This window comes from Felis catus (assembly GCF_018350175.1).
Source record: "Felis catus isolate Fca126 chromosome X unlocalized genomic scaffold, F.catus_Fca126_mat1.0 chrX_random_Un_scaffold_89, whole genome shotgun sequence".
Lineage (NCBI taxonomy): Eukaryota > Metazoa > Chordata > Mammalia > Carnivora > Felidae > Felis > Felis catus.
The window spans coordinates 1-60,149 of NW_025408532.1; the positions used below are offsets into that span (position 1 = coordinate 1).

Genomic DNA, 60,149 nt, shown 5'->3' on the forward strand with positions numbered 1-60,149 from the left:
TCTCAGTTTTTAAGAGGCTCTTAATGCTTTGGCTCCCTCCCTCTCTAACCTCATTTTTTTTTTTTTTTTTCCTCCCCTCCGCCATGGACTTCTGTTAAGTTTCTCAGGATCCACTTAAGTTTAAAAATATGGTATCTGTCCCTCTCTGATGACTTATTTCACTTAGCATCACCACTCTTCAATTCAAACCATGTTGACCACAAAAGGCCGTATTTCATTCTTTCTCATTGCCAACGTAGTATTCCATTCTGTGTATAAACCACAATTTCTTTATCCATTCATCAGTTGATGGACATTTAGGCTCTTTCCATAATTTGGCTATTGTTGAAAGTGCTGCTATAAACATTGGGGTACAAGTGCCCCTATGCATCAGCACTCCTGTATCCCTTGGGTAAATTCCTAGCAGTGCTATTGCTGGGTCATAGGGTAGATCTATTTTTAATTTTTTGAGGAACCTCTGCAATGTTTTCCAGAGTGGCTACAACAGTTTGCATTCCCACCAACAGTGCAAGAGGGTTCCTGTTTCCCACACAACCCTCGCCAGCATCTATAGTCTCCTGATTTGTTCATTTTAGCCACTCTGACTGGCGTGAGGTGGTATCTGAGTGTGGTTTTGATTTGTATTTCCCTGATGAGGAGTGACATTGAGCATCTTTTCATGTGCCTGTTGGCCATCTGGATGTCTTCTCTAGAGAAGTGTCTCTACTCCTGTTTTCTGCTCATTTCTTCACAGGATTATTTGTTTTTCGGGTGTGGAGTTTGGTGAGCTCTTTATAGATTTTGGATACTAGCCCTTTGTCCGATATGTCATTTGCAAATATCTTTGCCCATTCCATCTATTGCCTTTTAGTTTTGTTGATTGTTTCCTTTGCTGTGCAGAAGCTTTTATCTTCATGAGGTCACAATAGTTTATTTTTGCTTTTAATTCTCTTGCCTTTGGGGATGTGTCAAGTAATAAACTGCTGCAGCTGAGGTCAGAGAGGTTTTTTTTCCTGCTTTCTCCTCTAGGAATTTGATGGTATCCTGTCTCACATTCAGGGCCTTTATACATTTTGAGTTTGTTTTTGTGAATGGTGTAAGAAAGTGGTCTAGTTTCATCCTTCTGCATGTTGCTGTCCAGTTTCTCCCAGCACCATTTATTACAGAGACTGTCTTTTTCCATTGGATGTTCTTTCCTGCTTTGCCAAAGATTAGTTGGCCATACTTTGTGGGTTTAGTTCTGGGGTTTCTATTATATTACGTTGTTCTATGTGTCTGTTTTTGTGCCAATACCATGCTGTCTTGATGAGTACAGCTTTGTAGTAGACGCTAAAGTCTGGGATTGTGATGCCTCCTGCTTTGGTCTTCTTCTACAAAATTACTTTGGCTATTCGGCGCCTTTTGTGGTTCCATACAAATTTTAGGATTGCTTGTTCTAGCTTCGAGAAGAATGCTGGTGCAATTTTGATTGGGATTGCATTGAATGTGTAGATAGCTTTGGGTAGTATTGACATTTTGACAATATTCATTCTTCCAATACATGAGCATGGAATATTTTTTCCATTTCTTTATATCTTCTTCAATTTCCTTCATAGGTTTTCTATAGTTTTCAGCATATGGATCTTTTACATCTTTGGTTAGGTATATTCCTAGGTATTTTAGGCTTCTTGGTGCAAATAAAGTTTCTTTATTTGTCTTTCTGTTGCTTCATTATTAGTGTGTAAGAATGCAACTGATTTCTGTACATTGATTTTGTATCCTGTGACTTTGCTGAATTCGTGCATCATTTCTAGCAGACATTTGGTGGAGTCTGTCTGATTTTCCATGTATAATATCATGTCATCTGGAAAAAGGGAAAGCTTGAATTCATATTTGCCAATTTGGATGCCTTTGATTTCCTTTGGTTGCCTGATTGCTGATGCTAGAACTTCCAACACTATGTGAAACAACAGCGGTGAGAAGGGATATCCCTGTCGTGTTCCTGATCTCAGGGAGAAAGCTCTCCGTTTTTCCCCATTGAGGATGATATTAGCTGTGGGCTTTTCATAAATGGCTTTTATGATGTTTAAGTATGTTCCTTCTATCCTGACTTTCTCGAGGGTTTTTAGTAAGAAACGATGCTGAATTTTGTCAAATGCTTGTTCTGCATCGTTTGTCAGGATCATATGGTTCTTTTCTTTTCTTGTATTAATGCGATGTATCCCATTGATTGATTTGCGAATGTCAAACCAGCCCTGCATCACAGGTCTGAATCTCACTGGATCATGATGTATAATTCTTTTTATATGCTGTTGAATTCGATTTGCTAGTATCTTATTGAGAATTTTTGCATCCATATTCATCAGGGATATTGGCCTGTTCTTCTCTTTTTTTACTGGGTCTCTGGTTTAAGAATCAAAGTAATGCTGGCTTCAAAGAATATATCTGAACGTTTTCTTTTCCCTTCTATTTTTTGGAACAGCTTGATAAGGATAGGTATTATCTCTGCTTTAAATGTCTGGTAGAATTCCCCTTGGAAGCCGTCTGGTCCTGGGCTCCTATTTGTTGGGAGATTTTTGATAACTGATTCAATTTCTTTGCTGGTTATGGGTCTGTTCAAGTGTTCTATTTCTTCCTGTTTGAGGTTTGGAAGTGTGTGGGTGCTTAGGAATTTGTCCATTTCTTCCAAGTTGTTCAGTTTCTTGGCATATAATTTTTCATAGTATTCCCCGATAATTGTTTGTGTTTTTCAGGAATTGGTTGTAATAATTCCATTTTCATTCATGATTTTATCTATTTGGGTCCTCTCCCTTTTCTTTTTGAGAAGCCTGGCTAGAGGTTTATCAATTTTGTTTACTTTTTCAAAAAAAAACAACTCTTGGTTTCATTGATCTGCTTTACTTTTTTTTTTTTTTTTTTTTTTTAGATTCTATATTGTTTACTTCTGGTATGATATTTATTATGTCTCTTCTTCTCCTGGGTTTAGGGTGTCTTTGCTGTTCTGCTTCTATTTACTTTAGGTGTGCTGTTAGATTCCGTATATGGGATTTTTCTTGTCTCTTGAGATAGGCCTGGATTACAATGTTTTTTCCTCTCAGGACTGCCTTTGCTGAATCCCGAAGCGTTTGGATTGTTGTATTTTCATTTTCATTTGTTTCCATATATTTTTAAATTTCTTCTCTAATTGCCTGGTCGACCCATTCCTTCTTTAGTAAGGTGTTCTTTAACCTCCATCCTTTTGGAGGTTTTCCGGACTTTTTCCTGTGGTCGATTTCAAGCTTCATAGCATTGTGGTCTGAAAGTATGTATGGTATCATCTCAATTCTTGTATACTTATGAAGGCCTGTTTTGTGATCCAGTATGTGATCTATCTTGGGGAATGTTCCATGTGCACTCGAGAAGAAAGTATATTATGTTGCTTTGTGATGCAGAGTTCTAAATAGATCTGTCAAGTCCATCTGACCCAATGTGTCATTCAGGGCTCTTGTTTCTTTATTGATCCTGTGTCTAGATGATCATTGTTGTAAGTGGAGTATGAAAGTCCCCTGCAATTACCACATTCTCATCAGTAAGTTTGCTTATGTTTGTGAGTAATTGTTTTATATATTTGGGGGCTCCCGTATTTGGTGCATAGACATTTATAATTGTTAGCCTTTCCTGATGGATAGACCCTGTAATTATTATATAATGCCCTTCTTCATCTCTTGTTACAGCCTTTAATTTAAAGTCTAGTTTGTCTGATTTAAGTATGGCTACTCCAGCTTTCTATTGACTTCCAGTAGCATGATAAATAGTTCTCCATCCCCTCACTCTCAATCTGAAGGTGTCCTCAGGTCTAAAATGAGTCTCTTGTAGACAGCAAATAGATGGGTCTTGTTTTTTGTTTTGTTTTGTTTTTGTTTTTGTTTTTGTTTTTGTTTTTGTTTTTACCCATTCTGATACCCTATGTCCATTGGTTGGAGCATTTAGTCCATTTACGTTCAGTGTTATTATAGAAAGATATGGGTTTAGAGTCATTGCGATGTCTGTAAGTTTCATGCTTGTAGTGATGTCTCTGGTACTTTGTCTCACAGGATACCCCTTAGGATTCCTTGTAGGGCTGGTTTAGTGGTGATGAATTCCTTCAGTTTTTGTTTGGGAAGACCTTTATCTCTCCTTCTATTCTGAGTGACAGACTTATTGGATAGAGGATTCTCAGCTGCATATTTTTTCTGTTCATCACATTGAGATTTCCTGTCATTCCTTTCTGGTTTGCCAAGTTTCAGCAGATAAATCCATCACGCGTCTTATTGGCCTCCCTTTATATGTTAGAGTGTTTATCCCTACCTGCTTTCAGAAATTTCTCTTTATCCTTGTCTTTAGCCAATTTCACTATGATATGTCATGCAGATCAATTCAAGTTACATCTGAAGGGAGTTCTCTGTGCCTCTTGGATTTCAATGCCTGTTTCCTTCCACAGGTCAGGAAAGTTCTCAGCTATGATTTGTTTGAGTACACCTTCAGCCCCTTTCTCTCTCTCTTCCTCCTCTGGTATCCCTATTATACATACATTATTACGTTTCATTGCATCACTTAGTTCTCTAATGCTCACCTCATACTCCTTGATTTTTTTATCTCTCTTTTCCTCAGCTTCTTCTTTTTCCATAATTTTGTCTCCTAAATCACCTATTCTCTCCTCTGCCCCTTCAATCCAAGCTGTGGTCGCCTCCATTTTATTTTTCACCTCATTTAGAGCATTTTTTTAGCTCCTCCTGACTGTTTCTTAGTCCCTTGATCTCTGTAGCAATCCATTCTCTGCTGTTGTCTATACTTTTTTCAAGCCCAGCGATTAATTTTATGACTATTATTTTAAATTCATGGTCCGTTATATTGCTTAAATCGCTTTTGATCAATTCATTAGTTGTCTCTATTTCCTGGAGTTTCTTTTGAGGAGGATTCTTCCATTTCGTCATTTAGGATATTCCCTGGAGTGGCTTGGAACTGCAGGGCACTTCCCCTGTGCTGTCTGGAGGGACTTGTGTTGGTGGGCGGGGCCGCAGTCAGACCAGATGTCTGCCCCCAGTCCACTGCTGGGGCCACAGTCAGACTGGGGTGTACCTTATATTCCCCTCTACCAGGGGCAGGACTCACTGTGGAGTGGTGTGGCCCCTGTCTGGGCTAGTTGCACGCTGCCAGGCTTGTGGTTCTCCTTCGATGTAACTGGCATATTAGCCAGGGTGGATCCACACGGTGTACAGGGGCAAGAGGGGCAGGCTCAGCTCGCTTTTCCTTCAGTGGTCCTCTACAGGAGGGGACCTGCGGCACCACGAAGGAGGCAGACCTGTCAGAGGGATGGATCCACAGAAGCACAGCGTTGGGTGTTTGCGCGGTGCAAGCAAGTTTGGTGACAGGAACTGGTTCCCTTTGGGATTCTGGCTGGGGGATGGGCGAGGTAGATGGCACTGGCCAGTGCCTTTGTTCCCCACTGAGCTGAGCTCTGTCTTCTGGGGCTCAACAACTCTCCCTCCCGTTGCCTCTAGCCCTCTCGCTCTCCAAGCAGAGCTGTTGACTTATAACATTCCAGATGCTAAGTTCCGCTGGCTGTCAGAACTCACTCTGTCCAGCCCTTTCGCTTTTGTAAGCCAGACGTGGGGCTCTGCCTTGCCAAGCGGGCTGCCCCTCCACTGCCCAGGCTCCCTCCCGCCAGTTCGTGTAGCGTGCACCACCTCTCCGCCCTTCCTACTCTCTTTTGTGAGCCTCTTGTCTATGCTTGGCTCCAGATATTCTGTTCTGCTAGTCTTCTGGTGGTTTTCCGGGTTATTTGGGCAGACGTGGGTGGAATCTAAGAGATCAGAAGGACGCAGTGAGCCCAGCGTCCTCCTGTGCTGCCATCTTCTGCTATTTCTCCCATTTTAATATTTTTTTAATTTTTTTTATTTTGAATTTTCTACCTCATTAATTCCTTTTCTCCCTTCAAAATGATGAAATGAAAGAATTCACCCCAAAAGAAAGAGCACGAATAAACGACAACTAGGGACTTAACTAATACAGATACAAGCAAGATATCTGAACCAGAATTTAGAATCATGATATTAAGAAAACTAGCTGGAGTCGAAAAAAATTAGAATCCCTTTCTGCGGAGATAAAGAATAAAAACTAGTCAGGATGAAATTTAAAAAAAGCTATAACTGAGCTGCAATCATGGAAGGATGGTGCAGTGGCAAGGATGGACGAGGCAGAATGGACGAGGCAGAATCAGTGATATAGAGGAGAAAGTTGAGAATAATGAAGCAGAAAAAAATGATAGAGATAAGGCAAAAGAGCACAAATTAAGAATTAGAGAAATCAGTGACTAATTAAAAATGAACAACATCAGAATCATAGGTGTCCCAGAAGAGGAAGAAAGAGAGATAAGGGTAGAAGGGTTATGGGAGCAAATCATAGCGGAAAACTTTCCTAACCTGGGGACAGACACAGACATCAAAATCCTGTAAGCACAGAGGAACCCCATCAGATTCAACAAAATCCAACCATCAACAAGGTATATCATAGACATAACCACGAAAAACTCAGGCAAAGAGTGAATCATGAAAGCATCAAGGGAAAATAAAAGCCCCTAACCTACAAGGGAAGATATATTAGGTTTGCAACAGACCTATCAACAGGAACATGGCAAGCCAGACAAGAGTGGCACGATATATTCAATGTGCTGAATCAGAAAAATTTGCATGCAAGAATTCTTTATCCAGAAAGGCTGTCATTCAAAATAGAAGAAGAGATAAAAAGTTAACCAGAAAAACAAAAGTTAAAGGAGTTGGTGACTACTGAACCAGCCCTACAAGAAATTTTTAAGGGGGACTCTCTGAGGGGAGAAAAGATGAAAATATAAATACATACATACATACATACATAAATTCCAAAAACAACAAAGAGTAGAAAGGACCAGAGAACACCACCATAAACTCCATCTCTACAAGCATCAAAATGGCAATACATTCATATCTTTCAGTATTCACTCTAAACATCAATGTGGTTATTAAAGTAGGAAACTAATACAGGCTGGTAATGTTGCAGAAAATAACTGCAGGTTCAGCACAATCTCTATGAAAATCCTACACTCCATTTTTGCAAGATTAACAACATAATCTTAAAATTTATGTGGACTCAGAGTAGCCAAAACAATCCTTGAAAAGAAAAACAAAGTTGAGAAGTCCAGAATAAACCTATACATTTATGCTTATCAATTGATATTTGACAGTGTTGAAGACAATTCAATAGGAGCAAATAGCCCTTTCAACAAATACAGATGAAAAGTAGGATATCCACATGCAAAAGTATGAAGTTGAAGCTCTACCTCATACCATATACTAATATTAACTCAAAGTAGATGACATCAAGGGAAGAATAAGTTAAAATCTAATAAATCAAAATGGAAAACTTTTGTGCTACAAAAAGAAAAACAACATCTATAAAGAAAAAGGGCAAACCAGAAGACAAGAAAAAATGTTTCAAATGATATATCTGAAATGATGCTAATATCCATAATATATAAATAAGAAAAAAAATTATAAATGAAGAGTAAAAATACAAATAATTCAGTTACAACACAGGCCAATTATCTGTATAGAAACGTCTCAAAAATGTAATAAATGCATGAATGTGTGATCAACATGAGTCATTAGAAAATTGTAAATGTAGGGGCGCCTGGGTGGCGCAGTCGGTTAAGCGTCCGACTTCAGCCAGGTCACGATCTCGCGGTCCGTGAGTTCGAGCCCCGCGTCAGGCTCTGGGCTGATGGCTCGGAGCCTGGAGCCTGTTTCCGATTCTGTGTCTCCCTCTCTCTCTGCCCCTACCCCGTTCATGCTCTGTCTCTCTCTGTCCCAAAAATAAATAAAAACGTTAAAAAAAAATTAAAAAATTAAAAAAGAAAATTGTAAATGTAAATTACAATGAAACTTTGTATCTACTAGCATAAATTTAATCTAAGAAAAAGTAGCAAGTATTGGTGATAGTGAGGAATATACATATCATGCTGGTGAAAATATAAAATATTTCAAGTGTGTCGTAAAACATTGAATTTCTTCAAAATGGGTAAAACCTAAAAAAAATTATGCTAGGTGAAATGTGCCAGTCACAAAAGACCACATATTTTGGGATTTCTTTTGTATGGAATTTCAAGAGCAGGCAAATATATAGAGAAAGTAAGTCAATAATGGAAAACTAGGGCTGGGGGTATGGGGTATGAATTGGGAATGAGCGTGACTACTAACAGGTATGGAGTTACTTTTTGAGTTAAACAAAATAGTTTTGAATTGTAAGGATGGTTTCACAACAATGTGTATACACCAAAAATTATTGAAATGTTTACTTTATAACATTTGGTGAATTATAGGACATGGGAATATTTCATTAAGGCTGTTAATAAAGAAAAAAAATAAAGAAGGGGCTCATGAAGGGAAAATAACCCAGGGTCCATAAATGTCATATGGTAGTCTTTCAAATGGTAACTACACGTACACTACCAAAACTGAAACAGGAAGAAATAGAAAATTTGAACAGACCCATAACCAGTAAGGAAATCGAATTAGTAATTAAAAATCTCCAAAAAAACAAGAGTCCAGGGCCAGGTGGCTTTCCAGGGGAAATCTACCAAACATTTAAGCAAGAGTTAACACCTATTCTCTTTTAGCTGTTCCAAAAAAATAGAAACTGAAGGAGAACTTCCAAACTCTTTCTATGAAGCCAGCATTACCTTGATTTCAAAACCAGAGAGACCCCAATAAAAAGGAGAACTATAGACCAGTTTCCCTGATGAACATGGATGCAAAAATCCTCAACAAGATACTAGCCAACCGGCTCCAATAATACATTAAAAAATATATTCACCACGACCAAGTGGATTTATACCTGGGATGCAGAGCTGGTTCAATATCCACAAAACAATTAATGTGATTCATCACATCACTGAAAGAAAGGACAAGAACCATATGACCCTCTCAATAGATACAGAGAAAGCATTTGACAAAATACAGCATCCTTTCTTGATAAAATCCCTCAAGAAACTAGGGATAGAAGGAGCACACCTCGAGATCATAAAAGCCATATATGAACAACCCAACGCTAATACCATCTTCAGTGGGGAAAAACTGACAGCTTTCCCACTAAGGTCAGGAACAAGACAGGGATGTCCACTCTCACCACTGTTATTCAACATAGTATTGGAAGTCTTAGCCTCTGCAACCAGACAACACAAAGAAATAAAAGGCATCCAAATCGGCCAGGAGGATGTCAAACTTTCACCCTTCGCAGATGACATGATACTCTATATGGAAAACCCAAAAGATTCCACCAAAAAACTGCTAGAACTGATTCATGACTTCAGCAAAGTTGCAGGATACAATATCAATGCACAGAAATTGGTTGCATTCCTGCACACCAACAATGAAGCAACAGAAAGAGAAATCAAGGAATCGATCCCATTTACAATTGCAACAAAAACTATAAAATACCTGGGAATAAATGTAACCACAGAGGTGAAAAATCTATATGCTGGAAACTATAGAGAGCTTATGAACGAAATTGAAGAAGACACCAAAAAAATGGAAAAAGATTCCATGCTCCTGGATAGTAAGAACAAATATCGTTAAAATGTTGATACTACCCAAAGCAATCTGCATATTCAATGCAATCCCTATCAAAGTAACACCAGCATTCTTCACAGAGCTGGAACAAATAATCCTAAAATTTGTATGAAACCAGAAAAGACCCTGAATAGCCAAAGCAATCTTGAAAAAGAAAACCAAAGCAGGAGGCATCACAATCCCGGACTTCAAGCTATACTACAAAGCTGTAATCATCAGGACAGTATGGTACTGGCACAGGAACAGACACTCAGGTCAATGGAACAGAATAGATAAACCAGAAATGGACCCACAAACGTATGGCCAACTAATCTTTGACAAAGCAGGAAAAAAATATCCAATGGAATAAAGACAGTCTCTTCAGCAAGTGGTGCTGGAAAAACTAGACAGGGACATGCAGAAGAATGAGCCTGGACCACTTTCTTACACCATACACAAAAATAAACTCGAAATGGATGAAAAACCTCAATGGAAGACAGGAAGCCATCAAAATCCTCGAGGAGAAAGCAGGCAAAAACCTCTTTGATCTTGGCCGGAGCAACTTCTCACTCAACACGTCTCTGGAGGCAAGGGAAACAAAAGCAAAAATGAACTACTGGGACTTCATCAAAATAAAAAGCTTCTGCACAGCAAAGGAAACAATCATTAAAACTAAAAGGCAACTGACAGAATGGGAGAAGATATTTGTACACGACATATCAGATAAAGGGTTAGTATCCAAAATCTATAAAGAACTTATCAAACCCAACACCCAAAAAAACAAAGAATCCAGTGAAGAAATGGGCAAAAGACATGAACAGACACTTTTCCAAAGAAGACATCCAGATGGCCAACCGACACGTGAAAAAATGCTCAACTTCACTCATCATCAGGGAAATACAAATCAAAACCACCATGAGATATCACCCACACCTGTCAGAATGGCTAACATTAACAACTCAGGCAACAACAGATGTTGGCGAGGATGCGGAGAAAGAGGATCTCTTTTGTGTTGTTGGTGGGAATGAAAGCTGGTGCATCCACTCTGGAAAATAGTATGGAGGTTCCCCAAAAAACTAAAAATAGAACTACCCTACGACCCAGCAATTGCACTACTAGGCATTTATCCAAGGGATACAGGTGTGCTGTTTCGAAGGCACACATGCACCCCTATGTTTCTAGCAGCACTATCAACAATAGCCGAAGTATGGAAAGAGCCCAAATGTCCATCGATGGATGAATGGATAAGGAAGAATGGAGTATTACCCGGCAAGCAAAAACAATGAAATCTTGCCATTTGCAACTTTGTGGATGGAACTGGAAGGTATTATGCTAAGTGAAATTAGTCAGTCAGAGAAAGAGAAATATCATATGAATTCACTCATATGAGGAGTTTAAGAGACACAAGAGATGAACATAAGGGAAGGGAAACAAGAATAACATAAAAACAGGGAGGGGGACAAAACAGAAGAGACTCATAAATATGGAGAACAAACTGAGGGTTACAGAAGGGGTTGTGGGACGGGGGATGGGCTAAATGGGTAAGGGCACTAAGGAATCTACTCCTGAAATCATTGTTGCACTATATGCCAACTAATTTGGATGTAAATTTAAAAATGAATAAATAAATACATAAACAAATAAATAAATAAAATTAATAATTGAAAAAATATTGGGACTACAGCAAAATTAAAAGCTTTTGCACAGCAAAGGGAGCCATCAACAAAACGAAAAGAAACCTACTGAATGGGAGAATCTATTTGAAAATTATTTATCCAATAAGGGGTTAATATCCAAAGTGTATAAAAACTTATACAGCTGAACAGCAAGCATCAACAGCAAACAGTCTGATTGAAAGGGGACAGCGGACCTGAATAGATTTTTTTTTTTTCCTAAGGACATACAGATCGCCAACAGACACATGAAAAGACGCTCCATATCATGAATCATCAGAAAAATGCAAATCAAAACCACAATGGGATATCACCTAGTCACAGTATTTAGGCAAGAAAACAGAAAAGAAAGGCATCCAAGTCACAAAGACAGAAGTAAAATTACCTGTTTTCAGATGACATGATCTTATATGTAGAAAACCCCCCCAGGGAATCCAAAAACGCTGTTAGAACTGATTAATGAGCTTGGTAAAGTACCAGGTAAGAAAATCAAGATAGGAAAATCAGTTGGTCTCTATACACTAGCAGGAAACTGTCTGAAGATTAAATTAAGAAAACACCACCACTTCCAATAGAAAATTAAGGAATAAAATGTTTAGGAATAAAGTTAACTAAGGTGGTGAAAGACATACACTGAAAACTACAAAATACTGATGAAACAATTTAAAGAAGACACAAGTAAGTGGAAAGATATCCCATGTTCATAAATTAGAAACGTAATATTTTTAAAACGTCTGTACTACACAAAATGATCTACAGATTCAAAGCGGTCCCAGCAAAATGCCAATGACATTGTTCACAGGAATAACCAAAACACAATCCTAACATTTATATGGAACCACTAAATACCGAACCCCAAATAGCCAAAACAACTTGAGAAAGGATAACATGCATGGAGTCATTGCACTTCTTGAATTCAAAATACATTACAAAACAAGCTTAATTAAAACAGCATGGTATTGGCATAAAAACAGACATATAGACCAATGGAACAGAATAGAAATCCCAGAAACGGCCAACTGATTTTTGACAAGGGTTCCAATAATACACAATGGGGAAAGGATGGTCTCTCCAACAAATGGTGCTGGAGAAAAATGGATATCCACATCCAAAAGAATAAAAATAGACCCTTATATTTCACCATACCAAAAAATCTACTCAAAATGAATTAAAGATTTAAATGTAAGACCTGAATCTGTAAATCTAGAAGAACACTTAGGGAAAAAGCTCCATGACATTGGTCTAGGCAACGATTCCTTGGACGTGACACCAAAGCACAACGACAAAAGTAAAAATAGACACGTGGGAATACATCAAACCAAAAAATATCTGCATGTCAAAGAAAACAATGAACAATGTGAAAAGGCAACCTATGGAATGGGAGAAAATATGTGGAAACCATATAGCCAAAAGGGGGTGAATATCCAAAATGTATTGGAAACTCCTACCAATCAAACAAACACCACAAATAACCCAATGAAAAGATGGGCTAAGGATCTGACTAGGCACTTCTCCAAGAATATGTACAAATGGTCAAACAGTATATGAAAGGATGCTTGGAATCACTAATCACCGGAGAAATACAAATCAAAACCATAATAAGATGTTATGTTAGGATGGTTGTTATTTAAAAAAAATGATAAGATTTGTTGGTGAGGTTATGAAGCAATTTGAACCCTTGTACACTATTCGTGGGAATACAAAATACTGTAGCTGCTATGGAAAATAATATGTAGGTTTTTCAAAAAATTAAATATATAACTAACATATGATTCTGCAGTCCCACTTCTGAATCAGAATGTCAAAAAGATATCTGCACTCCCATAAATCATTGCAGCATTATTCACAATACTCAAGATATGAAAACAAACTACATGTTTATCAACAGATACCTTCATAAAGAAAATTTGATATATACACACAACGGGATACTATTCAGCCTTAAAAACAGGAGGAAATCCTGTCATATATGACAACAGGGATGTGCCTGGAGGACATTATGCTGAGTGAAATAAGCCAGTCACAGAAGGACACATACTGCATGATTCCACTTGTATGAGCTACCTAAAATAGCTTTAGAGAAACAGAGATAAAAATGGTGGTTGGCAAGAGCTGGAAGGAAGACGAGAGGTGGATTGGTGTCCAATGGGTATAATGTCAACAGTTGTACAAGATTAGTAGGCCCCAGAAATCTGCTGCATGACATCGTGCCTATGGTTAATAATACTGCATCGTGCACTTAAAAATGTGTTATGAGGGTAGACAAAATGTTAAATGTTTGTACCACAATTTAAAAACTGTAGTGTGTAACATACAATGGAGTGCTATTCTGCCTTACAAAGGAATAAAATTCTGATACATGCTGCAATGTGGATGAACCTTGAAGACATTATGCTAATTGACATATACCAGCTACAAAAGGACAAATACTGTATGATTCCACTTACATGAAGTACATACTATAGTCAAATATAGAGAGACAGAAAGTAGTACAGTGGTTACCAGGGACTGGGGGTAGGGGAGAATGGAGATTTGCCTTTTAATGGGTACCGAGTTTCAGTATGGGATCATAAAAAGTTCTGGAGGTGGATAGTAGTGATGGTCGCACAACAATGTGAGTGTACTTAATCCCACTGAACTTTACATTTAAAAGTGGTTAATATGGTAAATTTTACGTTTTATATATATATATATATATATATATATATATATATATATTTGCCACAGTTAAAATAAAGCATAACTGCCTCTTTAAGCAAAATTATAACAATGTGCTGTGGAGTTTATAAAATATGTGGCAGTAATATATATGGCAACATAACATAAAGAGCACATGGGGAGAAATGGAAGCTTACTACTATGAATTTTTAACAGTACTTGTGAAGTGGTATGATGCCCCTTGAAGGGAGACCATGATAAAACAAGACTGTGTATTATAAACCCTGAAGGAACCACTAAAATAGTTTTAGCTAGTATGCCAAGAAGAGAGAAATTTGAAATCATTAAAAAATGTTCAATTATTCCAAAATAAGTTTAAAAAAGAGGGAAATGGTAACAAAGCAAAGATTGGAAGGATAGGGAATGATCAAACGATGTGCCGACTAAAATAAACAGAGTGTAAATATGAAGACACAGTTTAAATTTTGGGGCGCCTGGGTGGCTTGGTCGGTTAAGCGTCCGACTTTGGCTCAGGTCATGATCTCACGGTCCCTGAGTTCGAGCCCCGTGTCGGGCTCTGTGCTGACCGCTCAGAGCCTGGAGCCTGTTTCAGATTCTGTGTCTCCCTCTCTCTCTGCCCCTCCCCTGTTCATCCTCTGTCTCTCTCTGTCTCAAAAATACGTTAAAAAAATTTAAAAAAAAATAAATTTAAATGTAAAATTATATTATATATATATTACATATAATATACTAATGGTAATCAAAAAGAACCTGGGGGTGCCTGGGTGGCTCAGTCAGTTAAGCGTCTGAGTCTTGATTTCTGCTCAGGTCATGATCTCATGGTTCTTGAGATCAAGCCCCAAATCGGGTTCTGAGCTGACAGTGCAGAGCCTGCTTGGGATTCTCTCTCTCCCTCTTTCTTTCTCTGCCCCTTCACTCTCTCTCTCTCTCTCTCTCTCTCTCTCTCAAAATAAATAAATAAACATCAAAATGAACCTGGAGCAGCTATATTAATCTCAGACAAAACAGACCTCAGGTCAAATTCATCAAGAAGACATAAAACTCCTGGACATTTCTGCATCTAACAGAGTTTCAGCATACAAGAAACAAAGAAACAAACAAAAAACTAATGAGGTTACAAGGAGAACTAATAAAATCCACAGTTATCGTTGGAGATTTCAACAGTCCTCTCCCAGTCATAGAACAATGGAAAGAAAATCAGCAATGAGGTAGAACTGAGCAAGGCCGTCAATCACATGAAACATATTGACATTTATAGAATATCTCATCCATAGAAAGGAGAATACAAATTATATTTAAGAGCATATGGAACATTCACCAAATTAAATCATATCTTGGTTCATGAAACAAGCCTTACTAGACTTAAAACAATGGGAATTCAAAAAAAAAAAAAAAAAAACTATGTTCTCAGACTACGTTGAAATTAAAGTAGAAATTAATAAACAGAAAAATCTAGTAACACTTGGAATTAAACAGCACACCTCTAAGTAACCTGTGGGTCAAAAAGGCAGTCTCAATTGAAATTAGAAACTAGTTTAAACTGAACAATAATTAAAATACAAAATATCAAAGTTTGTGGGATGCAGCTAAGGCAGTGTTTGCAGAGAAAATTGTACATTTAAATGCTTAAGTTAGAAAAGAAGAAAGGACTCAAGTTAGTAACCTAAGATTCACTCCTGGGAAAGGATAAAAAGAGGAGCAAAGTGAAATCAAATCAAGCAGAAAGAAGAAAATAAGACAGAAGCCAAAATCAATGTGACTGAGACAGAAAACCAATAGAGAAAATCTATGAAACAACAAACAAAAACTTATACTTGACTTGGAAAATATTAGTAAATTGGTAACCTCTCACAAGAATGACCAACATAAAAGGTGTGAAGATATAAATATCAATATAAAGAATGAAAAAGGAGATGTTGCTACAGACTTGGAAACATTAAAACAGGATATTGCAAACAACTCGATGTTGAAAACTAGACAATTTAGGTAAAGATGCACTAATTCCTCAAAGAACAAAAACTACTAAAATGCCCCCAAGATCAAATAGATAACACGAATATCCCTATAACTGTTAAATAAATTGAACTTGTAGTCAAATACATTCTGAAAAGGAAATCTCTTGGTACTCATGATTTCATTAGGAGAAACGTCCAAACAGTTAAAGAAATAATACCTACCATATACAAACGTGCAAAAAATTGAAGGGGAAGGAATGCTTCAAAACTCCACAACTTATTTTGAGAGGCTGAAGTTACCCGGGTACTAAAACCAGATAAAGACATTACCAAAAACGTGATCTATAGTCCAATACCCCAACACCTTTAGAACATAGATGAAAAAAATTGTCAAAAGAATGTTAGGAGATCATATCCAGCACAATATTATAAATAATGATACACTATGACCAAGAGAAATATAGGCTGTTTCAATGTTTGGAAATTAATCAGTGTAATCCATCATATTAACAAATTAAAGAAGCAAAAACACACGATTATCACAATAGATGTGGGAAAAGCATTTGACAAAGTGCAACATGCATTCATGATTAAAATTCTCATCAAAGTAGGAATTGAAGTATACTTCCTCGAACACATAAAACACATTTACAAAAAAAAAAACATGCAGCTAACATTATACTTAATGTTAAATTACTGAATTCCTGAATGCATTTTCCCTGAGATCAGAGGCAAGGTAAAGAAGTTCCTAACATTGCACTGAAAGTCTGAGTCAATGGAATAAGGCAAGACAAGGAAATAAAAATGCATACAGTTTGGAAAGGAAGATGTAAAATGATTCTTACTCACAGTCAATATGATGGTCTACATAGAGAATAAAAAAGAATCTGCAAAAGAACTTCTAAAACTGATAAGGCAGTTTAACAAGGTGGCAGGATACAAGGTCAACACACCAAAATCAAACTTACTTCTATACCCTAGAAACGCCCAATTTTATGCAAAAAATGAACCTCACATGAATCTGACATGTAGAAATGAACTCAAAGTGTATCAAAGTTATAAACGTAAAACTATGAAACTTTTAGAATAAAACAGAATAAACCATAATAAATTAGGATTAGGCAAGGACTTCTTAGATGTGGTATCAAAATAATGATGTGTAAATGAAATCATTGAGAAATTGGGCAACTTTGAGATTGAAAACTTTTGTTCTACTTAAGACACTATTAAAGCAGGAAAGAATAAGCTTCAGCCTAGAAGAAAATATTTGCAAACCAAATATCTGCAACAGGATTTGTATACAGAACATGTAAGGGAATCTCAAACCTCCTCAGTAAGTAAACAAACAACCTAGTCTGCTGTAAAGCGAGCAACAGACACGGTAATTTCAACCAAGATGATATAAGGATGGCACATAAGCACACGAACCGTGTTCAACATCATTAACTATTAAGAACATGCAAACAAAATTAGCCAACCCACACCTAGTTGAATGACTAAAACCACACACACACACACACACACACACACACACACACACGTATATCATTCTCAAAGTGACAAAATTATACTAATGGAGAATACATCAGTGGTTGCTGGCGGTTGGGCCCAAGGTGGTGGTGATGGAACAGTTGTGTATCCTCGTTGTGGTGATGGTTACACTAATCTATACATTTGTTAAAATTCATAAGCCAAAGGGAAAATAAAACAAATTTTACAGTGTGATAATTTATAAAACTAAAACTTAAAAACCTATGCGCACACACACACACACACACACACACACACACACACGATATACCAGTACACACCAATTAGAATGGCTATAGTTAGATGTGCTGATTTTATCAAGTGCCGGTAGGGATGTAGAACTTGAAAACACCACTGGCATAAAATGTAAAATGTTACAACTACATTGGAAAACGTTTTTGGCAGTGTTTTAATCAATTTAAGCTGCCGCAACAAAATACCACAGACTGAGTGGCTTATAGGCAACAGGAATGCAGTTGTTACAGTTCTGAAGGCTAGGCTGTCCAACATCAAGGAGCCAGCATGGTCACCTTTTGGCAAGAGCCTTCTACCTGGTTTGTGCCGGGTGCCTTCTCACTGTATTCTCACTTGGTGAAAGGGGTGAGCTCGTTCTCTGGAGCCTCTTTGACAAGGACATTAGTGCCATTTTTGAGGGCTCTACCATCATGACCGAGTTACCACCTAAAAGTGCCCCCCCCCAAATACCACCACCTTGGGCATTAGGATTTCAACATGTGAATATCGGGGGGACACAAACATTTAGACAGGCAGTTTCTTAAAATATTACACATACACTTGTCATATGATCTGGTCATTCTAGACCTAAGAAATTGCCCATGTGAAAGGAAAGCATATGTATACGAGTGTCCAGAGCAGCTTTATTTGGAAAAAAAAAAAAAAAAAACAATGAAACATTCCTAATGTCCATCAACACATGAATTGATGGAAATTAAAAAAAACAAGAAAAGTGGTATTTCCATATAATGGAATGCTCCTAGCAATAAAAAGAAATTAACTATTGATACACACTACAACACCAATGGATTTCAACATGGTGAGTGTAAGAAGCCAGAAAAAAAAATGAGTATATACATTATTATTCAATTTATTTAAAATTCCAGAAAATGCAAACTAATGTATATTCACAAAAAGCAGATCAGTGGCTGCCTGGGGACTGGAAAGAGTGAGGAGAGGCAGGACCCAGGGATTATAAAGGAGAAGGAGCAGGAAATTCATCACATGGAAATGTCACATCGAAATTTGTGTGTGTGTGTGTGTGTGTGTGTGTGTGTGTGTGTAAGGAAAAGGCAATAAATAGGATTACATGGAGTGCCTCCAGGTTGCTGGCAAGATCCTAGTCCTTAAGGAGGGCAGTGATCACACATTCTGCCATATTAATGTACAAATGAGAAAATAAATTAGTTTTATATATGCTTCTATATTTGTGAGACATTTAAGAAAATATATGTAAACACCGTAATAAAGGCCACTGTCCAAGTTCCTCTCTGCTTCTCCCTGTGAGTGACCTCATGTGGCCCTGTGTGGTGTGCCATGCCTTCCATCCTCTGAGGGACTAGGAGTAATAAACTCTTCTTTCAAAGGCAGTTCTCTCCCTTTCTGTCATTTTACCATACCTGATTAAAGCTAATCCTGGGTACATGTTAAAACAGAAGGCTGGCAAGTCCAAAACCTGTAGGGTGGGCTGTCAGGCTGGAGACCAAGGGAGAGCTGATGCTGCAGAATCCCTCCTGATCAGGGGGAGGTCTGTTCAGGCCTTCAGCTAATTACATGATACCCATATGTATTAAGGGGGACAATATGATTCACTCAAAGTCCACCTATTTAAATGTTAAATCTCATTCAGAATACCTTCATAGAAACATCCAGAACAAAGTTTGACCACATATGTGGACACAGTGGCCCAACCAAGTTGACACATAAAATTAACCATCACAAGTCCACCTCTGGTCATCTTGGTACCCATATGCATCCCCTTAAACTGTACTTAATCTTCAAATAAAGACAGTAACAAGGTCATACTTCTACCTATCATGATACAATTATCCTGCGTACAAACAAAAACACACTATCCCTTTCACCACAAGAGGATGCAAAGTCATTAAGAGATGTTTACTCTCTCTCTGATATCCTCTAACTTAACTACTATGATGCAAATTTGACAATGCTTAAATTATATATCAGTTCAATGTATCTTATGTCATAAGATAAGAGGATAACGGAAGAAAAAGTTATTAGACAGGTATAAATGCAGGAACATATTTCTAACAAAACAAGGAAGAAATACTCATAACAATTAATGTTTCCCTTTCTGTAACTAGCCACGTGGCCATAGCTGGTATTCACAACTACCTTCTTTTACTACTCATTCCACATTTCCTTTGTCCTCAGCAAGCACCTCAGCTGGCCATGGTTCTTTATCTGGTAGGGTATCCCAGGCCTTCATTCCTGAAGGACCTGGACCATTAGTAGTCCTTCCTGAATTTGGTTGTTGTAGTTTTCCATTGAGCTTAATTACAGGACATGTTATTACTAAGGGAGGCCTTAAGGGGCCTCCTGTATTCTAGACATACTCTTCCATGCCTCTCTTGTGGAGTGACAGTCCAATTTCCACTTGGTGGTCAGGATCAATAACTTCAGTCAGCACACTAATTCCCTTCTTTGCCTGCTGATTGAGGGGCATGGAGAGCCTAAAGTGGCTGGGTGGCAGTCTTATTTTCCAATTCAGTGCAATCATTATTGTGTCTCTTGGTGGAGGTGTTCCTCCCTTTGGAACAAAGACCTCTATCCAGGCCAGTGGAGCATAAGGTCATGGGGACAGGAAGCCAACTTTGTGCTAGTGGATCACTAGGGTGTGACAATGAGTGGTCCAACTCCCATTTACACCCTTTGATTCTTGGACCTGTGAACCCTGGCTATGGCAGAAATAGCACCATACGTTGGATGGTGAATCAGAGCATATACAGCCTCCTGGAGAGCCTTGCCCCAGCCCTGCAAGGTATCGCCACCTAGCTGGTGCTGTAACTGGGTCTTCAAAAGTCCTTTCTTAAGAGGACCTGACCTCCCCTATATTCAAGAGGTTCTGTGTCTATAAACTGGCTCAAGTCTGGGAATTAGTTGAGGGGATGTGACTATTTTTATTTCCAAGTTAGACTTTTGTTCATTTGACCTAGAATTTTTGTGGCTATACAGATCAAAGTAAGTATTTAGTAGGCTTCCTAAATGTTTCTCTTCTAGGAACATCATGATCAACTAGCCAATGCTATAGGCCCCTGGAAGCCAGACTATTCTAATTCCTGCTTTGACTATGCTGTCCATTATGGTAATCATGTCCACCTTACCTTTGGAGGTTGAGTGATGCCACTTGGCCCTTGCCACCCAGGAATACAATTACTCCCATTGCCTTTAGGTTCCTCTACTCAGTAGCAGCGATTCTCACTGTAAGTTCTGGTCTACAGATAAGAGTGATGTCCCAGCAGGCCCCTAAAGGTGAGGTAAAAAGTGTAACCCACGGGAAGGTGTGCTCTTCAAGGGTGGAGTTCTTCAAGGATGCTGGGGCTCCCCTCAAAAATGCATTTCTCACAGTCGTGGTGAAGGGTGTGCCCTGCAGACCCTCCCAGGGTAGGTGAGTAGGTCTTAAATGACAAATCTACTCCAACATTCAAACATCCCTAAGACTTTAAATCCTTTCTTCTACAGTAAACCAAGGGCAGGGCTTGCATTTCTAGCTCACTTACTGCAGACTACACTTTGGATCACGTGTTAACCAACCAAAGTTTCAGAGCCCTTTCTAACTTTCTGTGCTGCAACATTAAATGAAGCATCTCTGCTTAGTGGGCCCATGTCAATAAATTCACCCTAATCCAAGGATATGTTCCTTACACCATTACCCCACATCCTTAATATCCATTCCCACACATGTCTCCCTATTTCTGTCTGTATGAATTAGAAAAAATCTAGTAGCTCTTTTGGAGTGCAGTACACCTTCTCATGGGCTACACGTTTTACCTCACCTTTAGGGGCCTGTTGGGACTTGAGTCTTGTTATAGATGTAGAAGCAGAGAGAGGTGGTCGGTGGGAGGGTCCTCAGGGGCATCATCAGTGTCTTTCAAGGAAACGTCCTCAGGCATTATGTTTTCCATTATACTTTCTTCAGGCAATGCAGGGCTAATCTCTCCTCACTGGGGATGGACAGGCGGCTTCTACTAGTAACAATGACTCATGATGTTAAGGACTCAATGTTCCCAGTTTCATTACTGGTCTTCCCCCATGTTCCCAATCCCATCTTTAGGATCCCATTGCTTCCCAACTGATGCCTACACTTTAATGGTGGATGTGCAGTGAGGTTTGGAATTCAAGTTCCATTGTAATTCAGCCATTGGATGAGACTCTCATCTCAGCCCTGTGGCTCCAGGAGCTAAGGGGTCTCTTTCAGGGTAGATATAGAAACTTTCAGGCCAGACATAGAAGCTTTCAGGTCATTTATGAAGTGTTTGAGTGAGGAATTTGAATCTCTGAGCTCATTCTTTTCTTTTTCCCACTTTGTCCAGTGACATTAGGAACAACCAGCAATTCCCATTGTACTCCTTAGTTTCACAAAAAAATATTTTAATGTATCATGTACATGCCCTCTCATATCCCTGCCTTGTATGAGTATTTGATTAGGAGTATGCAATAGTGATATTTTGTGCATCTCTATTGCCACATCAGGCCATAGACTATGAGTGTGCTCTTTACTATTGGAAATAGAGTTATTAGTGCCTTTAAATATAATCAAATTAGAGAACCAACTCCAGAACCCCACAACCAATTCAGAAAACTCATCCTTAACATTCTGTTCTTTAGAAAAAGAGAAAGAGAGAGAGAGACAGAGATTCTGTTCTTTAGAGCCAGTTCTGGTATCAAAATCTGCATGAGTCAGGGTTCTGCAGAGAAAAAGAACCAATAGGATGCAGTGTGTGTGTGTGTGTGTGTGTGTGTGTGTGTGTGTAGAGACAGACAGACAGACAGACAGAGATACAGAGAGAAACAGAGACAGAGAGACAGAGAAATTTATTTCAAGGAACTGGCTCGTGATTACGGAGACTGGTAAATCCATAGCCTGCAGGATTGGCTGACAAACTAGAGACCCACATAAGAACCAATGTTGCAGCTCAAGTCTAAAGGCCATCTGCTGCAGAACTGCCTGTTGCTCAGGAGAGGTCAGTCTTTTGCTCTGTTCAGGATTTCACCTGATTGGATGAGGCCCACCCACATTATAGAGGGCAATTTGCTTTGTTCAAAATTCACGGATTTAAAAGTTATTCTCATCCAAAAAAACACTCTCACAAAATCATCCATAATAATGTTTGACCACATATCTGGGCACCATGACCCAGCCAAACTGGGTCACATAAAATTAACCATTATGCTTTATCATTTCTGTCCTTCTTTCACTCTGTCTTCCTTTATTTTTAACACATGGCAAAATGTTCACAGCTGTTGGTTTACACATATTTTTTTTCACATTTTAGGCATTTATATTTCCTTCTTACATGCCAGAAGACTGCATTTCAGAGAAGTGAGGTGATTTTCTCAAGGCCAAACAGTCAATATTTGGCCATCCCAGGAATCAAACCCAGATCTTCTGACTTAAGATTCATGGCTCTTTCTAATGATTTTAGTTCCCAAAACCTCAGCTGAGAGTGCACTGAAAATTGCAACACTGCCCATATTTTAAACCACTTATTGACATCCATAGTATCTCTGGAGTCACCTTGGTTTCTGTGATGTACCATTTGCAGGATGTGGGGCAAGGGTGGGCATTCTCAGTGCCATACTCTAGATTACTTTTTATTATTTCTGGATGTATTATATTACCTTTATGTTGCCTTGGACAGATAGCAGCACTCAAGAGACAGTGGAGTTGATGGTGTGGTTCTGGAAGGAGTAAGATGGATAGGGTTCTCTTTTCCATTTAGCGCATTTACCTTTTGAACAGGAAGTGCCAGTGAGTCAGTCCAGTAATGGCTGGGGCATTATTATTAAGCCTCCGCTCCTTAGGCTGCCACCTTATTTATTCTTCACAGTAGATAATGTTATCACCTTTTACAATGGGCCTGGATGGACTCTGCTGTCTCAGGTTCAGCACCATTTTGTGGCTGAAACAGCAAACAAAGTTTTTTATTTTTATTTTTTTAAAAGATTGTATTTTTAGATGATAAGCCTCTTAAATGTTAATGAATCAGATGGTATACCTTAAGCCTGAATTACCCTCTATTTCATTGACAGCTTTTTAATAATAGGAATTAAATTATATGCTTCACAGGATGGGTGGAGAGAGGTGCAGAATAAATAGACAGAACCTTGGGAATTCAAGCTGGTGCAGCCACTCTGGAGAACAGTGTGGAGGTTCCTCAAAAAACTAAAAATAGAACTACCCTATGACCCAGCAATTGCACTACTAAGCATTTATCCACAGGATACAGGTGTGCTGTTTCGAAGGGACACATGCACCCCCATGTTTCTAGCAGCACTATCAACAATAGCCAAAGTATGGAAAGAGCCTAAATGTCCACCAATGGATGAATGGATAAAGATGGTGTGATATATGGATAGATAGATAGATAGATAGATAGATAGATATAGATAGATATGTATATATAGATATATAGATATGTATATGTGTGTATATATATATATATATATGTATACACATACACACACACACACACACACACACATATATATATTGGAGTATTACTCGGCAATCAAAAACAATGAAATCTTGTCATTTGCAACTACGTGGATGGAACTGGAGGGTATTATGCTAAGTGAAATTAGTCAGTCAGAGAAAGACAAAAATCACATGACTTCACTCATATGAGGACTTTAAGAGACAAAACGGGTGAACATAAAGGAAGGGAAACAAGAATAATATAAAAACAGGGAGGGGACAAAACAGAAGAGACTCATAAATATGGAGAACAAACTGAGGGTTTCTGGAGGGGTTGTGGGAGGGGGGATGGGCTAAATGGGCAAGGGGCATCAAGGAATCTACTCCTGAAATCATTGTTTCACTATATGCTAACTAATTTGGATGTAAATTTTAAAAAATAAAAAATAAAATTAAAAACAAATAGAACCTGATGATTTCAATGAAAATAATACAATGGTCTCAACAAATTAAACCTTAAAGTTGAATTAATTAATTCATACCATATTAATTTGTTTTTTTACAAAACCTTTATTCTTGCATAAAATACCTACAAACCAGGAAAGTTTAATAGAGTTCCATGATGGCTCCAAGGCACTATCCTGTATATCACGATAACAACAACAGGAGATTCAAGAGGGCATACTCAGTTCGAGCCAGTGAATCTCATTGGCATCTTTGTGCCTGGCGCTGTGCTAGTGACTGTAAGGAATTCAAGGATGTAACCACTTTGAGGCAGGGGGGAGGGGGAAGGTATAAATTTCATCCACAAGCACACATTTCGGGTGGCCCTTTAGGCAGCCAGTGTTGTTCCAGGCACCATGGTACTCAGAGAAGAAATTTAAAGTGTTCACTCTTTAGTGAGATTTAGTGAGCTTAGAATCTAGTTGGGACTAATAGTGAGACATAAAGCCTTATGCATCAGGGAAGAAGTAGAGTAGCCATTAATTGTTGGGCTGTAAGTGCAACTAGGTTTCCAAGAACGATATTGAGGTGGACTGGTGCATTTGGAAAGGGGGTGGGAGAGGATTGCAAAATGGAGGCTCAGAGGGCAGATAGGATTTATACAGACAGAGGAGAGGAGAGAAGGTATTCCTAGGAGAATGAGGAGAAAAGTGAACATGGGCACAGAGATGGGAATGAGCATGGCAAATGTGGGAAAGAGCAAGAAGAGCTCTCAGGACATGAAAGGAAGAAATGTTGGCAATATCATAGAACTGGCTTCATGGAGCCATGGAGTGCACAGTGGACTAAGAACCAGAGGGCCTGAATTCCCAAAGGTATTATCCTGGTTCTGTACTTACTACATGGGTGGCCTTGGTTAGGTCAGGTAAATGTTTTGTGCCCTGGTGCCCTGATTTACTCATGGTCACGTGAGGATACTGACAGTAGCCTGCTGCTCTCTCATGCTTGTTGCAAAAACCACAAGAGATGATGCCTGAAGAAGTGTTTTTTAAATAGAAAAATTAAAATGAGGTCCCCTTCTTCCACTTTATATTACACCAGCATGGTGAAGAAACGGCTCCTGAGTCTGCAGTAGGGTTTGTTTTCTAGTCAGCTTCAGGCAGAAGGTTACTGCATGTGGGGACAGGGGGTGCTTCTTAGTTGACATGAAGGCAATTTTTGCCCCTGTAGAGGCCCAGGCCTGGAAGCCTCAACCCAGGGGAGACAGATCATCCATGCAAGAGGTGTTTCTTGGGTTCTCTGCTGGGTTGTATGACCTCTCTGAAAGAGGTCCCTGTTCTCTGACATCAGTTGAAGGAAGTCACAAAACTGTACACAAAGGCCAATGAGGTGTGGTGGAAAAAGACCTGGACCTGGAATGAAATCTGTTTGCCCCATACTAAACATGTGAACTTAAGCAAGCAGCTTGCTATCTCTGGGCCCTGGTTCCCTCATCCGTCAAATTGAAGTAAAAACAACACTGCTCCACTTCCTTATAGAGTGGGTTATTGCAGGGGTCAAATGCACAACACATGAGAGGTTTCTGTAAACTCTAAAGTGGTAGGCCAACTTGGCTTATTTTTATTTTTCTTATTAATGAATGTAAACAGTTTTCTGACCAGTTGCTATCTACTATTTTGGCCTGCTCTATCATCACATCTGAAAGGTTATACTTCAAGACAGCTAGTTGTACCTTACCACAGTATTAGCACTGCAGTTAGGCTGAATTCTTAGGGTTCCTGTATAATTAAACCAGAACTCCAACTTAGGATACAGATCACAGAGTCATAAACCATTTGAGGGTGGGAGAAAGTTTGGATCTGCAGTTAAAACACAAGGGCAAATTCACTCAGCTCTATTTTACTCCACATGACCATTTGCTTTATGTGGGCAAGAACACAGAGCTCAACAGCGTTTTCAGAATATTCTAGTTAACAAAAGTGTTCCCACTCACCTTCACTACTCTACAACCCTAACACTAGTCTGGATAAACCTGCACTAGTTTAGTGTCCTCTCAGTACTAGCATTCTAGCGCTGGCAGGCTTCCCCTATCTCTCCGCAGGAAAACAAAGAAAAGAAAAGAAAACAAACAACCCACAGTGGGCTTCTTTGATTGGGTCTTAATTTCATGTGGTTGCCATTTTGTCTCACCTTTACACAAAATGCCTCACCCACATATAGAGCACACAAGGAGTTGGAAGAGGACCAGGGTTTTGTGGGAGTATTTGGAGAGTGCCCTTAAGAAGGCTGGGAATATCTCCAACCAAGGGAGAGAGATGGAAAGTGGGTCATCTCTTCACATCCACTCAAGCAAGCAAGAGGGTCTTCAAGAAGACCACTGCCTAGAGCTTCAAATGAGCCCCCTCTCCATGAGGGACCAAGAGGCACCTGGAGCACAAGGCAGAGCACATCTGCCCCGCCCCCCAGCCCAAGCGCCTTCTCCTAAGTGGGTGACCCCCATTGAGACGTCACCGCCCGCGGCAGCCACTGTTTGGTCCGTGTCCTGTTGCCCCAGGAGACGACGTAGGCCTTTCCAAGAGTCTCAGAGCGAAGCCAGAGAGTCCTTGGCCCCGACCGACGACCCTTCCAAAGTGAGGCTCCTGCCTCCAGACCTAGCCCCTCCCCACCCCACCCCACCCCCAATCGCCCAGGACCAGATTTCCCTCAAGTTCTCAGAGAAAGGAGAGCAAGGACGGCCTCATGAGTGAGGTGGGAGAGGTCACCCGCACAGAGGTGACCGTCTCAGTACCCCCTCAAGCCGCGCAGAAACTCCTGGTTTCCTTGGGAGGTGGAGATCTTCCCCGGGCTCCAGTGGCTGGCAACCTCGGCGGAGACGCGATCCCCAAGACCACCGCGGCAGGAGGCGCCAAGGGAAAGGTGCCCAAAAAGGTCATCGCCAAGAGGGTGCGAGGCTCCGTCAAGTGGTTTAACGTGAAGAACGGGTACGGTTTCATCAGCAGGCATGATACCCAAGAAGATGTGTTCGTTCACCAGACGGCCATCACCCGGAACAACCCTCACAAGTACCAACGCAGCGTGGGCGACGGCGAGATGGTCGAGTTTGATGTGGTGCAGGGCGAGCGGGGCACCGAGGCCGCTAACGTGACCGGGCCAGCGGGTGCCCCAGTGCAGGGCAGTCGCTACGCTGCCAACCGCCCCCGCTTCTGCAGGGGCTTCTACATCTGCCGCCGTGGGCCACCCCTGCACGGTCCCAGGGGCGCTGAGGAAGACGTCGACGAAGGTGAGGCCAGTGGCGAAGGCTTCACCAAGGCCCAGGGCCAGAGGCGCCGCCTGCCCGGCGGACCCCAAGACCAAAAGCTGCAGCGCTTTCCGCCCTTCCGCAGGGCCTGGGCCCTGTCTCGCGGCCCTTCGATCCTCGCTCCCACCAGCGGCCCGCGGCCTGCCCACCTGCCCGCGTCTGCCCCAGCCTCAAGGCCCGAGTGCGCCCCTCGGCGGGGGCCCGGCCCCAGCTACCTGCTGAGTCGCCCTAGGGCTCGAGGCATCACTCCTGGTCCAAGACCCTCAGCAGGCATTTCTGAGGAGCTGGAGGCGGAAGACAAGGAAAGCGGGCGTGACGACGGAGGGCCGAAGCAGAAGCCCCCACCACGCTACGGATCCCGCCGCCCCAACAACCCACGCCACCGCCCGCAGCAGGTGCCCGGTGCCCAGGGCCAGGTCAACGTGGGAGGAGAAGGCAAGACCGGGAAGGGCCCTGCGGAAACACCCGTTTCGGTTGCTGTGGCCAAGAAGAACAGCGCCGCTGAGGAGGAGGACACATTGGTCACTGATGTCCCCTCTGCCACCCAGGCCAAGTAACAACAGCCTGGCTCCCTCCCCGGGGACTCCCTGGCCTGGGCTGCAGGGGATTCCCCCTTGAGGAGATGATGTCCTTTAAAGCAACACAGCCCAAACATCCACCTTGACTGTTAGATTTGTGCCCTTTTGAGAAAAATACACGCCTCTTCCCCAAGGTTTGAGGATAAACTACAAGATCTATATATTTCTGAATTCCCTTTTATCATCTGTGTTGGTAATTTCTGTACACACACACACACACACACACACACACACACACGCCCCATGTCATACTCATGCACACACCTCTGAATTTATTCTTTTAAAAGATCTGACCAGAACCACAGCTATTATTCTGTGTCACCAGGGGAATTAGTTGATGGACTAACAAAAATTACTTTTATTTTTAATACAAAAACAAAGATGATCTGATATTGAATATTATCTTACATCGCTGTGTGATATTGCCTGAATGGTCATTTTTTCAATAAATCATTTCATGTTGCTTTTATCTATTATTGCTGTTGTCTGATTTAAAACAAAACACTCGTCAGCACAGAATTGTATTGAACCACTCCTTTCAGTGCTTTTTCGGAACCAGTTTTAGCAAACATCATACCTGTTGTTCGTTCTTTTTACAAGTCATGAATTTAAGGCTAATTGTGGACTTGTGGGAGGCGAGGGTTGAACATCTCAAGGATGTTCTAAAAGATTAGAATACACAGACAGGGAAGAAGTGTCCCCATCACATCCTCTTCCTCTGCCATTTGAGCAATAAATCTGGAGGGTGGGCCCAACTACCCACATTTACTGCTTAGGTGTTTATTCTATGACGCAAAACTCAAAGAGCTGGACAAAACACCAAAAAAAAAAAAAAAAAAAAAAAAGAGGCTCTCTGGAAGCACAATTTGCCTCTATTTTTCAATGGATTCGATCTAATACCATTTTCACGAGGGGTTAGGGGTGTGTGGTGGAAATGGAAAGATACTGGTCAAAGGGTAAAATCTTTCAGTTATAAGATGACTAAGTTCTGGGGACCTAATGCACAACATGATGACTATAGTTAACAGTACTGTGTTGTATACCTGAAAGTTGCTGAGAGTAGAGCTTTAATGTTCTCACCATGACAGCAACAAAAGGATAATTATGTGAAGTGAATAACGTGTTAATTAACCTTATTGTTGTAAATGTTTCACGATATATGCATGCATCAAATTATCCCATTGTACAACTTAATGTATACAATATTATATGTCAACTACATGTCAATAAAGCTAGGAAAAAAACTGAAGAAAATTAAAAAAGAAAACAAGGATGGAAGCAGGTTTAATTTCTGTCATGCATACTTCTGGAACTGAAGAGAAACATGTAGTCCATGTTTTCCATGTGTGCTTCCTGATTTGAGTCCATCCAGGGGGGCTGTGCAAGATTCCTGGGAGGCTGGGCAGGTAAAGCTCAGCCTGCATCAGCCACTTTCCCATCAGATAGAGAGGCTCCAACCGGGACTGTCATCCCTATCCTGGTTTTCCTTTGAATATACAGTGGGATTGGTGGGTGGGTAGGAGGCAGGGTTGGGGGAGGGGCGTGGGCAATTAATAAATTTGAAACTAATATGATAGAGAAAAGATAGGATAAAATAGGCAGAGAGGGAAAGGTTAGGACCTGAGGTCCCTGGGTGGGGAAAAACACATATTTTGACACAACACTAGGAGCATTTGACTACAGCAAACCCCTAGGGCATAAGGCTCCTCTTAAGAATGTAACAGACACCACCTACTCCCCCTCAGGTTCCCCTTAGGAATTTGACAATCAAAATACCTAACTGAAATAAGTAAACCATAACACTTATGTCATACGAGGGACAGTATGACCATAGTCTAACTCCTCACACAGTGGAATCCAGACAATCAGGAATGGACAACCCAGCACCAAGAGTTATCAAGCCAATAAGGGTAGGACATAAGAAGGAACAAGGGGGAGGGGATGGAGGACGGGTGGGCAACAGAACCTTATGAAACAAAGGCCCTTGCCTATAGTCAGGGCATTCACTTTCAAATCCCCCCTCTCTGCAAAGAAAGCTTTCATACTCCTCTTACTTTCTAATCTTATACTCTAATAAACGTTTGCCTGCTGCTCATTTTCTTTGGTGTTCACCTCTTCATTCTTCGAAGCGGAGAGATGACAAACCACGGGTATTGAGGTAAAGAATCCTACAACATTTCTTGGGGGCTCACCTGGGATACCCAACGTCTTCTAACCTTAAGTAAAGAGCAGCCACGGCTCCCTCTTTTTTTTTTTTTTTCTTTCTATCCTAAATAAAACTCTCAAACCAAACAATGGTCACTGGTCAGCCAGTTAAGAGCAAATAGTGTGGCTGCCATTCCCAAGTCTCGGGTGACAGGCTCCTTTGGTCTCCTCCCAGCTGATCTCTCAAAGTAGTTGGGAGCATCGGTGTGGTGGAGCCCCAGTTTCCTTCCGAGATGAACCCCCAGATGCACGGGACTCAGGGGAGGCTGAATAGCAACGGATGGGTCCTGACCAAGGCTACTCTTTGGTGGACGCCTAAAGGCTATCTGCAAAACCTGATCCCTGACTTCCCGTTTGGGTATCTGGTAGAATTCTCCTCTTTCTGTCTTGGTCAGCCTCTCCCTTTGGGAAATGAGTGGAAAAGCCCAGGACTGATCCCTCGTATATCCTCCTAGGAGTGATCTGGGTGACTTCCATAGGGGTCCTACTCACAGGTTTCCCAACTGCAGTAGAAGGTGGCTCTCTACTTGCTTCCATATCTGACACTCTGGCGTGGCTCACCTCCCAGGTCCTCCCCACCCCCCCTTTTTTTTAACCTTTCAATTTCAAACGTCTTTTGTGGAGTGGAAAGCAGGACTTACTTCAACAACTTCTGGGTTCACCACCCTCCTCCTGCCCCTGATGCCCAGGTGGGGGGCGGGCGGGAGTGGGGATTGGAGAGAAGACACATGGCAAGCTCCCACAAGATGCAGATGATAATTAGAACTAACTGTCTTCGGTTGGTGTCCCTTGGGACAGGGACTTTAAGGAATATTCCCAAGCAGCTGCCAAAACTCCTTTTCTTTTGGGGAACTTCCCTATCTTCTCTGGCCAGATGTGACTTCCCACTTCCACTTGTTGGTGGAAAAAAAAAAAAAATCTGCATCTGCTTGTCTGTCAGAGATGACAGAATTTAGGATTTTAGGACCCAGAGACCTTTTTCTCTGCCCTCTGGTCTTTTATTGGCCTCCAGGCTTCTAGGCCACACCTCACCTCTTATGCCTTCCCCTCCCTCCTCCTGTTTTTCTGCACCACCTTGGGTGTGGACTGCATACCTGGCTCCTATACCTTCTGGGTGCCTCCAGTACCATGAGCTCCTCTTCCTCTCCTTTCTGTAAAGGAGCAAAGAGTACCCCCTTAGACTTACACTGCTTACTTCAGATTTCCTCACTGGTGCCCCAGATAAAAATGGACAATGGTGAACAAATTGATTGACTTTTAAATGGACACAGATGGAACATATTCAGTATTTAAACTAATTTAAGTGTGTTGGTTTAATTAAGATAGACATATCTTTAGAGTTATCAGCATTAAATATAAAACTTTTTTCTACCTAGGTTCACTGAAGGTCAAATAAGCTTGTGTTATCTCTGTGGCAATTTGTCAGCAAAAAGGTGACTTAAAATGATGGTTACTTTTGTCTGTCTCAAAGTTTTCATGGGTAATTGTTAGGATAGCTTTCAGGGTCTTTGATAGCCTGAAACTTTAAAGTTTTTCTTGGATGATAAACTGGATTAAATTCATTGGACACTCAGGCCTTTTCCAAATCAGATGGAATGCTGAAGCATTACTTACTAAACATAGGTGTGTGCTTTTGACTTATTGCAGAGAAACTAAGGATAGTTGGGTCTGTTGGAAAACAGGCTTTGTGCTTAATTAATTCATAAGTTTGCCATTTAAGGAATTCTGATGTGACAGACAAATCACAATTGGTTAGTACTTACTTTTCACTGGAGACTAAGGTTTCTAAGAGTTAAAATTCTGCTAAATGTAGTTAAAACTGATGTAAATAAGAAAAGTGACTCTGTGTATAGAAAAGTAGATGTTGTAAGAAGGATGTAAGAAAAGAAGTGGAATTACTTTTTTGTTGAAGATATATATATATATATATATATATATATATATATATATATATATATATTTGTCCTAAATGAGACTGTTTTTTTGTTTTTGTTTTTGTTTTTGTTTTGTTTTGTTTTTTTGTTTTGTTTTGTTTTGTTTTTTTGAGAGAAATGGCTTGGGACAAAATCTGAATGCAAAGAAAAGTTATAGAAAGTTTGTTAAGGGAAGTCTTTGAAAAGCAATTTTATGTGTGGTCAGGATGGACTAAGGTTAAAATGAATGTATTTTAAAAGTACACTGGTATAAGATTAAAATTCTGCTTTTACTCTCTCTTAAAAAGACAAAGTTATCTTGGATTGGTGGTCTGCTTTGGATTGAAAAAAAAAGGGGGCAGGAAACAAAGATTTTTTTCCCCTCTTTTGTCTGCCTCAAAATATGGAAAGAACTATAATTTTAACCAAAAGGACAGGACAGCACGCCATTTTGTCTTTTAACAGAGAGAAAAGTAGAATGTTAATCCTATATCAGTGTGCTTTTAAAATCCATTCATTTCAACCTTAGTTTTGACCAGATATAAAATTCCCATAATACCTAGTGCCCTCTTATAATTAAATAATAATTCAAGATGATGAGGAAATTATGGGTAATGTGTCTGAACCAGAAACACCAACAGCAGTCCATTATCTTCCTATAAATTGCAGTTCAAGAAAATGACACTTTGTAGAAGCTCTTAAAAATTAATGGATTCTCAATATGTGAGGTGGTACACAATCACAGGTGCCAAATCAAATTATAATTTCTCTTTGGCATTTGGAGCCATCTGCTCTTATGCTATTATTCTGGTTTGAAAACTTTATTATTTTGTTTTTGTTTTTGTTTTGTTTGTATCAGTCTGAGTATTGTGAATAGTGGGATTGAGGAAGGCAGTATTCAGCTAGGTAATCTTCAACCGACCCACCTCTCCACCAACCAGGCCAACTCCTCCTAATGGACCCTGTCACGAACATATGTGTTCTGGGAAATTCATCTTCCTTATACTGACTTTTAATGACCTCTATTTCCCAAAGTGAAAACTCCATGGCTGGAGTCTGGAGTAACAACTTCTAGCTGCATGTTGACATAAATTTATCAAAACTGAGCTCTGTTTGCAGTGATTGCTAGATATATTCTTTGGATTCCTTTAGCCTAGAACCAACCCCTCTAGCACCTAAGCTACCTGTGTTTCCTCTGACATCCTGTGCTAATTCCAATGGAGTACTCACTCCATTGGGTAGTCATTGGCAGTTTTGTCTCTCCCTTCACTAGACTGTGGGCTCCATGATAGAAGGAGCTATCCTCTTCACCATGATGTAATTCCAGGTGCCTGGCAGAGCATCTGGCATTGTAGTCATCCAAAAAATCCCTAGCATGCCTGGTCATATTTTTTAAATCAATTTAGGTTTTCCTTCCTCTTCCATATTTATTTGGATCTTGTGATACTGTTGATTAGAATAATTAAGCACCTGAACTAGTTTATGGTCCTCAATCCTCAGTTCTTCCTCTGGCCATCCAGTTTCCATAGGAACTCTATGAGGTGTATTTAATTTTACCTCAAGGAAGGACCGATCTTCGATATTTAGATTACAATAAGTTTAGGCAATTGCTTATCTGTCCAGGAGCTAGTAGCACTATAGCCCCTAATTCAGTCATAATGTCTCTTCCTAGCAAGGGAGTGGGGCTTTCTGGCATTATCAAAAAATAATGTGAAAAAAATCAAGTCTCCCCGTATGCATCACGGTGGCTGAGAGAAAAATTTAGTTTTAAGTTTTGCAGAGACACCTTTAATCATTATGCTACATTTGGATAGTTGGCCAGGAGTGGAAAGGAAGACAGAATAGGTGGCTCCAGTGTCAAGAAGGTAATCAACTTGTTTTCCTTCTCTATTTTCAGAGTTACCCAATGCTCTGGGTTTCCAATAGACAGTTGGTTCAGGGGAGCCATGGTGAAGAACCCCAGGCCCCATCAGTCCCATTCAGGGACATTGGCTCTCTGAGCCCTCACAGATAGTAGTCCCAGAGGACATTCATATTTCCAGTGATGGTCTCCACACAAGGGGCACTTACAGGGTTTCGACTTTGGTTGTCCCCTCTGAGGACATTCTTGTTTCCAGTGTCCTAAATGGCCACATAAATGGCACTTGGTGCCAGGACCTCAGGAACTGTTGTCTGACATAGTGCATAAGGCCACAACTATGGCCTCAGATTTTATTTTCAAGCTTCCCTTCCTGTTCCTTATTCTCCTCTTGATCTCAGTTGTAATATACCTAATTGGCAGCTCCTAAGAGCTCTTCCAGGGTCCCTTCTGTACCAACTGCCAATTTTTTCAGGTTTCTCTGAATATCCGGGGCTGATTGAATGACAAATTTGTCCTTTAGAATCATCTCAGCCTCAGTGGGTACCAGGGGAGATAGCCTTGTATTTAATGAGAGCTTCCCTTAACCTTTCCAGGAAGGCCACCAGGCTCTCATCCTATATCTGTAAATTAGTGGCTAATTTAGCATAATTTAAAAGTTTAACTTTGGACCTCCTTAATTTTGTCAAAGCACAATCTTGGAAGTAGTGGTGATACCATTCCCCAATGGGATTATTATAATCCTAATTAGCATCTTGGGGTAGAACTGCCTGAGCTCCAGTAGGGAATTAGAATTTCCCTACAGGACCTCCAGTCCCATGATAATTAAGGAGTTTCTCATTCCCATATCTTTTAGCTGCTGCCAGAACCCCATGCTTCTCTGTCTCATTAAGAGTCTGATTTAACAAAAGCATTATATCTTTTTAGGTCAATTCAAAAACATACGTAATATTCTGAAAAACCTCTATATACTTATCCAGAACGTCAGGAAATTTACCTAGATCTCCTTTTATCTGTCTTAAATCTTGTAATGAAAAAGGTACTTGTAATCTTATCATAGTGATGCCTCTCTGTGTCCCTCCTCCCTGTACTCTAGCTTCTGGTAGGGGAAACATGACTGTTAACATTATGGGGAGGGCCTGGATAAGGTGGGCAGCAGGGAGCAGAAGTGCACGTTTTTAATTCTGGATATATAGATCCAGGACCCAAGAAGGAGGAGGTGGAGGTGGAGGTGGAAGATTTCCCTTCCTCCCTCTCTGGGTCTGCTTTGGGTATGGGCAGGGAGCCCTTAATTATTTCCCCTCCTGATTTGCTACTAGTAAGTCAGGATCTACTTTACACTGCTTACACATATCTTACTTTTCTTCTTAAGGCCCAAAAACGCTGAACATAGGGGACTTCTCCCCATTTTCCCTGATGTTTGCAAAATAAGTCCAATTATAGGCTTGTACTATAATTGCTATTTGCCTCTGGCAACCAGGTTTTCCCCCTCCAGTTTGTATTGGGGCCAAGCCTCGGTGCAAAAGAAAATGAGTTGCTTTTCCTTCAGGGTTTATGGATCAAAATCATCTCAGTTTTTCAAAATGCATCCCAAAGGAGTATTGGCCTTGGTTGGGGAATTGCCTATCTATAGGAAAGGAGGAAGAGGCATCCCTTATCTCAGTTTCCTATAGCTGGACAGGAGAAGCCTCATCTCCTGGTCCTGAGCTTTGGCTGGCTATGGCACTGGCAGCAAAGAGCCCTGTCAGTCTGGAGGGGTGCTGGTGATGAGGGAAACAAAGGCAAGAAAAATGTAGCTTAAATTAAATTCCCTTACAGCCTGCAGCCCACTGATAGATGTCAGACACCTACAGTGTGTAACACTCCCCAAAACATTTGTGGCTGCCTTGATGCCTTAATGTTTACACTTCCTTAAAAACTAAAAGCAACCTTATCTTGACAATAGCTAACTCTTCAGGGTCCTGTGAGACGCTGATTTCAGCATACAGAAATTCCTTAAAAACTGACTATATCTCTACCCCCCAACCTAAAAGTATATAATCAGTTGATCCTCACAACCCCAGTGCAGCTCTTTCTACCCACGGGTCCTGTCCGTGTGCTTTAATAAAATCACCTTTTTGCACTAAAGACGTCTGAAGAATCTTAGCCATTTGCTCGTGAACCCCATTTCAAATTTCATCATCTGGCACCCGAATGCGGGGCATTGAGTCTTCTCTGGACTCTGAGCCTTGGTGCAAACTTAGTAAGTACCTTCTCTTTTCTTCCTTTACTCTCATTTTGGGGGCTTTCCAAGGAGTATGGTCTTATTGGTATACTTTCATGCTGATTGCTCAGGCTGTAATCCTCTAGCCCATGGCTATTCTACAGGGAGGAGAAAGCCTGCCTTTTGGCTGGAAGCTAGTACCCTGGCTAGAATGATAATAAGACCCAGAAACTTGATGCCCTCTCTTTATTCCTGTCCTTATACAAATTTGTCTGTCTGGAGCACGGGACAGCCACCTAAGTGACTAGCACAGCTGCGGATCTTAAAGACTGCACTGTGAGTTTTCCTCCTTATTGGTCTAATGTGATCCCCTCCCACATTCCTGGTCTAGCCACTTCTGGCTGAGAGACCTCCACTGAGAGCTGGATGAAACCAGTATCTGACTGAATTAAAATCTAACTGGGGATCTTATCCTAAGGAATTTGGCTGTAAGGACTATATGTGTTGTAATGTCACTTAAATCATGTTGGATTTCCATCTTTATTGTTTTCTGTCAATATCCTCTACTAATTACTTAAATTACAGAGTTGGGTAATTCCTCCTTGTACAACTTTTCTAATGTTTTACATGGGTTAAAAATGGCACAGCCTTCAAGGGAACTAAGCCATCACCTTCACAGAATGCTCTTCGAGACAAGGTAAACTAAGGCACGGCCTTTTACACCACGGCTTTCAAGGCACGGCATGGCACGGTGTTTTGGTCCATAGTCCAGGCACCCATTTGTGGCCTGGGATGCAATAGGGAAGTGAGGGGACACTTCCCTTCTCCAGGGACCCTTAGCAGCTGGTCAGTGATCATAGTGATTTTTGTTTCAGGGACGCCTCCGGTTGGTTTGACACCAGGAACCTCTGACATATCTGAGTGGGATGCCACCCAGGGGTTGAGGGCGGAGGGGGGTTTTTGGTAATGTACCTTCTCTACTTTTCTGGCACTATGGGATCTTATTCAGTCCCCATTGACTCTCCCTTGGGATGCCTTTTTACCCATTGGAATCAATTCATATTGTAAGAACTAAGAAAACAAAAAAAAACAACAACCTGATCTTCTTTTGTAATATTTCCTGGCCTCAATACACCTTAGGAGATGAGGAAAAATGGCCCATTAATGGGACATTGAATTTTAATACATTCTATCAGATCTCTTCTACAAGAAACATGGAAAATGGACTGTGGTACCCTATGTCCAGGATCTAAACCAGGATCCAGACCTGAGGGCCTCTTGCAGAATGTGTCTAACCACCAGCCAGGTTAATAAACTCCCTCCTGATATATTGGATGATTGTCTAAACAGCCCCCTCCAAATAAACCCAGGTTACTGGAGGAAACAAAGTCCATCCCTAATGAAGGGGACTCTGACACTCTCACTGTTCCTCCTTCATAATAGACTCAGGTTACTCTAGCTATATGGGGGAGGAGGGCTCTCCCTCATTCATTTCCTGGGTATAGAATTAACATTCTTCTTTTCTGTTAAAAGACAAAATTTTCTAGGATTGTTGGTCTGCTCTTGATAGGAAAATGTAAACAGTGTTTTCTTTTGTTTGTTTGTTCTTGTTTGCTTTTTTTTTTTTTTCTTATGTCTGCCCAGAAAACCAAAGCTTTGTGTTTTGTCTTTATCAGGTCTTTGATTACTTAGTTAACACTTCTCAATGTTAAAGGAGCTAGGTTTTGCTAACAACTATATAACCCTACATATTTGCCCTTAGAATCTCTTTTGCTACCTTCGTTAAATAACTAACTTTTGAGTTTTATAATGATGAGTAATCCTATCTAGGCATGTGCTTTTTAACTTTCTAAGGTTTTAACAAACTTCCCAGGATTTAAATTGTAAATGACATCTTGTTTGACCAATTGGGCCTTTTTATTTGGTACGTTACTTGGAAATCCCTGCCAAACAAATAATGGTGAACCTTAGGTTGTATTGCTTGGGTAAATATTATGTATACGTGATGTTTTGATATAAGGTCACCACTTGATATTCTGATTATTAAAGTGTTCTGTGTCACAGAAATAACTGAATTTCCTTGTCAATTGCATTATAGTCTTTTCTCATTTACAAAATAAGTTTCATCTTCAAGAAGATCCATAAAAATGATTTTTTAAACAAACACAGGTTTTTGATGTCTTTAAAATCATAAAACTGAAATAGGTAAAAAAAAATCCTAAAACTAACAAAAGGGCTGCATTCCAACTGAACAGGAATCAGTAACGTGGGACTAAATAAACTGGAAAAGATGAGTATAATTTTGTGACTCTTGTTTGAAACATTGCTGGTTTTCTAATGTTTGCTCTTCCAAATTAAGGAAACTTTCTCTTAAGATGCCTATGACTTACAGAAATGTGATAAAATATTCCTTTGTGAACCAACCGAAATGATTACCTTTTCTCTCTACCTGAACCCTCTGAAATTCAAAAACTCTCAGTAAGTATTCATTCTTCCATGGCAATCATAATTATTTGCATAAGTTCCATAAGAATCTGTTCTCTTTGTAATAGGACACCATTGGAAATACTGGTTATTTTACCAAGGCTTTGACTGCAACGTCATATTTGAGAGCAACATGCATAGACTCATATATGACCAGTTTTAAGGAACTAAGGTTGACTTTATAAAGCATGAGGCCAATAAAGCCCCCTTGGAAATGTTGGCCTGATACCTTGCTTACAGGTGAGTAAAGAATGTTACTTCGTGGCAGGTGCAGGAACCTCAGGATATCTTTGGGGCCTCCTGGAAAGGAATTCGCCCAAATCTACAGGTATTGCAGGCATGTCGGATGGCAAGTACTTGGCTTGGCTTCTGACCTGGGGAGGCTACTAAAAGTTCAGTCTAGAGATTCCTTATCAAAAGTTCCAGCAATGCAAAATTTAAAAACTTTATTATCACCAATCACTGTTCTTGCTGAGCTTATGTAAATAATTAGGCCGAGTTTGTTTAAACTGGACTTGTTCTGTCGCAGGGAGTATGGCCAGAGTCGCAAAAGATGAGTCCACAAACAAAGTGCAGTTAAGTGAAGGTCCTCATACTCGAGTCAGAATGAGGCCCCGACTGACTCCAGAATGAAGCTTCTTTTTATTAGGATAATTGCTAAAGACTACGTGCATAAAGTCAGCTAAGCAAGTGTGTTAATCAATCTAATGGTTTGGCTTTCCAAGGTTGAATTTCGAGTTAATTGGTATCTATAACACTAGGAAGGGTCAGGTGTGAAGGAGGATCCGGCCCTGGACAATGTATGTTGATGGCTCTAGGTGTTCCTTATGAGCGGCAGCCGAGTTCAGCTGTGTAAACATGTCCTAAGGCCTTGCACCTTCTCCAGCCCTTCCCTTTTGAAGTCTTTTCCTTTGATGCTTCTCACCTGCATCTCCCACATTGTTCTACAAATGAATTAGTTTTCACTTGGCTGTGAGGGTTATTAGGGAAAAAATATGTTTCAATAACGCACCCTTATGGATGTTAAGTTGTAGTTCTAATTGTCTTTAAATGTTTGTTGTTTGCCTACACTAGACAACTTGAGGTAAACCTCAGAGAAATTGTCACAACTCATGTATAGACCATCTTTGTGCCTGTTGCTCTATGGGCCATTCAAAAGGATCACCACAGATATTTGAATTACAAACCAGAAAAACCCATCTGATTCTTACTGCCTGTTCCCAGTCTATCTGAGGATGCTTCAAGCTTGACATCTAAAATTCTTCTCACTTCCAGCACTGGCAGACACTGGGTTTGTAATTTGCTCTAATCATCAACGTGTATTTTTCTTGTTTCTATAAAAGTGCCTCTTTTTAATTACCTGACTGCTTACTAAACAAAATAGAGTCTATATGGTGGTTAACACCACCTAATACACAATCAAGGCCTTAAATGACTCTCAAAATAACATTATATTATTAAACACTAAAATAACTCAAATGCACTAAACAGTTCTACAAAACAAAATGGCATTAGTTGTTATAACTGCTGCACAAAGTGGAACTTGTGCTCTCGTAAAAACAAAATGCTATATATACATTCCAGATTACCACAAAAATATTTCTGAGTTTCTACCTGACAAATACTCAGATTGGTGCTTTAAATGATCCCTCCCTTTCCTTCAATAATTGGTTAAATTCCTGGACTAGAGGAAGATTTTTGTCAACTATCAAAGGTCTTGCTTGGGCTTCTTTTTCTTTTTCTTATTTTAACATGTTTGGCTGTTTTCTCCCATGTCTCTCCACCTGGTGCCAAGACTCCTTCACTGCGATAACCTCGAGCCAAAGGATGATCCTTTCTACTCAAGAAAACTCCCATATGTTATCAACTTTAGATACAGCGGCCTTAGCCTTTCCTAACTCCTATTAAATTCTCAAACTGAGCATCCCTGACCCATAGGTAGGGACATCTCTATGACCCTATTTAGCAGGAAGAAACTACAGAGGATGAGACCTTCTGCCTTCAGCAACCTTAAAGATTTAAGGGTCAAAGTTGTTCAGGGGGGAAAATGATGAGGGAAACAAAGGCAAGAAAAAGGTAGTTTAAATTAAATTCCCTTACAGCCCGCAGCCCATTGATAGATGTCAGACACCTGCATTGTGTAACACTCCCCAAGACCTTTATGGCTGCCTTGATGTCTTAATGTTTACACTTCCTTAAAAACTAAAAGCAACCTTATCTTGACAATAGCTAACTCTTCAGGGTCCTGTGAGACCTTGCTTTCAGCATACAGAAATTCCTTAAAAACTAACTATATCTCTAACTTCCCTCCAACCTAAAAGTATATAATCAGTTGCTCCTCACAACCCCAGTGCAGCTCTTTCTGCCCACGGGTCCTGTCCATGTGCTTTAATAAAATCACCTTTTTGCACCAAAGACATCTGAAGAACTCCTTCCTAGCTGTTTGCTCAGGAACCCCACTTCAACTTTCACTTTGCAAAGCTCCCTTTCATCCCTGGGAGTAGCTGCTCTTACCCAGGCTTGACCTTACCTCCGAGAGCTGACCTTGTCTTCCCTGATTTCTCCTACCCCTCCGTTTCCCACCGGAGGGACTTTGGGGGTATGCACTGTGACCAAGCCAGACTCCCTTGGTTGTGGAGGGATGCACTAGCTTTACTTTGGCTGGACAGTCATTTACATATTGATCATCGGCCCTTGAGGGGGGCTGAAAGGGCCAAAGTCCCAGTCTATTCCTCTGCCTTTTCCAGCAATGCCCATATAAATATGTTCCAGCCATGTGGGTGTCCATTTTAAAGTCTCTAGGTTGTTACAAATCGGCATACATTAGGCTAAATGTAGCAAAATTGTTCCCGTGTATCCTGGCAAAAGCCCTTCATATGTCGTAGCGGTCCATCCCTCATATGGTACAGGCATCCATTCCTCTTCCCTGCAGAAACAATACAAATGTGGAGCATTTGGAGGCTGGCATCAAGGACGTTGCCACCATCTCCCCAGCCTTTGGATCAAAAGAGGGGCAATTTCTTTCTTTAAAAAAAAAATGTTTTTAATGCTTATTTATTTTTGAAGGAGAGAGACAGAAACAGAGAATGAGCAGGGAAGAACAGAGAAAAAGGGAGACAGAGAATCCAAAGCAGGCTCCAGGCTCTGAGCTGTCAGCACAGACTCCGACGTGGGGCTCGAACTCACAAACCGTGAGATCATGACCTAAGCTGAAGTTGTAAGCTTAACCAACTGAGCCACCCAGGCACCCCAAGGGGGGGGGGCAATTTCAATGAAGGCTTGAGCAAAACAATGCAAAATGGCGTGCTGTCCTGTCCTTTTGGTTAAAATTATAGTTCTTTCCATATTTTGAGGCAGACAAAAGAGGGGAAAAAAATCTTTGTTTCCTGCCCCCTTTTTTTTTCAATCCAAAGCAGACCACCAATCCAAGATAACTTTGTCTTTTTAAGAGAGAGTAAAAGCAGAATTTTAATCTTATACCAGTGTACTTTTAAAATACATTCATTTTAACCTTAGTCCATCCTGACCACACATAAAATTGCTTTTCAAAGACTTCCCTTAACAAACTTTCTATAACTTTTCTTTGCATTCAGATTTTGTCCCAAGCCATTTCTCTCAAAAAAAACAAAACAAAACAAAACAAAAAAACAAAACAAAACAAAAACAAAAACAAAAACAAAAAAACAGTCTCATTTAGGACAAATATATATATATATATATATATATATATATATATATATATATCTTCAACAAAAAAGTAATTCCACTTCTTTTCTTACATCCTTCTTACAACATCTACTTTTCTATACACAGAGTCACTTTTCTTATTTACATCAGTTTTAACTACATTTAGCAGAATTTTAACTCTTAGAAACCTTAGTCTCCAGTGAAAAGTAAGTACTAACCAATTGTGATTTGTCTGTCACATCAGAATTCCTTAAATGGCAAACTTATGAATTAATTAAGCACAAAGCCTGTTTTCCAACAGACCCAACTATCCTTAGTTTCTCTGCAATAAGTCAAAAGCACACACCTATGTTTAGTAAGTAATGCTTCAGCATTCCATCTGATTTGGAAAAGGCCTGAGTGTCCAATGAATTTAATCCAGTTTATCATCCAAGAAAAACTTTAAAGTTTCAGGCTATCAAAGACCCTGAAAGCTATCCTAACAATTACCCATGAAAACTTTGAGACAGACAAAAGTAACCATCATTTTAAGTCACCTTTTTGCTGACAAATTGCCACAGAGATAACACAAGCTTATTTGACCTTCAGTGAACCTAGGTAGAAAAAAGTTTTATATTTAATGCTGATAACTCTAAAGATATGTCTATCTTAATTAAACCAACACACTTAAATTAGTTTAAATACTGAATATGTTCCATCTGTGTCCATTTAAAAGTCAATCAATTTGTTCACCATTGTCCATTTTTATCTGGGGCACCAGTGAGGAAATCTGAAGTAAGCAGTGTAAGTCTAAGGGGGTACTCTTTGCTCCTTTACAGAAAGGAGAGGAAGAGGAGCTCATGGTACTGGAGGCACCCAGAAGGTATAGGAGCCAGGTATGCAGTCCACACCCAAGGTGGTGCAGAAAAACAGGAGGAGGGAGGGGAAGGCATAAGAGGTGAGGTGTGGCCTAGAAGCCTGGAGGCCAATAAAAGACCAGAGGGCAGAGAAAAAGGTCTCTGGGTCCTAAAATCCTAAATTCTGTCATCTCTGACAGACAAGCAGATGCAGATTTTTTTTTTTTTTCCACCAACAAGTGGAAGTGGGAAGTCACATCTGGCCAGAGAAGATAGGGAAGTTCCCCAAAAGAAAAGGAGTTTTGGCAGCTGCTTGGGAATATTCCTTAAAGTCCCTGTCCCAAGGGACACCAACCGAAGACAGTTAGTTCTAATTATCATCTGCATCTTGTGGGAGCTTGCCATGTGTCTTCTCTCCAATCCCCACTCCCGCCCGCCCCCCACCTGGGCATCAGGGGCAGGAGGAGGGTGGTGAACCCAGAAGTTGTTGAAGTAAGTCCTGCTTTCCACTCCACAAAAGACGTTTGAAATTGAAAGGTTAAAAAAAAGGGGGGGTGGGGAGGACCTGGGAGGTGAGCCACGCCAGAGTGTCAGATATGGAAGCAAGTAGAGAGCCACCTTCTACTGCAGTTGGGAAACCTGTGAGTAGGACCCCTATGGAAGTCACCCAGATCACTCCTAGGAGGATATACGAGGGATCAGTCCTGGGCTTTTCCACTCATTTCCCAAAGGGAGAGGCTGACCAAGACAGAAAGAGGAGAATTCTACCAGATACCCAAACGGGAAGTCAGGGATCAGGTTTTGCAGATAGCCTTTAGGCGTCCACCAAAGAGTAGCCTTGGTCAGGACCCATCCGTTGCTATTCAGCCTCCCCTGAGTCCCGTGCATCTGGGGGTTCATCTCGGAAGGAAACTGGGGCTCCACCACACCGATGCTCCCAACTACTTTGAGAGATCAGCTGGGAGGAGACCAAAGGAGCCTGTCACCCGAGACTTGGGAATGGCAGCCACACTATTTGCTCTTAACTGGCTGACCAGTGACCATTGTTTGGTTTGAGAGTTTTATTTAGGATAGAAAGAAAAAAAAAAAAAAGAGGGAGCCGTGGCTGCTCTTTACTTAAGGTTAGAAGACGTTGGGTATCCCAGGTGAGCCCCCAAGAAATGTTGTAGGATTCTTTACCTCAATACCCGTGGTTTGTCATCTCTCCGCTTCGAAGAATGAAGAGGTGAACACCAAAGAAAATGAGCAGCAGGCAAACGTTTATTAGAGTATAAGATTAGAAAGTAAGAGGAGTATGAAAGCTTTCTTTGCAGAGAGGGGGGATTTGAAAGTGAATGCCCTGACTATAGGCAAGGGCCTTTGTTTCATAAGGTTCTGTTGCCCACCCGTCCTCCATCCCCTCCCCCTTGTTCCTTCTTATGTCCTACCCTTATTGGCTTGATAACTCTTGGTGCTGGGTTGTCCATTCCTGATTGTCTGGATTCCACTGTGTGAGGAGTTAGACTATGGTCATACTGTCCCTCGTATGACATAAGTGTTATGGTTTACTTATTTCAGTTAGGTATTTTGATTGTCAAATTCCTAAGGGGAACCTGAGGGGGAGTAGGTGGTGTCTGTTACATTCTTAAGAGGAGCCTTATGCCCTAGGGGTTTGCTGTAGTCAAATGCTCCTAGTGTTGTGTCAAAATATGTGTTTTTCCCCACCCAGGGACCTCAGGTCCTAACCTTTCCCTCTCTGCCTATTTTATCCTATCTTTTCTCTATCATATTAGTTTCAAATTTATTAATTGCCCACGCCCCTCCCCCAACCCTGCCTCCTACCCACCCACCAATCCCACTGTATATTCAAAGGAAAACCAGGATAGGGATGACAGTCCCGGTTGGAGCCTCTCTATCTGATGGGAAAGTGGCTGATGCAGGCTGAGCTTTACCTGCCCAGCCTCCCAGGAATCTTGCACAGCCCCCCTGGATGGACTCAAATCAGGAAGCACACATGGAAAACATGGACTACATGTTTCTCTTCAGTTCCAGAAGTATGCATGACAGAAATTAAACCTGCTTCCATCCTTGTTTTCTTTTTTAATTTTCTTCAGTTTTTTTCCTAGCTTTATTGACATGTAGTTGACATATAATATTGTATACATTAAGTTGTACAATGGGATAATTTGATGCATGCATATATCGTGAAACATTTACAACAATAAGGTTAATTAACACGTTATTCACTTCACATAATTATCCTTTTGTTGCTGTCATGGTGAGAACATTAAAGCTCTACTCTCAGCAACTTTCAGGTATACAACACAGTACTGTTAACTATAGTCATCATGTTGTGCATTAGGTCCCCAGAACTTAGTCATCTTATAACTGAAAGATTTTACCCTTTGACCAGTATCTTTCCATTTCCACCACACACCCCTAACCCCTCGTGAAAATGGTATTAGATCGAATCCATTGAAAAATAGAGGCAAATTGTGCTTCCAGAGAGCCTCTTTTTTTTTTTTTTTTTTTTTTTTTGGTGTTTTGTCCAGCTCTTTGAGTTTTGCGTCATAGAATAAACACCTAAGCAGTAAATGTGGGTAGTTGGGCCCACCCTCCAGATTTATTGCTCAAATGGCAGAGGAAGAGGATGTGATGGGGACACTTCTTCCCTGTCTGTGTATTCTAATCTTTTAGAACATCCTTGAGATGTTCAACCCTCGCCTCCCACAAGTCCACAATTAGCCTTAAATTCATGACTTGTAAAAAGAACGAACAACAGGTATGATGTTTGCTAAAACTGGTTCCGAAAAAGCACTGAAAGGAGTGGTTCAATACAATTCTGTGCTGACGAGTGTTTTGTTTTAAATCAGACAACAGCAATAATAGATAAAAGCAACATGAAATGATTTATTGAAAAAATGACCATTCAGGCAATATCACACAGCGATGTAAGATAATATTCAATATCAGATCATCTTTGTTTTTGTATTAAAAATAAAAGTAATTTTTGTTAGTCCATCAACTAATTCCCCTGGTGACACAGAATAATAGCTGTGGTTCTGGTCAGATCTTTTAAAAGAATAAATTCAGAGGTGTGTGCATGAGTATGACATGGGGCGTGTGTGTGTGTGTGTGTGTGTGTGTGTGTGTGTACAGAAATTACCAACACAGATGATAAAAGGGAATTCAGAAATATATAGATCTTGTAGTTTATCCTCAAACCTTGGGGAAGAGGCGTGTATTTTTCTCAAAAGGGCACAAATCTAACAGTCAAGGTGGATGTTTGGGCTGTGTTGCTTTAAAGGACATCATCTCCTCAAGGGGGAATCCCCTGCAGCCCAGGCCAGGGAGTCCCCGGGGAGGGAGCCAGGCTGTTGTTACTTGGCCTGGGTGGCAGAGGGGACATCAGTGACCAATGTGTCCTCCTCCTCAGCGGCGCTGTTCTTCTTGGCCACAGCAACCGAAACGGGTGTTTCCGCAGGGCCCTTCCCGGTCTTGCCTTCTCCTCCCACGTTGACCTGGCCCTGGGCACCGGGCACCTGCTGCGGGCGGTGGCGTGGGTTGTTGGGGCGGCGGGATCCGTAGCGTGGTGGGGGCTTCTGCTTCGGCCCTCCGTCGTCACGCCCGCTTTCCTTGTCTTCCGCCTCCAGCTCCTCAGAAATGCCTGCTGAGGGTCTTGGACCAGGAGTGATGCCTCGAGCCCTAGGGCGACTCAGCAGGTAGCTGGGGCCGGGCCCCCGCCGAGGGGCGCACTCGGGCCTTGAGGCTGGGGCAGACGCGGGCAGGTGGGCAGGCCGCGGGCCGCTGGTGGGAGCGAGGATCGAAGGGCCGCGAGACAGGGCCCAGGCCCTGCGGAAGGGCGGAAAGCGCTGCAGCTTTTGGTCTTGGGGTCCGCCGGGCAGGCGGCGCCTCTGGCCCTGGGCCTTGGTGAAGCCTTCGCCACTGGCCTCACCTTCGTCGACGTCTTCCTCAGCGCCCCTGGGACCGTGCAGGGGTGGCCCACGGCGGCAGATGTAGAAGCCCCTGCAGAAGCGGGGGCGGTTGGCAGCGTAGCGACTGCCCTGCACTGGGGCACCCGCTGGCCCGGTCACGTTAGCGGCCTCGGTGCCCCGCTCGCCCTGCACCACATCAAACTCGACCATCTCGCCGTCGCCCACGCTGCGTTGGTACTTGTGAGGGTTGTTCCGGGTGATGGCCGTCTGGTGAACGAACACATCTTCTTGGGTATCATGCCTGCTGATGAAACCGTACCCGTTCTTCACGTTAAACCACTTGACGGAGCCTCGCACCCTCTTGGCGATGACCTTTTTGGGCACCTTTCCCTTGGCGCCTCCTGCCGCGGTGGTCTTGGGGATCGCGTCTCCGCCGAGGTTGCCAGCCACTGGAGCCCGGGGAAGATCTCCACCTCCCAAGGAAACCAGGAGTTTCTGCGCGGCTTGAGGGGGTACTGAGACGGTCACCTCTGTGCGGGTGACCTCTCCCACCTCACTCATGAGGCCGTCCTTGCTCTCCTTTCTCTGAGAACTTGAGGGAAATCTGGTCCTGGGCGATTGGGGGTGGGGTGGGGTGGGGAGGGGCTAGGTCTGGAGGCAGGAGCCTCACTTTGGAAGGGTCGTCGGTCGGGGCCAAGGACTCTCTGGCTTCGCTCTGAGACTCTTGGAAAGGCCTACGTCGTCTCCTGGGGCAACAGGACACGGACCAAACAGTGGCTGCCGCGGGCGGTGACGTCTCAATGGGGGTCACCCACTTAGGAGAAGGCGCTTGGGCTGGGGGGCGGGGCAGATGTGCTCTGCCTTGTGCTCCAGGTGCCTCTTGGTCCCTCATGGAGAGGGGGCTCATTTGAAGCTCTAGGCAGTGGTCTTCTTGAAGACCCTCTTGCTTGCTTGAGTGGATGTGAAGAGATGACCCACTTTCCATCTCTCTCCCTTGGTTGGAGATATTCCCAGCCTTCTTAAGGGCACTCTCCAAATACTCCCACAAAACCCTGGTCCTCTTCCAACTCCTTGTGTGCTCTATATGTGGGTGAGGCATTTTGTGTAAAGGTGAGACAAAATGGCAACCACATGAAATTAAGACCCAATCAAAGAAGCCCACTGTGGGTTGTTTGTTTTCTTTTCTTTTCTTTGTTTTCCTGCGGAGAGATAGGGGAAGCCTGCCAGCGCTAGAATGCTAGTACTGAGAGGACACTAAACTAGTGCAGGTTTATCCAGACTAGTGTTAGGGTTGTAGAGTAGTGAAGGTGAGTGGGAACACTTTTGTTAACTAGAATATTCTGAAAACGCTGTTGAGCTCTGTGTTCTTGCCCACATAAAGCAAATGGTCATGTGGAGTAAAATAGAGCTGAGTGAATTTGCCCTTGTGTTTTAACTGCAGATCCAAACTTTCTCCCACCCTCAAATGGTTTATGACTCTGTGATCTGTATCCTAAGTTGGAGTTCTGGTTTAATTATACAGGAACCCTAAGAATTCAGCCTAACTGCAGTGCTAATACTGTGGTAAGGTACAACTAGCTGTCTTGAAGTATAACCTTTCAGATGTGATGATAGAGCAGGCCAAAATAGTAGATAGCAACTGGTCAGAAAACTGTTTACATTCATTAATAAGAAAAATAAAAATAAGCCAAGTTGGCCTACCACTTTAGAGTTTACAGAAACCTCTCATGTGTTGTGCATTTGACCCCTGCAATAACCCACTCTATAAGGAAGTGGAGCAGTGTTGTTTTTACTTCAATTTGACGGATGAGGGAACCAGGGCCCAGAGATAGCAAGCTGCTTGCTTAAGTTCACATGTTTAGTATGGGGCAAACAGATTTCATTCCAGGTCCAGGTCTTTTTCCACCACACCTCATTGGCCTTTGTGTACAGTTTTGTGACTTCCTTCAACTGATGTCAGAGAACAGGGACCTCTTTCAGAGAGGTCATACAACCCAGCAGAGAACCCAAGAAACACCTCTTGCATGGATGATCTGTCTCCCCTGGGTTGAGGCTTCCAGGCCTGGGCCTCTACAGGGGCAAAAATTGCCTTCATGTCAACTAAGAAGCACCCCCTGTCCCCACATGCAGTAACCTTCTGCCTGAAGCTGACTAGAAAACAAACCCTACTGCAGACTCAGGAGCCGTTTCTTCACCATGCTGGTGTAATATAAAGTGGAAGAAGGGGACCTCATTTTAATTTTTCTATTTAAAAAACACTTCTTCAGGCATCATCTCTTGTGGTTTTTGCAACAAGCATGAGAGAGCAGCAGGCTACTGTCAGTATCCTCACGTGACCATGAGTAAATCAGGGCACCAGGGCACAAAACATTTACCTGACCTAACCAAGGCCACCCATGTAGTAAGTACAGAACCAGGATAATACCTTTGGGAATTCAGGCCCTCTGGTTCTTAGTCCACTGTGCACTCCATGGCTCCATGAAGCCAGTTCTATGATATTGCCAACATTTCTTCCTTTCATGTCCTGAGAGCTCTTCTTGCTCTTTCCCACATTTGCCATGCTCATTCCCATCTCTGTGCCCATGTTCACTTTTCTCCTCATTCTCCTAGGAATACCTTCTCTCCTCTCCTCTGTCTGTATAAATCCTATCTGCCCTCTGAGCCTCCATTTTGCAATCCTCTCCCACCCCCTTTCCAAATGCACCAGTCCACCTCAATATCGTTCTTGGAAACCTAGTTGCACTTACAGCCCAACAATTAATGGCTACTCTACTTCTTCCCTGATGCATAAGGCTTTATGTCTCACTATTAGTCCCAACTAGATTCTAAGCTCACTAAATCTCACTAAAGAGTGAACACTTTAAATTTCTTCTCTGAGTACCATGGTGCCTGGAACAACACTGGCTGCCTAAAGGGCCACCCGAAATGTGTGCTTGTGGATGAAATTTATACCTTCCCCCTCCCCCCTGCCTCAAAGTGGTTACATCCTTGAATTCCTTACAGTCACTAGCACAGCGCCAGGCACAAAGATGCCAATGAGATTCACTGGCTCGAACTGAGTATGCCCTCTTGAATCTCCTGTTGTTGTTATCGTGATATACAGGATAGTGCCTTGGAGCCATCATGGAACTCTATTAAACTTTCCTGGTTTGTAGGTATTTTATGCAAGAATAAAGGTTTTGTAAAAAAACAAATTAATATGGTATGAATTAATTAATTCAACTTTAAGGTTTAATTTGTTGAGACCATTGTATTATTTTCATTGAAATCATCAGGTTCTATTTGTTTTTAATTTTATTTTTTATTTTTTAAAATTTACATCCAAATTAGTTAGCATATAGTGAAACAATGATTTCAGGAGTAGATTCCTTGATGCCCCTTGCCCATTTAGCCCATCCCCCCTCCCACAACCCCTCCAGAAACCCTCAGTTTGTTCTCCATATTTATGAGTCTCTTCTGTTTTGTCCCCTCCCTGTTTTTATATTATTCTTGTTTCCCTTCCTTTATGTTCACCCGTTTTGTCTCTTAAAGTCCTCATATGAGTGAAGTCATGTGATTTTTGTCTTTCTCTGACTGACTAATTTCACTTAGCATAATACCCTCCAGTTCCATCCACGTAGTTGCAAATGACAAGATTTCATTGTTTTTGATTGCCGAGTAATACTCCAATATATATATGTGTGTGTGTGTGTGTGTGTGTGTGTATGTGTATACATATATATATATATATATACACACATATACATATCTATATATCTATATATACATATCTATCTATATCTATCTATCTATCTATCTATCTATCTATCTATCCATATATCACACCATCTTTATCCATTCATCCATTGGTGGACATTTAGGCTCTTTCCATACTTTGGCTATTGTTGATAGTGCTGCTAGAAACATGGGGGTGCATGTGTCCCTTCGAAACAGCACACCTGTATCCTGTGGATAAATGCTTAGTAGTGCAATTGCTGGGTCATAGGGTAGTTCTATTTTTAGTTTTTTGAGGAACCTCCACACTGTTCTCCAGAGTGGCTGCACCAGCTTGAATTCCCAAGGTTCTGTCTATTTATTCTGCACCTCTCTCCACCCATCCTGTGAAGCATATAATTTAATTCCTATTATTAAAAAGCTGTCAATGAAATAGAGGGTAATTCAGGCTTAAGGTATACCATCTGATTCATTAACATTTAAGAGGCTTATCATCTAAAAATACAATCTTTTAAAAAAATAAAAATAAAAAACTTTGTTTGCTGTTTCAGCCACAAAATGGTGCTGAACCTGAGACAGCAGAGTCCATCCAGGCCCATTGTAAAAGGTGATAACATTATCTACTGTGAAGAATAAATAAGGTGGCAGCCTAAGGAGCGGAGGCTTAATAATAATGCCCCAGCCATTACTGGACTGACTCACTGGCACTTCCTGTTCAAAAGGTAAATGCGCTAAATGGAAAAGAGAACCCTATCCATCTTACTCCTTCCAGAACCACACCATCAACTCCACTGTCTCTTGAGTGCTGCTATCTGTCCAAGGCAACATAAAGGTAATATAATACATCCAGAAATAATAAAAAGTAATCTAGAGTATGGCACTGAGAATGCCCACCCTTGCCCCACATCCTGCAAATGGTACATCACAGAAACCAAGGTGACTCCAGAGATACTATGGATGTCAATAAGTGGTTTAAAATATGGGCAGTGTTGCAATTTTCAGTGCACTCTCAGCTGAGGTTTTGGGAACTAAAATCATTAGAAAGAGCCATGAATCTTAAGTCAGAAGATCTGGGTTTGATTCCTGGGATGGCCAAATATTGACTGTTTGGCCTTGAGAAAATCACCTCACTTCTCTGAAATGCAGTCTTCTGGCATGTAAGAAGGAAATATAAATGCCTAAAATGTGAAAAAAAAATATGTGTAAACCAACAGCTGTGAACATTTTGCCATGTGTTAAAAATAAAGGAAGACAGAGTGAAAGAAGGACAGAAATGATAAAGCATAATGGTTAATTTTATGTGACCCAGTTTGGCTGGGTCATGGTGCCCAGATATGTGGTCAAACATTATTATGGATGATTTTGTGAGAGTGTTTTTTTGGATGAGAATAACTTTTAAATCCGTGAATTTTGAACAAAGCAAATTGCCCTCTATAATGTGGGTGGGCCTCATCCAATCAGGTGAAATCCTGAACAGAGCAAAAGACTGACCTCTCCTGAGCAACAGGCAGTTCTGCAGCAGATGGCCTTTAGACTTGAGCTGCAACATTGGTTCTTATGTGGGTCTCTAGTTTGTCAGCCAATCCTGCAGGCTATGGATTTACCAGTCTCCGTAATCACGAGCCAGTTCCTTGAAATAAATTTCTCTGTCTCTCTGTCTCTGTTTCTCTCTGTATCTCTGTCTGTCTGTCTGTCTGTCTCTACACACACACACACACACACACACACACACACACACACACTGCATCCTATTGGTTCTTTTTCTCTGCAGAACCCTGACTCATGCAGATTTTGATACCAGAACTGGCTCTAAAGAACAGAATCTCTGTCTCTCTCTCTCTTTCTCTTTTTCTAAAGAACAGAATGTTAAGGATGAGTTTTCTGAATTGGTTGTGGGGTTCTGGAGTTGGTTCTCTAATTTGATTATATTTAAAGGCACTAATAACTCTATTTCCAATAGTAAAGAGCACACTCATAGTCTATGGCCTGATGTGGCAATAGAGATGCACAAAATATCACTATTGCATACTCCTAATCAAATACTCATACAAGGCAGGGATATGAGAGGGCATGTACATGATACATTAAAATATTTTTTTGTGAAACTAAGGAGTACAATGGGAATTGCTGGTTGTTCCTAATGTCACTGGACAAAGTGGGAAAAAGAAAAGAATGAGCTCAGAGATTCAAATTCCTCACTCAAACACTTCATAAATGACCTGAAAGCTTCTATGTCTGGCCTGAAAGTTTCTATATCTACCCTGAAAGAGACCCCTTAGCTCCTGGAGCCACAGGGCTGAGATGAGAGTCTCATCCAATGGCTGAATTACAATGGAACTTGAATTCCAAACCTCACTGCACATCCACCATTAAAGTGTAGGCATCAGTTGGGAAGCAATGGGATCCTAAAGATGGGATTGGGAACATGGGGGAAGACCAGTAATGAAACTGGGAACATTGAGTCCTTAACATCATGAGTCATTGTTACTAGTAGAAGCCGCCTGTCCATCCCCAGTGAGGAGAGATTAGCCCTGCATTGCCTGAAGAAAGTATAATGGAAAACATAATGCCTGAGGACGTTTCCTTGAAAGACACTGATGATGCCCTGAGGACCCTCCCACCGACCACCTCTCTCTGCTTCTACATCTATAACAAGACTCAAGTCCCAACAGGCCCCTAAAGGTGAGGTAAAACGTGTAGCCCATGAGAAGGTGTACTGCACTCCAAAAGAGCTACTAGATTTTTTTCTAATTCATACAGACAGAAATAGGGAGACATGTGTGGGAATGGATATTAAGGATGTGGGGTAATGGTGTAAGGAACATATCCTTGGATTAGGGTGAATTTATTGACATGGGCCCACTAAGCAGAGATGCTTCATTTAATGTTGCAGCACAGAAAGTTAGAAAGGGCTCTGAAACTTTGGTTGGTTAACACGTGATCCAAAGTGTAGTCTGCAGTAAGTGAGCTAGAAATGCAAGCCCTGCCCTTGGTTTACTGTAGAAGAAAGGATTTAAAGTCTTAGGGATGTTTGAATGTTGGAGTAGATTTGTCATTTAAGACCTACTCACCTACCCTGGGAGGGTCTGCAGGGCACACCCTTCACCACGACTGTGAGAAATGCATTTTTGAGGGGAGCCCCAGCATCCTTGAAGAACTCCACCCTTGAAGAGCACACCTTCCCGTGGGTTACACTTTTTTACCTCACCTTTAGGGGCCTGCTGGGACATCACTCTTATCTGTAGACCAGAACTTACAGTGAGAATCGCTGCTACTGAGTAGAGGAACCTAAAGGCAATGGGAGTAATTGTATTCCTGGGTGGCAAGGGCCAAGTGGCATCACTCAACCTCCAAAGGTAAGGTGGACATGATTACCATAATGGACAGCATAGTCAAAGCAGGAATTAGAATAGTCTGGCTTCCAGGGGCCTATAGCATTGGCTAGTTGATCATGATGTTCCTAGAAGAGAAACATTTAGGAAGCCTACTAAATACTTACTTTGATCTGTATAGCCACAAAAATTCTAGGTCAAATGAACAAAAGTCTAACTTGGAAATAAAAATAGTCACATCCCCTCAACTAATTCCCAGACTTGAGCCAGTTTATAGACACAGAACCTCTTGAATATAGGGGAGGTCAGGTCCTCTTAAGAAAGGACTTTTGAAGACCCCAGTTACAGCACCAGCTAGGTGGCGATACCTTGCAGGGCTGGGGCAAGGCTCTCCAGGAGGCTGTATATGCTCTGATTCACCATCCAACGTATGGTGCTATTTCTGCCATAGCCAGGGTTCACAGGTCCAAGAATCAAAGGGTGTAAATGGGAGTTGGACCACTCATTGTCACACCCTAGTGATCCACTAGCACAAAGTTGGCTTCCTGTCCCCATGACCTTATGCTCCACTGGCCTGGATAGAGGTCTTTGTTCCAAAGGGAGGAACACCTCCACCAAGAGACACAATAATGATTGCACTGAATTGGAAAATAAGACTGCCACCCAGCCACTTTAGGCTCTCCATGCCCCTCAATCAGCAGGCAAAGAAGGGAATTAGTGTGCTGACTGAAGTTATTGATCCTGACCACCAAGTGGAAATTGGACTGTCACTCCACAAGAGAGGCATGGAAGAGTATGTCTAGAATACAGGAGGCCCCTTAAGGCCTCCCTTAGTAATAACATGTCCTGTAATTAAGCTCAATGGAAAACTACAACAACCAAATTCAGGAAGGACTACTAATGGTCCAGGTCCTTCAGGAATGAAGGCCTGGGATACCCTACCAGATAAAGAACCATGGCCAGCTGAGGTGCTTGCTGAGGACAAAGGAAATGTGGAATGAGTAGTAAAAGAAGGTAGTTGTGAATACCAGCTATGGCCACGTGGCTAGTTACAGAAAGGGAAACATTAATTGTTATGAGTATTTCTTCCTTGTTTTGTTAGAAATATGTTCCTGCATTTATACCTGTCTAATAACTTTTTCTTCCGTTATCCTCTTATCTTATGACATAAGATACATTGAACTGATATATAATTTAAGCATTGTCAAATTTGCATCATAGTAGTTAAGTTAGAGGATATCAGAGAGAGAGTAAACATCTCTTAATGACTTTGCATCCTCTTGTGGTGAAAGGGATAGTGTGTTTTTGTTTGTACGCAGGATAATTGTATCATGATAGGTAGAAGTATGACCTTGTTACTGTCTTTATTTGAAGATTAAGTACAGTTTAAGGGGATGCATATGGGTACCAAGATGACCAGAGGTGGACTTGTGATGGTTAATTTTATGTGTCAACTTGGTTGGGCCACTGTGTCCACATATGTGGTCAAACTTTGTTCTGGATGTTTCTATGAAGGTATTCTGAATGAGATTTAACATTTAAATAGGTGGACTTTGAGTGAATCATATTGTCCCCCTTAATACATATGGGTATCATGTAATTAGCTGAAGGCCTGAACAGACCTCCCCCTGATCAGGAGGGATTCTGCAGCATCAGCTCTCCCTTGGTCTCCAGCCTGACAGCCCACCCTACAGGTTTTGGACTTGCCAGCCTTCTGTTTTAACATGTACCCAGGATTAGCTTTAATCAGGTATGGTAAAATGACAGAAAGGGAGAGAACTGCCTTTGAAAGAAGAGTTTATTACTCCTAGTCCCTCAGAGGATGGAAGGCATGGCACACCACACAGGGCCACATGAGGTCACTCACAGGGAGAAGCAGAGAGGAACTTGGACAGTGGCCTTTATTACGGTGTTTACATATATTTTCTTAAATGTCTCACAAATATAGAAGCATATATAAAACTAATTTATTTTCTCATTTGTACATTAATATGGCAGAATGTGTGATCACTGCCCCCTCCTTAAGGACTAGGATCTTGCCAGCAACCTGGAGGCACTCCATGTAATCCTATTTATTGCCTTTTCCTTACACACACACACACACACACACACACACACACACACACACAAATTTTGATGTGACATTTCCATGTGATGAATTTCCTGCTCCTTCTCCTTTATAATCCCTGGGTCCTGCCTCTCCTCACTCTTTCCAGTCCCCAGGCAGCCACTGATCTGCTTTTTGTGAATATACATTAGTTTGCATTTTCTGGAATTTTAAATAAATTGAATAATAATGTATATACTCATTTTTTTTTCTGGCTTCTTACACTCACCATGTTGAAATCCATTGGTGTTGTAGTGTGTATCAATAGTTAATTTCTTTTTATTGCTAGGAGCATTCCATTATATGGAAATACCACTTTTCTTGTTTTTTTTAATTTCCATCAATTCATGTGTTGATGGACATTAGGAATGTTTCATTGTTTTTTTTTTTTTTTTTTCCAAATAAAGCTGCTCTGGACACTCGTATACATATGCTTTCCTTTCACATGGGCAATTTCTTAGGTCTAGAATGACCAGATCATATGACAAGTGTATGTGTAATATTTTAAAGAAACTGCCTGTCTAAATGTTTGTGTCCCCCCGATATTCACATGTTGAAATCCTAATGCCCAAGGTGGTGGTATTTGGGGGGGGGCACTTTTAGGTGGTAACTCGGTCATGATGGTAGAGCCCTCAAAAATGGCACTAATGTCCTTGTCAAAGAGGCTCCAGAGAACGAGCTCACCCCTTTCACCAAGTGAGAATACAGTGAGAAGGCACCCGGCACAAACCAGGAAGAAGGCTCTTGCCAAAAGGTGACCATGCTGGCTCCTTGATGTTGGACAGCCTAGCCTTCAGAACTGTAACAACTGCATTCCTGTTGCCTATAAGCCACTCAGTCTGTGGTATTTTGTTGCGGCAGCTTAAATTGATTAAAACACTGCCAAAAACGTTTTCCAATGTAGTTGTAACATTTTACATTTTATGCCAGTGGTGTTTTCAAGTTCTACATCCCTACCGGCACTTGATAAAATCAGCACATCTAACTATAGCCATTCTAATTGGTGTGTACTGGTATATCGTGTGTGTGTGTGTGTGTGGTGTGTGTGTGTGTGTGCGCATAGGTTTTTAAGTTTTAGTTTTATAAAATTATCACACTGTAAAATTTGTTTTATTTTCCCTTTGGCTTATGAATTTTAACAAATGTATAGATTAGTGTAACCATCACCACAACGAGGATACACAACTGTTCCATCACCACCACCTTGGGCCCAACCGCCAGCAACCACTGATGTATTCTCCATTAGTATAATTTTGTCACTTTGAGAATGATATACGGTGTGTGTGTGTGTGTGTGTGTGTGTGTGTGTGTGTGGTTTTAGTCATTCAACTAGGTGTGGGTTGGCTAATTTTGTTTGCATGTTCTTAATAGTTAATGATGTTGAACACGGTTCGTGTGCTTATGTGCCATCCTTATATCATCTTGGTTGAAATTACCGTGTCTGTTGCTCGCTTTACAGCAGACTAGGTTGTTTGTTTACTTACTGAGGAGGTTTGAGATTCCCTTACATGTTCTGTATACAAATCCTGTTGCAGATATTTGGTTTGCAAATATTTTCTTCTAGGCTGAAGCTTATTCTTTCCTGCTTTAATAGTGTCTTAAGTAGAACAAAAGTTTTCAATCTCAAAGTTGCCCAATTTCTCAATGATTTCATTTACACATCATTATTTTGATACCACATCTAAGAAGTCCTTGCCTAATCCTAATTTATTATGGTTTATTCTGTTTTATTCTAAAAGTTTCATAGTTTTACGTTTATAACTTTGATACACTTTGAGTTCATTTCTACATGTCAGATTCATGTGAGGTTCATTTTTTGCATAAAATTGGGCGTTTCTAGGGTATAGAAGTAAGTTTGATTTTGGTGTGTTGACCTTGTATCCTGCCACCTTGTTAAACTGCCTTATCAGTTTTAGAAGTTCTTTTGCAGATTCTTTTTTATTCTCTATGTAGACCATCATATTGACTGTGAGTAAGAATCATTTTACATCTTCCTTTCCAAACTGTATGCATTTTTATTTCTTGTCTTGCCTTATTCCATTGACTCAGACTTTCAGTGCAATGTTAGGAACTTCTTTACCTTGCCTCTGATCTCAGGGAAAATGCATTCAGGAATTCAGTAATTTAACATTAAGTATAATGTTAGCTGCATGTTTTTTTTTTTGTAAATGTGTTTTATGTGTTCGAGGAAGTATACTTCAATTCCTACTTTGATGAGAATTTTTAATCATGAATGCATGTTGCACTTTGTCAAATGCTTTTCCCACATCTATTGTGATAATCGTGTGTTTTTGCTTCTTTAATTTGTTAATATGATGGATTACACTGATTAATTTCCAAACATTGAAACAGCCTATATTTCTCTTGGTCATAGTGTATCATTATTTATAATATTGTGCTGGATATGATCTCCTAACATTCTTTTGACAATTTTTTTCATCTATGTTCTAAAGGTGTTGGGGTATTGGACTATAGATCACGTTTTTGGTAATGTCTTTATCTGGTTTTAGTACCCGGGTAACTTCAGCCTCTCAAAATAAGTTGTGGAGTTTTGAAGCATTCCTTCCCCTTCAATTTTTTGCACGTTTGTATATGGTAGGTATTATTTCTTTAACTGTTTGGACGTTTCTCCTAATGAAATCATGAGTACCAAGAGATTTCCTTTTCAGAATGTATTTGACTACAAGTTCAATTTATTTAACAGTTATAGGGATATTCGTGTTATCTATTTGATCTTGGGGGCATTTTAGTAGTTTTTGTTCTTTGAGGAATTAGTGCATCTTTACCTAAATTGTCTAGTTTTCAACATCGAGTTGTTTGCAATATCCTGTTTTAATGTTTCCAAGTCTGTAGCAACATCTCCTTTTTCATTCTTTATATTGATATTTATATCTTCACACCTTTTATGTTGGTCATTCTTGTGAGAGGTTACCAATTTACTAATATTTTCCAAGTCAAGTATAAGTTTTTGTTTGTTGTTTCATAGATTTTCTCTATTGGTTTTCTGTCTCAGTCACATTGATTTTGGCTTCTGTCTTATTTTCTTCTTTCTGCTTGATTTGATTTCACTTTGCTCCTCTTTTTATCCTTTCCCAGGAGTGAATCTTAGGTTACTAACTTGAGTCCTTTCTTCTTTTCTAACTTAAGCATTTAAATGTACAATTTTCTCTGCAAACACTGCCTTAGCTGCATCCCACAAACTTTGATATTTTGTATTTTAATTATTGTTCAGTTTAAACTAGTTTCTAATTTCAATTGAGACTGCCTTTTTGACCCACAGGTTACTTAGAGGTGTGCTGTTTAATTCCAAGTGTTACTAGATTTTTCTGTTTATTAATTTCTACTTTAATTTCAACGTAGTCTGAGAACATAGTTTTGTTTTTTTTTTTTTTTTTGAATTCCCATTGTTTTAAGGTCTAGTAATGCTTGTTTCATGAACCAAGATTATGATTTAATTTGGTGAATGTTCCATATGCTCTTAAATATAATTTGTATTCTCCTTTCTATGG

The 60,149-nt window shown here is 41.0% G+C and overlaps 2 protein-coding genes across 2 annotated transcripts; one reads left to right on the plus strand and one right to left on the minus strand.

Moving 5' to 3' along the window:
- The first annotated feature begins 27,074 nt into the window (after positions 1 to 27,074).
- Positions 27,075 to 28,856, plus strand: LOC105260211 (Y-box-binding protein 3-like). The gene has a single exon (XM_045051685.1). The coding sequence runs from the start codon at positions 27,251 to 27,253 to the stop codon at positions 28,364 to 28,366; it is 1,116 nt and encodes a 371-aa protein (XP_044907620.1). The 5' UTR covers positions 27,075 to 27,250; the 3' UTR covers positions 28,367 to 28,856.
- Positions 28,857 to 46,442: 17,586 nt separating this feature from the next.
- Positions 46,443 to 48,222, minus strand: LOC111559184 (Y-box-binding protein 3-like). The gene has a single exon (XM_045051684.1). It carries the CDS (start codon positions 48,046 to 48,048, stop codon positions 46,933 to 46,935), a length of 1,116 nt encoding a protein of 371 aa, XP_044907619.1. The 5' UTR covers positions 48,049 to 48,222; the 3' UTR covers positions 46,443 to 46,932.
- Positions 48,223 to 60,149: the final 11,927 nt, after the last annotated feature.

What these genes read in the sequence shown, in the direction of transcription:
- LOC105260211 (XM_045051685.1), top strand. Translation starts at nt 27,251, where the DNA reads ATGAGTGAGGTGGGAGAGGTCACCCGCACAGAGGTGACCGTCTCAGTA.
- LOC111559184 (XM_045051684.1), bottom strand. Translation starts at nt 48,048, where the DNA reads ATGAGTGAGGTGGGAGAGGTCACCCGCACAGAGGTGACCGTCTCAGTA.